Source organism: Plecotus auritus, assembly GCF_963455305.1.
Source record: "Plecotus auritus genome assembly, chromosome: 9".
In the NCBI taxonomy this organism is placed as follows: domain Eukaryota; kingdom Metazoa; phylum Chordata; class Mammalia; order Chiroptera; family Vespertilionidae; genus Plecotus; species Plecotus auritus.
Genome location: NC_137783.1, coordinates 146,307,212 through 146,378,405, shown reverse-complemented (window position 1 = coordinate 146,378,405; position 71,194 = coordinate 146,307,212). Strand labels below are relative to the sequence as shown.

At 47.0% G+C, this 71,194-nt stretch overlaps 1 protein-coding gene across 2 annotated transcripts; it reads left to right on the top strand.

Annotated features, from left to right (window-relative positions):
* Window positions 1-26,932: 26,932 nt before the first annotated feature.
* EHF (ETS homologous factor) lies at window positions 26,933-67,255 on the top strand. Of its 2 annotated transcripts, none has more exons than XM_080641191.1 (9): window positions 26,933-27,161; window positions 48,662-48,761; window positions 52,633-52,878; window positions 55,909-55,971; window positions 58,579-58,647; window positions 58,759-58,833; window positions 64,042-64,101; window positions 65,249-65,444; window positions 65,545-67,255. In XM_080641191.1, exons 2-9 carry the CDS (start codon window positions 48,665-48,667, stop codon window positions 65,642-65,644), a joined length of 906 nt encoding a protein of 301 aa, XP_080497317.1. In that variant the 5' UTR covers window positions 26,933-27,161; window positions 48,662-48,664; the 3' UTR covers window positions 65,645-67,255. The 2 variants fall into 2 exon arrangements, with proteins under 2 accessions (XP_080497317.1, XP_080497316.1); XM_080641190.1 differs by having other exon boundaries at window positions 27,021-27,161; window positions 64,039-64,101.
* The last annotated feature ends 3,939 nt before the right edge of the window (window positions 67,256-71,194 follow it).

The window sequence follows — 71,194 nt, the reverse complement described above, 5'->3', positions numbered from 1 at the left end:
TCTCTCTTCTTCTGGCACCCCCATAATTCTGATGTTGGTACACTTGAAGTTGTCCCAGAGGCTCCTTACACTATCTTCATATTTTTGGATTCTTTTTTCTTTTTGCTTTTCTGGTTGAGTGTTTTTTGCTTATTTGTATTTCAAATCTTTGACTTGATTCTTGTGTTCCTCTAGTCTGCTGTTAGGTCTCTGTATAATATTTTTTTATTTCAGTCAGTGTATGTTTAATTTCTAGTTGGTCCTTTTTCATATCCTCGAGGGTCTTGCTAAATTTATCGGCCTTTTCTAGGAAATTCTTGAAAAACCTTATAACCGTGGTTTTGAACACTATATCCAGTCGTCTGCTTTCCTCCATTTCTTTCGTTTGTGATCTGTTTCTTTGTCTCTGCATTTTCGTTGCTTCCCTGAGTTGGTAGAGTAGCTTTGTGTGCTAGGTGTCCTATAGGGCCCAGTGGCTCACCCTCCCCAGTTACCTGAGGTGGACACTCTTGGTGCACCCCTTTGTGGACTGTGTGTACAGCCTTGTTATAGTTAAGTCTTGATTGTTGTTGGTATCACTGGGAGGAATTGACCTCCAGGCCAATTGGCTGTGAGGATCAGCTGTGTCTACACTGCGAGAACTTCTGTGCTGGAGACAGCCTTATGAGACAAGACTTGCAAAATTGCAAAAGCCTCTGTGCTCAGCTTGGATGGGGCGGAGTCTCAGGGCTGAGCAGACAGCCTTGGCTTCCAGTCAGCCCTGCCCTATGAGGCCCCTGGGTCTCAGTGTCCCTTGGTAATTGCTGCAAGCACCTCTGAGAGAAAGCCGCCCTCGAGTTTCGCCCACTGCCAGACAGTCCAGTTTCTCCCCCAATGAATGTGGATTCCCAGATTCTCGTCTGGAACTGGAGTTCAGCGCAGTTGGGAGCTTCCACCTTCCTCCTGCTAGAGAAAGGCAGCGGCGCACTCAGCAGTCAGTCCTCTCTGCACGCACTTGCGCACGCACCTCCAGACCTCTGCCTTTTGCGGCTCCGCTGAGTTTCCGTGCGCTCCTCTTTTCCCGACAGTCCAGACTCCCCCCGTATGAGTCTGGGACCCCAGGGTTTTGCCTGGAACTGGGTCAGTGTAGTCGGGAGCTTCCATCTCTCTCCTGCTAGAGATAGCTAGCCAGGCACTCAACCGCCCGTCCTCTCTGTGCGCATGTCTCCGTACCTCAGCCTTTTGCAGCTCCTCTGGGTCTCCGTGTGCCTCTCTCCTTCTAGTTGTAGAATTTCCACTCAGCCAGCTTTCCTGTGTTTCTGGATGATGTCCGTTCTGTCTTTTAGCTGTAGTTTTGAAATTGTTGTGCAAGGCAGCAGTTTAGGTGTTCACCTATGCCGCCATCTTGGTTTCTCAAAGATGCTCATTTTTAAATTGACTTTTAAAAATATTTTTTAGTGAGGTTAAGTTGTAAGGATATATATTTCTTTTAACCTGGTACTCCCCTCAATAAAGTAAATTTTATTTGAATGAAAAAGACAATATGTTGTGCAAACATTTGTATTTTCTTTCTGGATTTCACCGGTGCAAAAACAGCCACTCGCCCCGGAAGAGCTCAGGGCATTTTGTGAAATGAAGGTGCAGTTGGGGAAATTCTTAGGAAGGTCCTGCTCTACCCTGGAAAAGATGTGTCACTTCTGAGAGTCAGGGCAGTCCACCTGGGCCAGCTTTCTTCTCCCGTGGCTTCTGAGGATTGATCCTCCTGTTTCTTCTTTGGGACTGCCATCTGGTTTTCTTCCTACAGAGGGGACCTTCCTGTTGCCTGCAAAGAGGGACTTTGTGAGCCAGAATCTTTGTCTCCCCTCCAATCTTGGGGTCCTCTAGGAGTTATTGGTAGTTGTCACTAGAAGCCGCTCTAACAAATGCAGGGAAGGCACTAGGGGATGGAGAGTCTTTTGCCGATGGTGTCATCAAAAGCAAACAAAGAAACCAGCCAAGTTAGGGTTAGGCCTCTTCCAGTTGGCTTCACTAATGCATCAGTCATATTTCTTCTGAAATAAACCTGTCCCCATCTCCACTCCCTCCCCTTCTCTCTCTTTGAATTCCCAGGACTAGTGTTTGTGAGTTTCTCTCTCCTCTTGTATAAGGAGGCCTGTACTCTTTCTCAAACCAGCCACCAAAGTAAGAGTCATCACCACACACAGGAAATACCAGATAGGTGTGTTGTCACCGCTTATCATGCAGAGAGGTCACTGGGACTGGTTTCTGATTGAGCCTGCTGGCTTGGTTTTTCCTACTCCTGTTTTAGAGCAACCATGATGGGGGGAGGGGGGGTGTGTGCAGTTTCTAATTATAATCCCTCCTTTCTGCTGCATTGTCCACCTTTGCCAACACTCATTCTATTACTTGTTTTACCGCTGGACCAGTCAAGAGCCTAGAGCAGTGATAGGTCAAGCAGAGGGACGGGGCTCTGGGCAGCTCCACAGCGGGGAGAGGGGCAGCAGGGCAGGAAGGTCAGGGAGTGGGCTGAGAGCCCTCAGGTCTCTTTTTGGGGGATTGCCACATCGCTGACAAGGATCTACCGATGCCACCCATCTTTCTTACAGAAGTGCCCCCACTGGGGTCCTCTACTCTGAGACACGATGGTTCACCGAGCTGAGGTTCTGCATGGTTGATTGTCTACTTTAGTCCTTCAGCAAATATTTACTGAGTTCCTACGATGTGTCATACATCATGCTGGGTAGCATGGGTGGTGGTGAAAGTAATACAGCGAAAACCTGTCTTCATTCCCCCTGTTATTTAGTAGAGAGCAGGACTTCAAGGGACTAAAAGGGACAAGCTAGCTTTGATCTCTGCAGAGAGAAATTCTGGAACAGAAAATGCTATGGGAAAGGGGTCAGAGCTGAGTGGTTTAATGATAGGAGAGGGGGCTGGACGGTCAACAGCAACAGGTACTCAGAGGTAGCACAGAGTCTGGGAATGGAGGCTTCCTGACCAACAAGTATGCCTCTACTTGAAGTTTTATCTAGAGCTGAGAACTAAGGTAGGTAAAGCACAAAACACAGAGCATGGTACATAATAGGTGCTCAATAAAATGTTATTTTTCTTTAAAAAAATATATGTCTTTATTGATTTTTAGAAAGAGAAACGTCAGTGTGAGAGAGAAACATCCATCATTGCCTTCCTCATGCACCCTGGCTGGGGATTGAATCTGGACGTGTGACCTGACTAGGAATCAAACCAGCGACGCTTTGATGCATGGGACCATGCTCAACCAACTGAGCCACACTGCCCAGGCTAAAATGTTATTTTTCTTTTCTCCTTATTGTTTCTCTTTCCTTTCTACCTTCTCTTTTACTTTCATTTCTTTCCCTTCCTCCATGCACTCCTGTACCTGATTGGATTTCATCACTAGCCCCCTTCTTGGCATGAGTTAGAGCAGTGGTTGGCAAGTTTTTTTGTAAAGGCCCAGGCTTTGCAGGCCAGACAGTCTCTGTCACAGCTGCTCAGCTTTGCTGCTGTAGTGTGACAGCAGCCATAGAGAATACTTGAATGGATGATTCCAATGGAACTTGTTATGGGCGCTGAAATTTGAATTTCATATATTTTTTTGCATGTTACTACACATTTCTTTTGATCTTTTCAATCATTTCAAAACATAGAGGACATACTTAGCTTGCCAGCTGTACAAAAACAGATTCTCAGAGGCTCTAGTTTGACTTAGAACTATAGTTCTTAATCTAAGGGTTTACAACCAACCCCTCCGAGGATCTGAGAAAGTTTCACATTCATTCATTCATTCATCCATCCATCTATCCTGCAAGGTGTGTGAGGTCTCCTGTGCCCCTGCCACTGGGGCTGTAGCAGTGAGCGCCAGGAAGTCCTGCCCTCAAGAAGTTTGCATTCTAAACACTAAATAAGCAAGCAAAGCAAGACCTCGTAGGCGATATGAAGATATAAACGGGGTGCTGCGGGGGGTTGGGGGGCATGAGGGAGTGATGCCGCTTCAGGCAGGGCAGGAGGAGCAGGCCTCTCTGAGGGTGAGACATTGGAGTTGAACCTGCGTTGTGAGAAGAAGCATCTGTGAGAAGAGCAGGAGGAAAGCTAGAGGCAGAGAGGGAGCCAGCGGGGCCCAAGCGCTGGGATCCAGGCTGGGGCCGAAGGAGAGGGGGACAGGACAGGCAGGGGCGTCTATGTCATGATCAAGGTCTGCCCCCACCCCCCAAGCAATGGAATAAACAGGAAGTGGTAAAAGGGATTTGGGCTGAGAGATGATAAGGTCCGATTCAGATCATTTTGGCTGAGCGTGGAAGCCCATTTCTAGAAGCAAGTACTTAGGAGCGCACACCCAATAGTTTTGCTAATTGTGTATATTTTTAGGGCTTCCAAGGTCTTCCGGAAAGTCCATCTAAGGGAGTCCAAACCTCAAATCAAAAATCCTGGCATTAAAGAAAGGAAAAGGCGGAGCTCACACTCTGGAAGGAAATGGTCTTCACGCCCCTAGGAAGGTCCTTCTACCTGGTGTCCCTGCTGGGCCACCTGATGTGGGGCCTGCAGTGAGGGTGGGAGGGGGCTGCTCCAGCTCATGTACTAACCCTGGCCTGTGTCGCTGCCATCAGATTGCAGCTCTTATCTGATGCCAGCGACACAGGTCAGGGTCTGTGCAGAAACCCTGGGAGTGGGGTGGAGGCAGGTGGTGAGAGAAAGTCAACCTTCTCTCCCCAGGTCCTGGGGGTCACCCCCCAAACCCCAAACACACACACACACACACACACACACACACACACACACACACACTTTCAAGGAAACAGCACCCGCAGAAGCCCTCCCTGGTGCCCTTCCCAGCAGCACCCCCTGCCAGTTACTGCAGTGCCAAACCTCTTGGCTCCGCCCTGCTGGGCCCATGACCCCGGGGCTGTGCCTTTGGGTGCTCCTGGTCTTGCAGAGAGAAATGGGCCCTGAGTCAGACTCTCTGCTCCAACCCAGTGGCCACCTGTGCTCCCGGGGAACTGTGGAGGCTGGGAAACCTTCAAAGAGCAGTTAATCACTAACTAGCTGGAGATAAGAGAGGGAGAGGGAAACAATGGAAAAAATGCCCAACCCAGAGCTCAGAGCTTCCCTGCCTGCACATGCCAGGACCTCCCCCGCCGGAGGAGCTGGGATCAAACGGAGGTTGTTCATGAGGGAGAAGTGACATGGAGTCTTGGCAGGGCTGCCACAACCCGGGACTGAGGGTCTGACAGGGGCCACTGCCCCTTCCCCACGGGCCCTTTCCTCCCGCTAAGCCTGAGCCCCAAGGATAAATGGGGCAGGTTCCCAGGGAGGCTTCCTTTATCTCTGTGGTGAGGCTCTGAAGTCTGGATGGGCCCATTTGTTACGGCAGCCGGTGCAGGACATGGAGATCAAAGACAAATCAGACAGTCTCCCTCCCTCACCTGCCTGTGATGGGAAGTGGGGGGGAAAAAAACAGACACGAATGACACGATTTCTAGTAGTCTACCTGCTAAGCTAGGAGAGGGGAAGACGGACAGGCTGGGATCTAGGAGGGAAGGGCCAGCCCTCCCCAGGGAGGTCGGGAAGGACACTCACGGTCATTCATTGAGGAATCGCCAATATCAGCCTCAGGCATTGTCCTAAGCACTTCCTATACAGTCTCTCTTATCACACAACCCCCTGCATGGGAGTGGTTAGCCCTCCTTTGCCCATTAGGAACTTGGTGAGTTACCCAAGGATACACATAGCTGGTAAGTGCTGGAGCTGGGATTGGAACTCGGGGCTTCCTGACCTTAAACTACTCCACTTTCCTTCCAAAGACTTGGATTCCGGCGAAAACCGAAGTTCCAGACTTCCGCTCAAGCTGCTGGCAGCCATTCATGCCTTAGTATGAATGATGTGGATGCTTATGTGGCTTCAGGCCAGGAAGGTGGGGGGTGAGGGGTGCTTGCTGGGAGTAGAGAAAAAGGGTCCCCCACCTGTGGGCACCTGGTTCCCCTTTTCCCACTTTGCTTACCCCTGCTGACCTGATAGTTTTTCATTTCTGTCTTCTGATTACTCCCCTGGGAAGCATGCCTGCCTTTCCCCAGATGGTATCAGCAGGGTTCTGCACAGTTACCTCATCATCTTTATTACCTCCTGGCCCTTCAGGATCTTGGAGATAAAACGCTCTGCCTCCTGAGAGCTCTGAGAGGCTTTTAGAGAAACACCCAAAGGGCTGCCAGCTGGAGCCTGAACTCCACAAGGCTGCCCGTGGCCACTGCCTCCGCCCGCCCAGCCTCCCAGCTGCACCTCCTGGGCTGGGAGGGTCCTGGGCTGCTCCTGCCATCAACTGGCCAGGTGAACTCATTCTTTTGGGTCTCAGAACTGTTTGGGGTGGTTTGAACCAAGGCCAGCTGGATGCCAGAGAAAAACGTGTTGACTCTTCCGGGGTGGGGGCCCAGGACCGAAAGCAGGAGGCCTGCCTTCCCTACTACAAGGAAGACTCTGCTTCTACCTGCTGATAACAGCCAAAGCTTTGGAGGGCCTAATATGTGGCAGGCACTGGGCAGAGTGCTTAGCACCTAGGAACAAATTAAACCTCCCAATAACTCCATCAAACATTGACTGTTATCATCTCCCTCCCCACCTTTATAGGCAAGCAAACCTGGGGCCAGTAACTAGCTCAAGGCTACACTGCTGGTGAGTAGCAGAGCTGGGCTTCGAATCCAGGAGATGGGGCTTCGAATCCAGGAGATCTGGCTCCAGGTTATGGTCTGGGGCCAGCTGTCTCAGAATCACCCAGAAGCCTGCCAGGAAAGCAGAATCCCAGTCCATCCCAAACTCCCTGACTCAGCACCTCCGTTGCATACACGATCCCCAGGTGAGTCCTGAGGCATTACAGTCTGAGAGGCGCTGCCCCTGCTAAACCCTACGCTCTCCTCCCGGTAGGAGACATGGTTCATTCATTCAGGAGGTGAATGATTCCCCAGCTCTGGACACTGTCCCAGGCAAGTGATGGAGGCCAAGAGACAAACACCGTCACCGAACTGCTGGCCGGGCCCTCCGTGTGGAGTGGGGTGAGGTGGTGCGAGCCGGGATGCTGGCAGTGAGACTGTGGCTGAGTCATTTCACCTTCCTTGGTCCCAGGTGCCCAGGGAAGAAAAGGACTCCATTGTAAGGGAGACGGGAGTGCCTCCCCCTCTGCAGCCAAGAGACAGGGCTTTCCCAAACCCCTCATCCATGACACGAGGGCCCTAGATAGCTCCTCTCGGCGGGGGGGGGGGGGGGGGGGGGGGGGAGGCTCCATCCCCTCATTTATTTCTCTTGTTGCAATCCTGCCTCAGCTGTGAGTGGGTAACTTTGGCCACACGTCCAGTGTGGGTAGAAATCAGGTAGGGCGAGTGGTGAGGAGTGGCCGAGAATCCCAGCCTCTGACATTAGGGACCTGGTATTTCGAAGGGAAAGGGGCAGATACCCCCTGGACAGTGTGGATTGTGTTGGGGCTCCCTCTTGCCCCCTGTCCTCTTGTCTTCCTGCAGACACTTTGAGACCCTTTCAGTTACCAAGATAGAAAACCAACCCCATGTTAACACTAGCCAGCCTTTCTCTAGCTCCTATCCAAGCCAGTCCCCGCACAAGGCCCTTCACATACGTAACGCGACGGAATCCTTCAAACAAACCGAGGACACATAAGAATCATCGTTACTCCCACTTGGGAGCCAAGAGGGCTGAGGCTCCGAGTGGGTAAACCACTTGCCTGGCCCTCAGCCGATTCCTCCTACAGGGCAGCCCAGGATTTGAACCCAGGTTTGTGGAATGCCGAAGCCCAAGTACTAGCCCAGTGGTCGGCAAACTCATTAGTCAGCAGAGCCAAATATCAACAGTACAGAGATTGAAATTTCTTTGGAGAGCCAAATTTTTTAAACTTAAACTTCTTCTAACGCCACTTCTTCAAAATAGACTCGCCCAGGCCGTGGTATTTTGTGGAAGAGCCACACTCAAGGGGCCAAAGAGCCGCATGTGGCTCGCGAGCCGCCGTTTGCCAACCACTGTACTAGACCAATGCACTCACTGCCCTGATAAGAAAACTGGGGGCAGTTCCTCCGCCACGCGGGAAGGGGACTGAGCAGGCGTTTCCAACCAAGAAGGTCGCCTCCCAGAGCCAGCTGGACCTCAGACTCTTGGAAGGAGCACGGTATTCAGCGTTCCCGGCCCCAAATCTCAGTGACTCTGGCTGCCGCGTCTGTGTGGGGCCCAGGTGCCTTACACTTGGGCACTGCCCCTCAGGTGCTCCCGATGCTGAGCCTGTGAGGGGCCCATGGAGCCGGGGACAAACTGGAGCAGTGGGGGCTGGACCCAGTTCTTCCTCGCTCGGTGCAGGAGAGCTTGTTGGCTTCTGAGAGTGAAGGGTAATTAACGTGGAGGGAGCTTCCCGCCAGTGACCTTTGGCCGCAGTGAAAGTGTGGAGACGGAGATAAGGGAGATAACCACTGGCGAAAGGGCAGGGGGTTTACCGTCTGAGCTCCTGTGGCCTCTCTCCCTGAGACAGTGTGCGGTGGGCCCAGAGGTGCTGGAGGGTGGGTGGGGGAACGAAGGTGACAGGTGTGGGATGAACGAAAGCATTAAGCAGTGAACCGTTGGGCTATCCCCATTCTGGTGCTTTAAAAGCCCAAGAACAAGGTGACACGAGCTTTTTGGGTGTTGAGATGCAACGCTGCCCTTGGCCACACTCTTGGCACGGCCCAGGTCAAGTCTCCCAGACACCCAGTGCTTTGCCACATCTGTTGACCACCTGTCCTATTAGCCTCTCAGATCCTGGTTTAAAATGACTCACTGATGAAAAGAATTGAAAAGGTGATTATATCACTACTTTGAACAGGATATTAGCATCACTTGTATGCATAGACATAAACTGTTAATAAACAGGATGAAAACCCAACAATGAGATTAACATCATACTGGATCCTGCAGCTACGCCCATTCTGTGGAAAGGGGGTAGCCGTGGACTGAGGTCTTCTGTAAGAAGGTCTTCAGTCTGTGAAGGACTGAAAGAGCTGAAAGGGTGCAGATTTGTCACTATGTGAGTCAATATGGTGAAATCCAGGCCCATGTGTCATCTGACAGCCCCTTATAAATACAGCACCAGCCCGAGCGGGTTTGCCTCAGTGGATAGAGTGTCAGCTTGTGGACTGAAGGGTCCCGGGTTCGATTCCCATCAAGGGCACATGCCTGGGTTCTGGGCTCGATCCCCAGGGAGGGGTGGGTGGGAAACAGCCAATCAATTATTCTTTCTCATCATTGATGTTTCTCTCTCTCTCTCCCTCTCTGAAATCAGTAAAATATACATTTAAAAAAATAAGTAAATAAATAAATAAAGCACCAGAATGTAACATCCATGAGGACAGGCTTTTGTTTGTTTAAATCTGTTGTAGTGCCTACTCTCTCCCTAGAGCCTGGAGCAGTGCCTGGGACACAACAGGTGCTCATGGACTTATTGAAAGCATGAACTGTGGGGCACGAGGGCTGGGTTGTTCCTTTCCCTCTCCTCTTTCCAGACTGAGAAGCACGATGTCAAAATGTGGAAGGCATCCGACTGGTAACCAAATATCTTGGTTCCTTGATCCTAGTCCAGACACTCAGGTAGGACTCAGAACTCTAGGAAACTGACCCAGAGTCCGTTTCTGTCCCAGCCTCAGCTTCCCACAACCTGGCTGCCCGTGTCACCTGGTGGTGTGGTGAGGACCCAATGAGATCCTGGGTGGGTGAGGTCTTTGTGTGCTGTAAAGCCCTGTGCACAGGGGAAGGGTTGAGTAAATGGCAGGGGAGATGCCTGATTGTGACCCCAATGACTCTGTGCACCCCAAACCTGATTATAGGACATTTTCTCTGCCCTCTTCTCTAGGACATTTTCTCTGCCCTCTTCTTAGGGAGAACCCCCTTGCTTTCCTTCTCTTAGCATTGGGCAATCATGCTGACATGGGGGTCACAGTCAGACCTTACACTGCTGAGACGGAGATCAGTTTCTGTGTTCTACTGACTCCTGGGAAGGGTGACCCAGGACGGATGTGAGTACTTATTTTTAGTGGAACCATTATTATATCGCTAATAGTATTAATAACAATATCATCCTACTAATCATGCAAGGAGACACCCACTTGTCTGTGATTGAGCCAACCTTGCCTGAAGGCAGGGAATGGCCTCCTGGCCTCCTGAGCCTGGTCGCAGCCCTCCGGTTCTATTACCACCATGCAAACCTGAGGATGTTCTGCTTTTCCCACTAAGACGTTGTGGTTAGAACCTGCCAGAAATTTCTCACAACGTTCCTCCCAAGAGTCACAGCCCTTTGTCACATGTCTTGTCCTTTAAGGCTTAAGAGTTCCCAGCCAGGGGCAGAAGGGAACTGGCCCTGTAGATGAAGGCAGCAGCCTTTATGTGACATCTGCCAGGGCTGTGAGGCTATGTTCTATTGCTGAAGTCTGGTACCTGTCATCTACCGTGGGGTGACAGACATACTGCATTATTCTTTTTTCATTGATTACATATTTAGGGGGTCCATGGTGCTGGTCCAGCCAGAGAGAGAAGCAACTAAGCCATTACAATGCAGTGCAGTAAGTGCCAGAGAGAGGAAGACCAAGGTAGAGGGGAGGCAACAACTCAAAAGTGGGGGAAATGGTGGCAGGATGAGCTAATCGATCAGGAAAACCCCCTCCCCCTCCCTCTTCTTCTCCCCCAACCCCCAAGAAGCCAAGTCACGTCTGGGCTGAGATCTGAAGGATGTGTAGCAGTTAGCCAGGGAAGAAAGGAAGAGCAAGTGTGCTCTGGATGAATGGTTTAGCATATGTAATGGATTAATGCAGGGGTGGGGAACATCCGGTCTGTGGGCCATATAAGACCCATAAAATCATTTGGTCTGGCCCTGCCAAGGCATGAGGGGTGAGTTAATTAATGTTTGACCATATATAACAGGCCAATTTTTAAGTTGATAATTTTGTAGGGCCCTCAAATGATGTTATAAATATCCAAATGACCCTTGGCAGAAAAAAGGTTCCCCACCCCTGACATAAGCAGAAAGAGAAAGAGGGGGAGATTGGCTGGCCTGTTTGGGGTCCTGAATGGAGTCAATATGTAGAATGACAGGTGAGAAATAACTGAAGATGGGGCTGAAAAAATAGGTGCCAGATCCCACGCGGCCTTGTGAATCCGGGTATGGAGGCTGGACTTGATTCCAAAGGGATCACATGACCAAACAGATGTGCATTCCCGAAAGGCCTCTGAGATCTTCTCCTTCCTGTGGCTCCGAGGACAGATCCCTAAGGGCCTCTTGACATACCTAGGAGGGGAGCAGTCCCACGGCCACACTGGAGTTTAGGCTCAGCTCACATACAGTTTAGAGCAGCCGTGGGCAAACCACGGCCCGCGGGCCGGATCCGGCTGTTCTATCCGGTTCTCTTGCTCTCCCCTCCGCTCCTTTACTTTGAATTTATATTAGTTCACACAAACACTCCATCCATGCTTTTGTTCCGGCCCTCCGGTCCAGTTTAAGAACCCATTGTGGCCCTCGAGTCAAAAAGTTTGCCCACCCCTGGTTTAGAGCCAGGTGGTGACAAATGATTGGTCCCTAAACAACGGAGCAGTCATGGGAAGAAGGTCCCTGTTTGGGTCTTGCTTACCTGGTGTGCTGATGGACTATACAGTGAATTACTGAATAGGATGCCCAGCCTCTTGGGCCGTCTTCATAACCTTTTTGATCTCTGTGCTTCACCATGCCTTTCACCTCCCCCTTTCTCTCCTCCACCCTCAAACTTCTTAGCCATGCCCAGGTGTCCTGGTTTTCACCTGTGCCAGAGGACTTGTGAGGCCAGTGTCATGTGATTTGGGCCATGGGAGAAATATTGCAGGTATCAGCTGGGAGGGCTAGAAAGGTGCCTAGTGATGCTGGAGGCGGACAACCTGGGCTCCTAATTCTGGCTCTATCAACCACCAGCCATTGACGTGGGGGAGAGCACATTTCCTCTCTGAGTTTCTCTTCTGTAAACTAGGATAGTCTTACAGGAATGGTGTGGGATTTAAAGGAGGTTTTACTTGTGAAAATGCTCTATAAACTGCAAAGCTCTGAATACACGTTTATTTGGGACTATTACACCTTGTTAGAGGATTCTCCTGGAGGGATGGCAGGGAGAGAAATGGAGAGATCTGTTGGGTTAGGATATTTTAGTCATGTAGATATAAATATAGGTAAATATATGCCTGTGACAAAATTTGTACAAAGAATGTGAACTTTGCTCCCGACCCTGCTCCCAGCAGCAACTATTCATATTTTTTGCTGTATATTCTCTCAGATGCACACAAAATATATATGTTAAACAAAAATACTATCATATGATAAACCTTGTTTTTAACTTTTTTTTTTTTACTGAATAAGGACATTTTTTTTAACAACATAGCACATTGATGTAACTCTATCTTCCTAATATTACTTCACTAGAGGCCCGGTGCACCAATTTGTGCATGGGTGGGCTCCCGAGGTGGGTGGGGAGATACCAAGATGCGATTGGCCCTCTGGGCAGGGGGTGGGACACCGTTGCCAGCTTGGGATCCGGATCCATCCCGCTGACATTCGATTGGTTGTCTGGAGCCACCTGGTGGCCACTTTTATATTGTTTCATCCTTGCGGAGCGCCTAGGGAGGGCAAGCGGCTGAGGTGCCGGAGGCTGACTTCCAGGGGGCCTACTATGCTGTTGGGATTGTGCTGGTGATGCTGGTCCATGGGTGCCTGGTTGGTTCTCCAGAGATTGGACCCACAGGACTACTGAGGGAGTGGGTAGCTGCCAGCAGGCTGGTGGCCCGACTGGAATGGGTTTCAGCTGAGCAACGCTACGGCTGTGGGAGTGCACTGAACACCAGGTGGTCCGTGCGCATCATAGGGACTGGTTGATCTGGTTGTTTGGTCGCTTAGGCCAGTGGTTCACAAACTCATTAGTCAACAGAGCCAAATATCAACAGTACAACGATTGAAATTTCTATTGAGAGCCAAATTTTTTAAACTTAAACTTCTTCTAACGCCACTTCTTCAAAATAGACTCGCCCAGGCCGTGGTATTCTGTGGAAGAGCCACACTCAAGGGGTCAAAGAGCCACATGTGACTCACGAGCTGTGGTTTGCCGACCACTGGCTTAGGTTTTTATATATACACTAGTAGATGGTATCTAGTCCACAGTTTTATGTAAGTACTAGTAGCCCTGTGCACGAATCCGTGCACCAGTAGCTCGCCAGTAGCTTGCCAGTAGCTTGCCGCCACCCTCCAGTAGCTCTCTGCCCGCTGCACCGCCCTCCTGTAACTTCCCCCACCCCCCTCCCCCCGTCCCCCCTCATAGCTTGCTGCCCTGCCCCCTCCTGTAGCTCTCTGCCGCTCGCTTGTAGCTCCCTGCCCCACCCTCCTGCTGATCCATGTCGTTATGCTTCAAGGCGTAATGACCATTTGCATATTACATCTTTATTATATAGGATTCCCCTACTGATGGACTCTAGTGTTATTTTCAGTTTTTCAGCAAATATTTCTGTGGTCTTGTGTACAAATATCTAGGGGGAAATTCTGAGAAGTGGGGTTTTCAAGGATATGAACATTCACATTTTGATGAGATACCACCAAATTACTCTCCGTAAAGATTGTACACACATACCCTCCACAAGTGGCGTGCCTGCCTCCCCAGTCCCGAACCAAGTGTGGTGTCATCAGTTCTGGTGGGGCTTTAATGATGAAATCCTCCTCCTCCCTCCACTGGCCATGTGGCTGCTGAGCAGCTTTGTCCCACTGCTCCTGAGCCTGACAGGCAGAGTGCTCTGTGACACAGGAGGCAGGAGCCATCTGAGAAATGGTTAACCAGGTAGGAATCTGGCCTGAGGATATATGGAAATATTGCTTTGAGGTTTAAATGGCATAGCAGAGATTTTTGTTGTGTTTGGAGGGATGGTAGTTTGAGAGGGGAGAAAGGCGAAGACAAGATGAAAAGTGTTAGTTTGAAAAAGTATGACTTTGGCCCAACTGGTGTGCCTCCGTGGTTGAGCATCGACCTATGAACCAGGTCATGGTTTGATTCCTGATCAGGGCACATGTCTGGGTTGTGGGCTCAACTCCCAGTGAGGGGTGTGCAGGAGGCAGCCGATCAATGATTCTCTCTCATCATTGATGTTTCTATCTTTCTCCCCCTCTCCCTTCCTCTCTGAAATCAATAAAAATATATATATATATATATATTTTAAAAGTGTGACTTTGTTATTGTCAAGCTGTGGCTAGTCACATGTCCTGGTCACATCCAGGCCTTGGGTGTTACAACATGCAAAACACCAGGTAACCAAATAGCATTTCCATGGAAAGAGCCCGTGACCTTTGGTGCTGTGTGCAGGTGGGACTCTTAGAAAGAGGGTGGAAGGGGGACAGAGTGGAGAGGGAGGGGAAGGAGCCTCTCTAGACTCTGCAACCTAAAACAAGGGGCCATTGGAAAGTTCCAGAACCCAATTACGGACAACATAGGCCCCACTGCTGGCAAGTCTGGGGTAACCAAAGACTTAAGAACCTGAGTTTGCAGTTGGTCGCCAATTCAACTGGCCCCATTTTAAAGCTCCCATAAGTAGGGGCAGGAAGTCAACCCCAAGGAACAATGGGGAGATGGTGATCAATGAAAATCGTGAAAGACAGAAGGCTGAGCATGGGGGAAGGAGGAGGCAGAATTCAGATTATGGAAGTAACAAATCAAATAACTGACAAAAATTGCTCTTTACATGTATTATCTAATTTAGTCCCCTTAAAGGACCCTACGGAGTTAGTATTGTTATAGCCTACATTTAATAAAGGAGGAAATGGAAACTCAGAGAGGTAAGTCACTTGGCCAAGGTCACACAGCCAGATGTGGAACACAAACTTAGTTCTATCTGATCCTAAACCAAAATGCTGCCATAAATTGCTGCGTTTGATAGTGGTAGGTTTTTATTTTCTATCTTGATGAAAAAGGACCTATTTATAACCGGTTGTAGGACAACATGAGGAGCCATGAATTCCATCTTTCAACCACATTGCTGTTTCCTGTATATTTGATAATTCTATCACACCCTCCTCCCACCCTTTTTGAGAGTATTGGGCTAGTGGGGGCAGTATTGGGGGACTTAGGCATGGAGTTACGGAGAGAGGAAAGGCAAGAAGGTCATGTGAGGTGGTAGCTGGAAGGGGTGTGCGGAGCTTCTAGTGCTTTTGTTTAAAAAGTTCTAGTTGGGTCCCCAGTGGCCTGGTGGAGCCTCTAGACCTCCTCAGAGACTGAGGTTGTGACTCAGCCTCAAAGTCCTATAAACCAGCCAGCCCTTTGCCTCCTGCTGCCTCTCAGCCTGTAATTACCTTTGCCACAGGTTACTGCCTGGCTTTGTTCTGCGGCGAGATGCTCTCGCCTTGGTCCCTGGGGGTTGCTGAGTCACTCTCAGGTTCACAGATGCTTATCGGGCCTGCTGAATAATTTGCTATCACCACTGTTAGGGAAGGAGGGGTGCTCCCATGGAGGGACTACGCCCACCGGGAGCCCCTTGCTCTCCTTTCCAGGCACTACTAAGAAGCAAGACACTGAGAATTGTGGACGGGCGTGTTCCTGTAAGTCGGGCACGTTCACCTGTGTCATCTCATTGAAAGCTTTACAGAACATGCTACAAGAGGTAGTACACAGGGTAACGAAGGAGAGAGGGTAGAGAGCAAGGTTCTTTTTGTTGGACCGCCTGGGTTTCAGACCCAGCTCTGCCACTTTAGATGTAGGACTTTGGCCAAATTTTCTACCTTCTCTGAGCCTCGATTTTCTCAATTGTAAAATACAGATAAAAACAGTAACTACATCGATGGGCTTTTGAGAGGATTTGATGCAAAGATGGGAGTGCCGAGCACACTGTAAGTACTTCACAAGGGGTGATGGTGATGATAATGATACTGGATGGACATTCTGCCCATTTTACAGATGGGAGAACTGAGCCCCGAATTGTCCGAAGTGGCGTTGCTTGTCAGTGGTAGAGCTGGGATGAAAGCCTGTCTGTTTCCACGTGAGGAACCCTTTCCTCTGTGCTGGACAGTTTGCAGGAAGGAGTCTTCTATGCTTTCTCCTCAGTCTGCAGCTGAGGAGCAGTGCAATGTGATTATGTAAATATTTATTCAGGGTTCTGGGAAACCCAGCAGGGTTTCAGGGTAAGCCATCTCCCAGCAAGCAAGGGCTCGCCTGCTAATTCCTCTTCTCTCCAAGGCTGATCAGATTGCCCCGTGCCCCATCAAATGCCAGTTTCCTTCTATTTGAAGGGGAGAAAAGTGGTTGGCTTCTGCCAAGGCATGGGGAGAGGGTGTCTCCTGCATATGGTTAGGTGGTGGTTAACCTAGAGGCCCTGAGGTCTGTCCTTCCCAGCAGTGTGACCTTGGGCAAGTTATTAAATCTCTCTCAGCTTCAGTTTCCTCATCCTTAACATTGGGGATTAGATTGCTACGTGGAGGGGCTGTTGTGAGGATCAATTGCACACACAGTACTTAGTATTCTGGCCGGTAGTAAGTGCTTGATGAAAGCAGTAACACAGAGCTGGGCGGATCGTGCGTTTCTTTTGCTTTGCTGGCAAGTCTCTTGTTTGCTGCCATTCAGAGACCCTGGTGGAGACTACTTCTGTTGTGGCTACATGATCCTTGGCATGTCGGCTCCAAAAAAGAGATATTCAGCAGGTATTCACCAGCTCATAGGTCCTTTGCCACTGTGGCAATCGCTTCTTACACTGCTCGCTGTCCAGCCTCCAAAGGTATTAAGAATGCCCTGGCCAACTCCCTAAACACACATTCCATCTTTTATCACCACCGCAGCCCTGGGGAATGGTATTATCTCCATTTGCAGAGGAGAAAATAGGAACTCAGAGATGGTAGGTAACTGCCCAAGGACACACAGCTGTTAGGAGAGATCAGATGGGAGCACAGCCTACGTGACCTACAGCCAGATTGACAGACCTTTCTGGTTTGCTTGGGATCACGGGGTTCCCTGGGAGATGGGACATTCAGTACTAAAGTTGGGCAAGTTTAGCTGAGTTGGTTACTCCATTGCAGCCGGCTTCGACTGTGGTTCTGGAACAGAGATGGTGAGAGGGAGCCGCAAGGAGAGGACAGCAGGAGAACTCTGCACTGTTTCTTTCTGGAAAGATGTCCAGGCTTTTCCCATCCCTGCCAGAGTTTTTGGAGGTCCTCCTCTCTTCAGCGGTAGCTACAGACCCTAGCACCAGTAGGTGCTCAATATATTCTGTGGGTCTGATTCCTGTGGGGAATCAGAGTTGCCTGTGCTGAAGGTGTCTCCCTGAGGCTCACCATGGAGCCAGAGGAGCCACTGGGAACCATGGACTTGACCACTAGTGCGTGGCCTCTGGAAAGACACGAAGCCCAATGGGGCTATCCTTTAAACCATCTCATATGCATCACCCATTGCAGGGATGTGGGGAGGATCTCAGGAGATACACAGAGGAAACAATTTCTAAAGTGCCATAGACACACAGGATATGTGGGTTATGAGACTAGACACCAGAGCCCCAACTCTGGGTTTTCAACCTCTGAGCAATGTCAATTCTCAGGAGTCATGTCAGGCTTTTCTGGGGATAGGACAATGAAGATCCCGTCTGCCCAGGTACCCAGGTTCACTGGGCAAAGCCACACCCCAAAGTGGCCCCACACAGCAGAATAGGACACATGCTGATGTCTCACTTCATTAGAATCTTCGTTTCATGACAGCAGAATTTTCATCCTTTTTTTCCTCCTCCGGCCGAGTTCCCATTGCCTGGCACGGTGTCTGGCACCTGGTAGGAGCTCAATGAATATGTGTAGAATGTTGACTATTGAATGGCTCCAAGTCCCAACACACCGTTCTGGGAGATTTAAATTCTGATGACGCAATTGGGCTTGACTGATGAGAAAATGGGTTGGGTTCCACTGAGCAAAGATAGGAAAGGACAGTCCACATGGCAGGATGAGCAGGAAGCCGGGAAGCAGGCGATACATGTGCAGAAACGACCTGGCCCACTCTGTCTGGAATATAGCTTATGGGTCCGTCGGAGACCAGGGGACTGAGGACATGGGTGAAGAACAGTTGGTGGAGGGTGGGTAAAGGGCACATCCTCAGGGAGTTTGCCCTGTCTGTCTTTGAGCCACTGTTTCTAAAACTTCACATTTCATTGCCACTATTTTTGCTATCTCTGTGTACCCACCTCTATTATTTACTTAACGATTTTCCCATTGATTCTCTCTTTTACTTTACTAAGTTTGTTTTCATGTCAAAATGATGTAACTGCTAAAATAAAAATTATTAATTGCATTTAACATCATCTTGCACAATAGCCTTGGGAGGTGTGCTTCCCTCTGAGGGAAGGGGGAATTGGCAAAGATTTTCGAACAAGGGAATGATCTAGCTGCTTTTGGAGAAGGCAGCCAAGGAATGGGAGTGTGTGTATAAAATTCTGGTACAGTTGTGACTACAATGATAAGAAATATTATCAAGGTGAGTTTTGGGGGCACTGGGATAAAACATGCAGAAACTCCACCCCCCAACCCCCACCCCCAGCTCACTCCCCATCTGTCTGTTTCCTTCTTGGTCTCACTTTACCCTCTTTCCCAGCAATTCTCTCTACTGCTGGCGCTTGCTGCCAGCAGCTCTGTGGGATGGAGAGGATCTGCAGATAGAGGAATGAACAGTCCACTCCAAGTGAGGCTGTGGGCCATGCAGTGACCTGTGGTGGATCTGGATACCTGGTAATCGTGTTCATTTTGGCACAGTACTGTGGCTTCCTAGGCATCTTACCTTTCAACAAATTACCCCCAGCCAAGGCTCAAGTTCACAGAGCATTGACCCAACCCCTAATGAACGCATTTTTCCCAGCTGCCCATTCAGTTTCCAAGTTAAGGTGACCTGCCAAGCTAGAAAGAAAAGGGATTAGCAAATCTCAGACATTTGCCAAGGGTAGCCTCCTCCACCACAACCACACACAATTGTGAGATCTGAGGTTGGACTCGCTGAAGTTTTCTGCTCTAGTGGTCTGGCAACTCTTGGAGAACCACAAACTGGTGAATCTGAGAACAGGTAAACCCTGGGTAGACTTTCAAGTCTTCAAGTGTTGGTGGGAAAAGTCCATCAGAGTCGGACTTTGGTGTTGATGGAGAATGTCCACAGCAAGCTGACCATGCCCTTCATGCACACTCACCTTGTCAGGGTGGCTCCTGACCCTTGCCCTCTGTATCCCGTTCTTTCCAGCACAACAGAGTTCAAGGGCCTCCTTGTTTCCCACTGTAAGGAAGGGGCAGACTGTGGCCGGTCCCTTGCACAGCAGGGCTGTCCTCCCAGAAGTTTTCAGATGAACCAACAGTAGATTTGGGGCTGGGTTTGCAGAGGAGTTCCTTATTTCACTTTTACTGTACACCCACCTACACAATATTTTTTGGTTCCCAGAATTTTAGCGCTATTAACCTCCAACCTTAAATCAGGATTCTCACAAAACTTTCCTGGGGCACTGTCATAGAAGAAACTAGGACTCAAAATGGGACTGTTCTGTATGCAGTCCTTGTCCAGGAACACAGAATGACTAATTCCAAGCCCCGAATTCACATGTGGTCACCCAGAATGGGGGTGGGGGAGAGAAAGGGGAAACCAATCATATACACACATGATACACGTGGGGAGATTCATCTGGACTTCCCCCCAATATGGAATTATTCTGAAATAACTCCAAGGGCTTCTTTCTTGACATTCCACCAGCCTACAGGTGCATATGTTTTGAATGGACCCAATGGATCATTTATTTATGCACATGAGGTGTTTGGTTTTTTTTTGCGTAGTTCCGGCGCTTGTCAATTCTCTGATATCATTTCTAGGAGGTTTCTAGATGCATTCTTTCCAGAGGACTGATCAGGTCCAGAATTCCTGATTTCTATCTGAAGGGCATTTAGGAGCAGAATCCGGTTGATGATCATTTTACATTTTCTTGAGGCACTCTCAATTGCTTATGAAAAATGGGGATTGAGAAACCGATTTAGTGGGGGGCAACCCCACTCCCAACAACGTTCCACTGCTGCCCTCAACCTTCATACTTAATGCCTTCATAATCACTCCATCTCTTTACTCTACTCCTCTGCTGTTTCTGGGTCCAGATGCCGATGGATTTCTCACTGTGGTATTTAACCTGCTTCAGCACTGTGAGGCCTGGGGGGACAGGGTGACCTTTGTGTTAAAAGAGTCTCATGACTTCCCAGGCAAGACCAAGTCACAGCTTCTTCCAATGGGTTTCCCCTCAATTCTTATTCTGAACATTTAATGTTTAAAATATTTGGTGTTGAAGGGCAGGGGCTTCAGACTGTCCTAGGAGATCCACCACAGGCCTGTTTCCCTATTTCAGACTTTTTTTTTCAACTTGACAATCTGTCCTCTGAGAAACATTTACACTTCTAATTGCCTTCCAGAACTCAGCTTGGTTCTCCATGTCAGTGTAAGATATTATAGTCCAAATTTCAACAGGCTGTTAAGCTTCTCTTTTTTGAAGAGGGTTGTGGTTAAGAAATCTTCTTTTGGAATGACAATAACTCTGGCCACTTGCTCCACTGTGTGACCTTGGCCTAGTTACTTATCAAGCCTGTGAGGCTCAGTTTTCTCATCTGTAAAGTGAGAATAGTAATGGTACCTTTCTGACGGAGTCTGGTAAGGATTAAACGAGGTGATGCGGGATAAATTCTTAGTCTAGGGCAGGGGTCCTCAAACTTTTTAAACAGGGGGCCAGTCCACTGTCCCTCAGACCGTTGGAGGGCCAGACTATAGCTTAAAAAAAAAACTATGAACAAATTCCTATGCGCACTGCGGGCCCGGGACGAGTCGGCTGCTAAGCAGGACAGGCAGCGGCACCAGGCAGGCCGGATAAATGTCCTCGGCGGGCCGCATGTGGCCCGCGGGCCGTAGTTTGAGGATGCCTGGGGGACTGGGACATGTTTAAAGCTTAACACATGTGAATGGTCATGATTACTCTTCCTTTTTCCTAGAACTTTTCCACTTTTGCCCCCTTCTCCTGCTTTGTATTTTGAAATGTGGAGTTATCTAACCACCTGCAGGTGACTTCATATATTGTGGAGGGGTTCTCTGGGAATTCCAGTTCTATACTTGGAGGATGAGGTAAACATTTCCCAAGACCCCACCAAGTGCCAGGCACTCTGAAAGTGTTTTATACAATTTCTCACTTAACTTTCCAAAAAGAGAACATACATATTCCCAATAAACAGATGGAGAAAGTGAGACTTAAAATGTTACGTAAATGTGACACGTTTATCCTGGTCTGTTTGGCTTCGAAACCAATGTTCTTTCTACCGCACAGGCTCTTTCTGAGAAAGCTGAGCCAGCATGTTTTTTAGGGTAAAGACATAGATTCTGAGCACCCCTAGTCTTTCAATTCCAAGGTTCTCCCAAATCATTGGACATTTAGATGGAAATTTTAAACATTTTCTAGATGGGTTGAGAGTTTGCTACCTCTCATGGTCTCTGGGTGAGAGTCCAAGCACTGAGACCCACACCCAAGGTCAGTTCAATTAAAATGCCTCCTGAGATGGTAGGAACCATGTCTTCTGGTTTGTCATAGTGGAATGATATGGTAGCCCACACCATCTAAATGGTTGGTGAGGGGTGCAACATTGATTATTATCTCTGCTATCACTCCACCCCTGGAGGTGCCAATTATCTGGCGAGGAACTCAAAAAATCAGAACCTGTGAAAGGGATTCTGATGCTCCATTACCTCGGAGTGAGGACACAGAGTCCAAAGGATGATATAGCAGAAAAGACAGAGTGCTGATGGATGAGGGGAAGGGTGACTAATTAAAGGAGACTGCAGCTGCCTCACCTCCATTCCCTACGCAGCCACAGCTCTATAATCTGCTTTATACTTGGGGGTTCCGTGATCATGGAAAAGGAATTCTTATGCTAAAATAACGTGTAAAAACAACTGCTATAATTATAAGAAAGTCTTCCCCACACAAAAAAAGAAAATACCGGCTGTAGGAAGTTTGCTTGGAAGTGGTCAACTTTTGCCTGGCCTTCCCTCCCGCTCAGGGACTGAGAAATGAGCCTTCCTAAAGACCTGATGGAAACATTGTTTAGAATCCCAAATGGTTTCGTTGAAAATGAGGTTGGCCATGAAGTTGGCATTAAGTCAGGGCACTGTGTACAGCGATGTGTGAGGAAAGATAAGGCCACAAAGAGAACAATAAGATATAGGTGAGGCAGATGGAGTACCACAGAGGTTAAGTTAGGCATGAATGGAAGTATCTTGAGAATAATTGAAATATGAAAGGGAGTTCAGAAAATTCATCTTTGGTACATAGGTAAGATTGGTGACATATTAAGATTGTGTGTCTGTGTGTGTGTGTGTGTGCGCATGCGCAGTGGGTCATTCTTTCCAAAAATGGTGAGCCACCCTGCCCCACTCCAGCACTGAGGTTGCCTCCCACCTCAGCAGTTCAGTGGTATGTGCCTTTGGCAAAGGATTTGCTCAGCATGTAGGTATGGATGTGATGGCAAAGACACAATCAGAGGATGGCCCGCCAATTTGTTAGGACAACTGTCAATGTCAGACTTCCCAAACACAACTCAGGGGCACCTTTATGTGCCATGCTTCTCCTAAGAGGATTTTAAGAGGGTCAGGAATCTAATCTAAGCCCAAATCTAAAGATTTTGAAAATGTAGCTTTTAGTGGAGGAGCAGGAGAGTAAGAAGCAAGATTATACTTGTTAACCTTAATTCCTTACTTGACTCTATCCAAACTAATGGATGATAATACAGTGGGACCTTGGTTCTGGAACTTAATTCGTTCTGAAGGCTATTTGATAAGCGATTTGTCCAAAAACTGAAGCATTTTCCCCCCTTTAGAAATAATGTAAATTCAATTAATTCATTCCAGACCCCCCCAAATGATTCTGACTTAACCTTTTTTTATATACAATACATGTTGAGTGTACTGTTTAATCTATAAAAAAAACCCAACACCCTTCTTTTTCTTAAATTTATTGAACCGCCCCCTACTAGCCTTAAAAGAATCACTTTCCGTACCCATTCCACGGGTGTCTTTAGGAAGTCAGTTTTTGGCATCTTCACTTTTAAAAAAAAATCCTCACAAGCAGAAAAGGCTGAGTGCCGGTGGCCTGTTTTCCCATTGATATTTTTTTTGGAGAGAATAGAGGGGAGGAAGGAGGAGGAGGAGAGAGAAACATTGATGTGAGAGAGACACATCGATGGTTTGCCTCCAGTTCATACCCTAACCGACCAAGTCTTTGACCCAGAATCAAACCTCAACCCTTCAATCCATGGGCCAATGCTCCAACCAATGAGCAAAACCATCCAGGGCTTGGCATCTTCACTTTTTCACATATCATTGCCTCTGAACAGCTTTTCTACCTCTTCAATTGCTTGTGATTATTGCTTCTTTCACACCCTTAGCAACATTAGCACTCTTGTGGCCACTTTATGTTTTAAAATTGTGCTAATCTCGTTTGTTTGTTGCCTGAGAGACTTTTTTTTTGTCATGCTGAGGTATCAGCATGAAAGGGTGGTCAGGTAGAAAACAGAACTTTGGTTTGACAACCGAGACATTTTTTCATGAACAACTTGGTCAAGAACCGTATTGTTTGAGATGGGAGACGTTTGAGAACTGAGGTTTGACTATCTTCTGCTCTATGTAATCCCTTCCTCAACACTAGATAGAGGTTCTTGTTCCTGTCAGTCCTACAGTAATATTCTTAGGTGTCTCTCACTAAATAGTTGTCATGTTCTGCCCTGGAGGTAACTCCATGTCATCAGGAGGGGATGATAGACAGAAACATATATAAACACACACTTGCTTTCAAAAATAAATATAGGGCTTCTAAAAGGTGCTGTGTAAAGTAAGCAAGCATCCTCTTCCTTGCAAAGCAGGCACACAACTCTCATCAACCTTGTAACCACAGCCTGTGTTGGTATTAAGACTCAGACCCCTGAGGGCTTGATACCTGGCTTAGAGTGATTCTTTGTCTTGTCCTTGATTTCGGAATTAAGGTCTTTGGGCTTCTTTGGTTCTGTGATGTATATCTTCTAGTAGACAATCCAACCAAAAGCAGGATCCCCAGGCTGCTGCACATAACCTCCTCTGGTTTGCTCCTCCCCCTTTTCCTCCATGGGAACCAGCGTCAGGACTCCATTCAAATCCTCCATGTTTTTGTGCAGGTCTGAGACAGTAATAGGGGGAAGATCAGGAAGATCTATTTGCAGAGCAATTGGGTCTGTAAAGTTGGTTCCAGTTCCCATTGTTATCTTGATCTTGGCCTGAGGATATAAAGGCTCTGGTGTGTTTGATATTTTTGTGATTATACTTTTAAACTTCTGATCAATGAGAGACATGGTTGACTATTTGAGACTCTTGCAATAAAAGTCCTCAGCCTCAAATCCAACTTTTAGCATTCTCAGTAAAATATCAGAACTTTATCCATTCTATCTATTATCTATCTATCTATCTATCTATCATCTATCTATCTATCTATCTATCTATCTATCTATCTATCTATTATTGGCCTATCTATCTCTATCATCTATTTTTGATGCAAATACTGTCTTGTTGAAGTTGACCATAGGGTAAAAGACCTCATCTATAATAATAAACGCATAATATGCTAATTAGACTAGACCGCTGAACGACCTTCCGGATGAAGCCAGGGCTGCGAGGGCCGAGCCCCTTGCATGAATTTCATGCATCGGGCTTCTAGTACATATATACTATGAAGGAATTTTTCTATGCATGAAACGTGTCTGAAAATCTAGTTTTTGGGGGGAGTGAGGAGGAGGTCAGGGTATTGTTTTTGTTTGTCTTCTGTGTAGTTTAACTACATCCCAAGTAAAGAAGAGGACCAATAGTAAGTACCCACTAAATACCAGACACATTGTTAAGTACTTTATAGACAAAAACTCTACAAATACAGTGGCTCGTGAGTATGAGGTGACATCTTTCCATCTCCTTTTGTCTCCACCATCCCAAAATGACTCTTCTCAAGAGTGTCTTAAGGGAGCTGTCCTCTGATCTAAAATGGGCAGGATAAAGAAATGGAGATGTTCCTGGAACTTATTAGCTAGAAAATAAAGGGCTTACAATTAAAGGTGGTTGACACTGGCCCAGAGAGTGACGTCATTTTTGAAGTTGCTTTTGAAGTTCACCACCTCTTGACCACGCAACCCCTCTCCACCTCCCCTCTGTGCCCTCTGCTGTCTTCAGGCTGATCTCAGGCAAAACTGTAAAGGAGTCCCACTGGCACTAATAATACCCTGCCTCTCCAACACACACACGTACAATGCACACACACACGTACATGCACACAACAAACGCACACACACACTCTGTAGCGGGTGGAATGCTACTTCAGTTGCTACTCCTGATTCATCACTCAAGAAAAAAAACACACCAAACAAACAAACAAAAAACCCCCACACATCACCAGGCTATTCCTTCAGGGCCCTGCTTTCAGATCTGGAGCTGATAGTCTAATTGGGGCTAATGTGATAATGGGCAATAATGACTTTTAGTGTTTTTATCAGACATTTACATTTTAACAGGGCCCTTGGGAGATACATGATTAAAGAGAGGGAATGGTGGGGAATGTTTAGTGAAGGAAAGGAGACAGAGGGGCTTTTCAGAGCCTCCCTAAGTGGTACTCCCTAACCTCAAAAACCTTCCCCATCTGCCTGAGTTCCAAGACCCTATCAAACCCATCTGAACCCTCCCACCAAGTCTTCTCCACTCTCACAAACCTTGCCATTCATGTTGCATTAAACTAGGCAAACGAGCAAGAAAGGAATGTTACTACTGCTCACTCACCTTAACATGACAACCTTACTTTTTTGTTCGATTCAGCCTTTGCTCATACACAGACTTTTCTTTTTCACACAAGGAACTTCTTGGTTTTAATCACAGAATCTTTGTGTCTTTGCCAAAACTCAATTTCCCCTTCCTCTCCCACAGAGGGGCGGCCTGGTGAGTTCAAGAAATCTGCTTGGACGCTTAGCTCATGCCAGGCCAGTGGCCAGAAAGACCTGAGAGAAAGTTAATGGTTAGGGGAGGGAACGTTTTCCGTGCCAGGAACAGTCCCTCACCTGTGTAGGTGGGTGTGCCCTAGGGGCCCAGTGAAGCAGGTCCTTGTCCCAAGGGGATGGGGATTGCATGGGTATTTAAAATCCAAAGAGCTTCCCCAGGGGGCTCTTGCCCAAAAGATGTTGTTTTATTTCTGGTTTCAGCATCTTGGTATTTTCCTCTGTCAATAAGTAGTTAAAAAGACCATGTAAGTGTCAAGAGGAAGTAAAGACCCTGGGTAACCCACCAACCAGAGAGTCAGCTGTTCCACCTGAAAGGACTCAGGGGGTCCTCTCTCCTGGGATCCTCCCTTTAAACTTCCTCTCTAGGCTCTTATCTGGGGGTGGGGTGGGGGACTGGCTTTTCAAAGTCCATTGAAATTGCCACTGTCCAACAGGCAGTTGTGGTGCCTAAGAAGAGAACCTACGTGTGTGGGGGCTTCCTGGCTGGGAGCCCCTTCAGAACCTGCCACCTGCATAGCCAGAGCGAAGGTCTTGATGCCAAAGCAGAGGGGACTAAATATAAGGTAGTACATGAGACAGATGTCACTCTCCTATCCCGTCATCTCCTCCAGATTTGAATTTCTGCTCACTTTGCTTTTACATTCTCCCTTCCTGATGGGAAGGGAGCGTGCAGGTACTTTTCACCTGAAACAGCTGAAAAGAACAGTCACCAGCAAATCAATTCCTCACCCATTAATAGGTTGTCTCTCTGTTCCTGAGACACAGGCATAACCTGGTTAGACCTGTTTTGTTTGAACACTAACGTGTGAGTTGGCCAAATGCAAATGAGCCAATGTTTGTAATCCTTTATTTTATTTTTTTAAAGGGCCCGGCAGCCAATCAGAAGAGGAGGAAGTGACTTAGGGAATTCCCGGTTGGTGGCTTATTGCTTAACATCCTACAAAATGATTTAAAATTATTGTCATATGCATTTATCTTCACTCTGATGAGGGCTCAGACGTGATAACAGCCCAGGTTCCCCATCCCCGCAGGAGCTGGCGTGAGGGCTGCCAGCCGCCTCCCCTCCATTAGCCACAGCTATTGGATTTCCCACCCAGAATCTTTAGCAAATGAGGTAAGTCCTTATTTTTAAACCTTCTTTAGAATCTGGAATTCAACCACCTGAGTGGAAAGAGAAGCCTGCTAGAATCAGACAGATGAAACTGAAGCAGACTCCCGGAGGCAGCAGGCAGGAAGTAAGCTCGCCTCACCTGTGCTTGCCTCACTGGGTCTTAACAGACGTGTACGTTGGGGGGCAGTTGGGCTACTCTGGACGTGAGCTGTGAATTCCTTGCGTTGAGCCTGGATGTCTAGTCCCTGTGTGCTTTCCCTCTATCTGTGTGACAAAGCCATTTCCCTGGGTTGAATTCTGAACTGAATAGGCAGCTAGCTCGGTGAAGAACTGGTTGGCTCAATAGCTGTTGGGGCTCATGTTCTCATTTTCTAGAGACATCTTCTGCTGGTAATTTTTCTGACTCAGTTGTAGGGAAAGGCAGAGTCCTTTTTGGTATATTCGGTGTTAGAAGATGGCCGGAAATAAGCAAGGGCGTTCGCATCCACACCGGGAAAAGCGGCCAGGCAGCCCAGGTAGGCAAGGGCATTGGGGAGAGCTGCTTGCCTAAAAATGACTTTGTCCAAAAAAAAAAAAAAAAAAAAAAAATTTGGCACAGAGTTTCGCCATATCACAAGGTGACAAAATAACCTTTTGTTTGTCCCATAATGGACTACTATGACCACACAGGCAGAACGTGAGTCAGCAGCACCAAATGCCTTCTAAGTCAGGGACTCTTCTGATTTGGTTTGGACACCATGGAGAAATATTGGCCCCAGGGTGGGTGCAGCTAGGACAGTGAAGAATTCATCTTCTTGTTGGTAAATAATACCACCGAGTTGGGAAGGTGACGTGTTCGCCATCTGCCTTTGCCAAGGTCTGGTATACTCCCGGTATTGAGGGAGCATGTGTCTTTTCCAGATGAAGTGCGCAATTCTGTGAGCCTGTGTGCACAAGGGTGTCTGCTGGTCGTTTACCTTAGGGGCAGGTAGAGAGTGAATGTTCGGGTTCTGAGAACTTTTGGACGGAAGGTCTGGTTCAGGCTTTGATTCTATAGTCATGGGTGTGAGGATATAGTCAGATAGAGCCTTTCCATGTATAAAAGGGCAGCCGGGGATCACGCGTGGACGTGTGCTAATTTCAGAGGTCAAGGGAAGAGCCAGTTTCCAATAGGAGAGATGAAGTTCTGTTGTTAGGATGAACTGCACGGAGAAGCAACGCTATCCGAAAAGGCTCTTCAGAGCTCGTAAGAGTGACATTCATCGCTGCATTTGGAGGTTGGAGAAGGCCCCCCTGGTTCTCTTTTTGAGACCCAGAATCCTGAGACTGTAAAATAACTCTAAAGCCATTTGTTAATCTGAAGGCCTGTAGGATTACGCCTCTTCCACACCAGTCACCGATGGCTTATGTGGCTAGATATTTAAAAAGCTGGAACCTGGAAACGTGAAATGAGGGTCATTTGGAAGTTTGTAATCACATTTGAAAAAATGAATACAATGGAGACCATCCTTTTCCATGTTTCCAAAGTATTTTACAAAGGCATGTTAAAAAAAAAAAAGTAACTTTGAGGGAACCACTGTGTGTAAGTTCTCTCGGGTGACTATGTGAGATGGTGGCCCAGACTGGGCCGTCTTAGGGTGGCTATGGGTAGGGCGATGCCTTTGATCCAGGTGCCATATGTACCAAAGAGCTCAAATTCAATTATATATTTTCTTTTGTGCTAACAAGCATCTGTTTGTTAAATTCAAACAATCCTTTCTGTGACATGTTCGTTTCTTTTAAAAAATACATTGTGAGCTCCCCAGCATGGAAATGCCTTGTTCCTTTCTGAACCCCGGAGAGGCCTGGCACCTTCACACTTCCCATCCCAGGTCAACGCACCCATTCATTCACCAGCTTTACCCAGATCCCCTTTCAATACCTTTACGACTCCGTGAGAGGCTGAGACAAAATGAAAACCGAGAGGTTAAACTGTTTACTCAATTGCATTCAGTTGGTGAATTGGAAACTGGAAGGAATTCATAGCAGGTCTTAGGTCAGAATGTGAGTGCTTTGGGCCACAGTTCCCTGCTAGGAAGTGGAATTTAGCTTTTGTGAATCTAGTACTGTTTTATTTCCTCCTCGTACCCCTCACCCCCTCCTCCAAATTAGGGGCTTTTAGCCCCGGGTTGTGTTCTTTAGACCATCTCGCTTTTCTGAAAGCCCAGCGCTCAGAACCTTGTTCAATGTTAAAGCATCAAACACAGACACAGAGATTTATACAAGTCATTAAAAAGTTATCCGGTCTCCCCTGACCTCAGATGCAGTCATTTCTAAGTCCTTTCAAAGAGAGGTGATTTTCAAAGGCCTCTGGGTGGGGTGAGCACCAAAACAGCCATGGCAGAACCTGCTAACACACAGGAGAAGCAATGCCACAGTTTTAAGGAACCAGATACTATAAAGTTGGAACCTGATTTTTTGGTGACACCCTTTTGCTGCGTTTCAGCCCATTTCTCTTGTAAAGATGGCTTTCTGGTAGAATTAAAGTGACAATCATTTCTGTTGTGGGTGGGGCCCTGGTCAGGAGGTATTGACTCCACTGCAGGCTTGGTGTTTAGAGACCATGTGTTCTCACCCTGGCGTGGTTACGGGGGTAACCGGCCAAGTGGGTCAGCCGAACCTGCGGTACGATCGTGATCTGAAGACAGCGTCAGGATGGCAGCCATATCTTGCCAGGATTCCCTTAAATCCGTTGGATGACTGCAGAGGTGGGAAAGATAAACTCTATTTAGTGTGTTCTGATTGCAGTTTTAAAAGGATTTTAAAAAAATATCATTTGTCCTAAGGAACAGGCAATTGTGCTCTTATTAGAAATGTGTGATTGCTATGTTTTTATTTAAATTGGACAGGGTGTTAAAGGGCCAGACCATTAAGCTGTGCAGGAAATAAGCAGTGTGGTAGGGAGAATGGTGTTAATATTGAATGGGGCATGTGTTCAAGCTGAATAGCACTGATGTCAGGAAGCTGGGATGTGCTGGAGGAGAAATTTCCATGGATCCCTCAGAGTTATTTGATAAAAAAAATGTATTGGACTTCAGAAGGGAAAAAACACACACATTTCTTTAAGAATTTTCCCTGAAGAATTTCAGATTCACCTTGTGAGTGATTGGAGCACAGTGTGGATGGGGAATGGGGGGTGGGGGTGGGGGGCTTGTGTGTGTGTGTGTGTGTGTGTGTGTGTGTGTGTGTGTGTGTGTGCAGGACAGCGCCCGGGACTGGCAGTCAGAAGGCCTGCTTTTCTAGCTCCGGCAAAGCTACGTGCTCGGAGCAACACACTCCACCTCTCTGGAATTCAGTCACTCATCAGGATAAAGGAGTTTGACTCTGATTGTCTTTAAGATCCATTTCAACCCCTAGAATCTGATGACTAGGAAAGAATGGAAGGTCAGCAGAATCCATTCCAACCCCGAGATTCTGACGACCTTCCTATGCCTGGAGGTCAGCAGGTTTTCCTGGAGTCTGTAAAAGCTGAGAATGGGGTAGAGATGCCCTTCTTCCTCAGGATGAAAGAAAACCAGTAGGAGCCTTAAATGGCTTCCTTGGGATCTTCAGAATACTGGCTAAGGGATATAGGTGGAGGTACCAAGACCGGATACCTGGAGCCTCTACTGGGATGTTAGAGTCTGTTCCCATGACAACATCCCATCTTGATCAATCTGCCTCCTATATCCAAAGTTGGTGGGAGTGCAGAGGTGGATGAAGCTGACTGTTTTGCGACCACAGGGAGCAGTGGGTGTACATGAGAAGGCACTCTACTGACGTCTTCTATAAAACACCAAAGCCGTCTGCTGGAAAGTGAACTTTCAGACACAAGTGGAGCTGCTCAGCTTGTGTGGTGCTGATCAGCTCACTTGACTGACAGTCCATGGATTCTTGGGTAGATTGGATGGACAGGGACTCACTTCTCCTAGAGGAAGACCCTAGGGGTAGCAGAAGGGGCGCATGATTGGCTGAGCCACTGGGCAGCCAACCTGGGGACGTGTTGTCTGCAGCAACCAGGCCTGCACCAGGGTCAAGCAGGGTGGCCCATTTAAAGAGGCTCCCAGGGTTTTAATTGGCCTTGTTTTAAAAGAGACGTGTTGTAAAAATACTCTTTTAAAAATTGATTTCACTAGCACCTAACCACACTCTGTCTCCAGTTTGTTTTACAGGGCTGGGCCCCCCTTATAGTTCATTAGATCCACATTATCTTTTTTTTCTCTGCAATCTTCTTCCACACCCTGACCCTAAAGCCCCCTTTCCTTCCTTTCTCAGAAGCATCTTAATAATTATTAAAGTTGTCTGCCTACTTATTTACAATATGGCCAGCATCAGTTCATTCAAAACATGCTTTCTGATGAAAACAAAGCCGAAAACAAAAAGGAGCCCCAATGCCTATTATAATATTTTGATTATTAGACTAATAGACCACCTCATTAACCCCACTATTTTAACACAAGGACTTACTTTTGCATGACCTTATCTAGATGCACACGTCCTATGATACTGTTGTAATTGTGGTGACCTTAAACTTTCATATCCTGTCACTCCCCCCTCACTCTATATTATTGACACAAACAATCCTGGGGGTTAGCCGTCTTTTACCCAATTATGGATTTGAGAAATTTCCACCACCCCGCTGGCTCTTTCTCAGCTGGATGTAAACTTCTTCTAAATGTCTGAATAGTCTTTCTTGGAATCTGAAGAAGGTCTTCTTTTTTTTTTTTAATATATATATGACAAAGGATCTGGGAGATCTGGAAAGAATCTTGTAGAGATTATTTTGGGATCCCTCTCGGGACCCTTTTCAGCAGTTCCCTTAGTGGAGATAATGATGTGTTCTGGTGGCTCAGGTATGTGTGGACTAAAAGGTGAGGCTGTTTTCAGCCTTGTCTGCATGCCGACTACCAACAAGACTTATTTGGTCTTTGCAGTGGGTGTTAGATTTGGCCCAAATCCAGCCTCAGTCTCAATTATGTCCACTTGCAAAATTAGAAGCACCTCAGTCCCATTGTAATTCCACTGGTCAGAAGGTGATGGGTTGAGGCACACAGATGAAGGGCAGACTTTGCTTGTATATTAAAGGGGCAGGAGGCTATGAGTTTTGGTTGCCTGGAAACAGCTGGAAGGGTCCAAAGAACATTAGGTTTAGCATCAAAATACCTGGGTTCAAATGTGACCGCGCCGTGGGTAGCTGAGTGACTCTGAGTGAGTTCTGTAGGCCCTAGGATCGAAGTTTCCTTACCTGGGAAATGGGGTTAATGACATCTGCGCAAGACTGCTGTCGGGATGAAGTTAGACACAGAATCTGAAAGCATCAAGACAAATGCTTGTGAGTAAATATGTGGTAATCTATGGAGTGGAAATCGAGGATAAAGCCTCAATATGAGTGTGTTCAGTGAGTCTCTGTTGGGTTGAAGTGTATGAATAATTCTGGGGTTTGGTTTTTTGAAATGATCGATGTTGGTTCTGCACTGTGATCTTGGGAAAGAAATGCTATAGGTTTTCACTGGGGAAGGTGGGTGGCAGGAAGATGGGCTAAATCATCGTAACTGAGCCTCATCTTGGGCTGGCTGCAAACCACACCCCATGGGGGTGCCGGAAGACCTGACCGGGCAGAGCACAGCTCGTTCCTATCCCTGTCTCTGGATGCCTGGCAGGCAGGAGCCTCCAGGAGAAACGGATCCCCCTCCAGGCAGTGCACATGACTAACTTCATCTACCATTGCCCACCCCTACAATTCTGGAGTGTGCTTCCACACACCTACTGCCCACCGCAGGGAAGGTATTGCCCTGGGTGTTCCAGAGGCTTTGGAAAAAAATCCTACTTATTATGCCAAGACACTCTGGGGCCTGCCTCCTGTAATTTGTTCAAATGAGGCTTCTGGCCACATGGAAGTGGTTTCTAGAAGCTGTTGGAGTTGAACAAGCAGTCTTTGCTGTTAATAAAACAGGAAACTTCCTAATCTGGGATCCGAGGGTCTCTTGGTATCCATGGAGAGAATCCAGGGAATTTGTGAACTTGGATGTGAAGAGTTGTTTTTATGTTCAGCAAGCCAACTAGAATTTAACAGTTTCCTTTGATACGAATGAAGGCAAAACTCCACGGTAGCATGAACTGTAACTGTGACTGTCACCTGGAGATGTTACAGGCATGTTCCTGTCACATTACACTTGTCGCAAATTGTCTCCAAATAGTGACATTCAGCACTCCTATATTTCATGGAGGTTATTAGACCTATACTACATAATCTTAGTTTATGTCTTAATGAAGATGTACATATATTGTTATATCGCACATTTATTTTAAAAAGTGTTTTGATCAATGTATTTCAATAGACACTTGCTTTCTAGTCTTATATAATTGATTTTGTCCTTTAAAACAATTTTGAGGAGGGGTCCGTAGGTCTCATCAGACTTCAAAAATGGATCTATGTTATAAACCAAGGGTGAAGAACTCCTAATTGAGAGCATTCTCTCGCACAGGGCTAATGAAAAGACTTCTGAACAGCGTCAGCTAATGGATGGTCTCTGTCAAAACACGAGTATGTATTTCCCACGCATGGTTCCTGCCTATGGGGAGCTTTAGAGTTGCAGTGGGACGTCAGCATCATGAGAATAATGACAACAGCAATAATAATAATGGTGATAATAGCTAACTTTTGTGGAGGGCCTGCTGTAAGCCAGGTGCCTTCACAGGCACGCTCAATGTCCTCTTTAGTTTATCTTTTTATTTTATTTTTGTGTGTCATATTTAGTTTAATTTTCCCAACAACTTCCAATGGTCATTGATGGGGCAAAAGCAGAAAAGATCCCGCTCCCATCCCCCGTGGGGATAGAGCACTGGTGTAGGTGAAGGCCAAAGATCTGGACACCAGTCAGTGTCCAGATCTGCAACCTGTGCCGTCACGCAGGACCCTCCCTTTGAAAGACCCTGTGCTCAGTTTCCTGCCCGGTTGCTGCTGCCTTGCGATTCTCAATACGCTGTGAACAGGGGCCCGGCATTTCCCTTGGGCACGGAGCCCTGCAAAGTATGGTGCTGAGCCTGCCTCTGGATGCGGTGAAATTGTTCCAACAGGTGACGACTCCCGAGGCCGGGACACTCTTGTGGAGAGCCAGCCCCTGCTCCTTCTCCTCTGGCCCATCTGGCTGAGCGCTGGGGGAAAGCTGAGGCCTGGCCAGCAGGATGCTGTCGCTTTTTTGAGTTGGTGCGTCTTCTAATGTTGTTTGAGCACCAGAGACTTCCTCTGAACCCCCTTGAGGAGTGGGAGAAAGCTGGAAGAAATTTGATTCCTTGGAAAACCTTTCTGGTGAGCAGTTGCTTGCCTTGTGGATGATTCTCCCCACCACCCCCATCATCTTTTAAAATAATTTAAAATATTTTTCAATTACAGTTGGCATACAATATTGTATTCGTTTCAGGCGTACAACATAGCGGTTAGACATTTATATACCTTACAAAGTGACCCCCCCCCCAATAAGTCTAGTACTCATCTGACACCATGTGTAGTTATGACAATATTATTGACTCTATTCTCTCTGCATTTTTTATTTTCCAGAGGGTTTACTGCATAGACCAGTGAGGTAGGAAAGGCAGAGTAAAGTGTGTTCCGGAAGGGAAAATGGGACAAAGTGAGCCAAGTCTGTCCTTGTGTGAAGGCACTAAAAAGAAACTTGAGCTTTCTTGCTGTCATTTAGTGATTATCGGTACAAAAAGAAAACCCCAATTCTTCTAAATAGGATATCCTCTAATCTGTGAGAAAAATTCAGGTATTGCCCTAACCGGTTTGGCTCAGTGGATAGAGTGTCAGCCTGTGGACCAAAGGGTCCTGGGTTCAATTCCGGTCAAGGACACGTACCTTGGTTGCAAATTCCTCCCCGACTTGGGCCCTGGTCAGGGCGTGTGTAGGAGGCAACCAATCGATGTGTTTCTCCCACATTGATGTTTCTCTCTGTCTTTCTCTCTTCCACTCTCCCTAAAAATCAATGGAAAAATATACTTGCGTGAGGATTAAAAAAAAGAGAAAGAAAGAAAGAAAACTCATATATTATTTGCTTCCTAAACTGCAAAGACGATAATGGCATAAGCCTTGTGAGGTTCTGTCTGTTTTTACAAACTGCTCCAAGGTTTCGAACAGGGTGGTGGACTCGGTGGCAGAGGCTGAGACCTTTCCTGGATTGATTGTTGGAGTGATGGGTTTATTTATTCAGGCTCCTGGAATGACACAGCCACAGTCTTTCTCTCGTCGCTGTGATGTCCACAACATGGCAGGTCTGTCATCAGGACCCGTGACAGCTCAGACATCAGATGCTTTTCCAAAGGAGCCCTAGTTCCCCCTTAATCTTTCAGTAACAATAACTGCTCTTTCTTCATGGCTAATAAGTCAAGCCCAACCCCTGGGTCAATCAGGGGCCTTCAGCAGGAAGCCAGGCTGAAGTGTTGATGGACAGGTGTGAGTGGCCATGAAATAATGCTTCTGTAGCGTCCGCACTGATGTGTGTTAGAGGGACCTTTCATACCAGGGCACAAGGATGATTAGTATGCCTCCTCCTCACATGTAGGGGGAAAATTATAGGAGCTGTACTTAAAGGAATCTCAACTTCCAAAATAAAAATATGAAATGCTAAAAGACATCCCCCCCCTTTAGAAATATAAGAATTCGTTTTCAAAGCTACAAAGAATTAAGTGGCACTCCCCCCTTCGATATATTTATTATAATAAATCCAGTTCATTCACTAGCTCTGTGTCTTTGGGCAAGTTGCTTAACCTCTCTGTGCCTCCTCATCTATAAAATGAATAATATTAGTACCAATGTCCAGGGTTATTGCAAGGAGTCAGTGAGGTCATTCCTGTCAAGCGTAGCTCAATTCCGACCACATCGTGAATGCTCAGTAAGTAGGAACTGTCATCACTGTCATAGTTTGAGTTGTTGTTTTGTAATTATACAGTCTTTGAGATTCCAAATTAGTGGCTGTTGACCTTTCCTTAGAGTGTCTTGATCTTTTCTTGGGAAGAAACATGAATCTTAAAATGGTCAAGTCCATTGTCCCAGTCCATCCCAGCCCCTCCCCGACTCTATTCCCCCGCTCTCACCTCCCTCCACCCTTTCTGCATTCCTGCGCGGTTGATCTTATTTATTTTTCAGTCAACTGAGGGTGTTGTTAAATCTTTTCTTTTTCGGGCTGCTCGATTTGGTTCTGAGGCACTCCACTCCCTGCTCTGCTCATGACAAGAATGCTTGGGAATGCTCAGCCAGCCACATCCCTCCCCTGTTGGAACACCCTGTTCTTAATGCTCCTTGAGAAGTGGCGTTTCTGAGGCCTTTTCCACTGCCCTGACCCCCCACTGAGCCAGTGGTCTGGTGGTAATGAAGGTCAAGGGCACAGAGACAGCTGGGGAAGGTGGTCATCTAGGGGAACCCTGTGCTTTCTTCTCGAAGCTTAAAAAGAGATATTAAGAGGCTTCTTCTGCTCTCTGGGTGATGATGCCATTGCTTAATTAGTGTTGTCATGATCTCCATTTGAGTGATTTGTTTAGCTCTCTGTGGCCCTTTTTGGCTTGAGCTCATCATGTGATATTGACAGAGGGATGAGAAATGAGAGTGTGATGATGCTTGGATTAATGCAGAAATCACACCTTGAGCTTAGGTCCTTTCCACCTGGGACGAGGGACCTCAAGTCACTTGGCAGGACATGAGTGAGTCTGCACAGCCCGCCTTTGAGGTAGGTATGGGTAACCTCATTTCCACAGTGGGAAAGCTATGGTCTGGGGACTGGGTTTTCAAATTATGCTCTTTGCCCAGGGCTGGACGTAGGAAGTCTGTGGGAGAGGCCAGAATGAGATTCAGGCACTCTGAGTCTCTGTTTTAGGAGGTAACCTGCAGACCACACCTACTCCCAGGATCATATTGACTTTCGGAAGTCGGCAATTTGGAGGAGTGTGGTTTGGTTTTGATGCTATCCCAGCGGCCCCTTCTCTGCCCATGTTAATCTGATTCATGATCTGACCCTGGGCTGGCTGGAGGCTGGCCATGTCATTCTGCAGATCTTGGACACCCCTCAGCGCCGCCACAGAGCCAGCCAATGGAAAAGTACAGTGTCTTCTGGCCTGTAGGCCCGACCAGCTCTTGCTGGCCTACCTGATCCCTCTTACTTCCGAGGGAGTGGGTGGGTAGCGTCTGAACTGAAAATGCAGGGTTTTGTGTATGTATTGGTTTTTTGTTGTTGTTGTTTTTTGGTTTTTATAGGAAAAACAAATTGGCATGAATGCTCAGTGAAACCAGCTCAGGCTGTTTGGGCAGATGCCTTTCTTTGCTTTTTTTTTCTGTTTATTTTCTAACAAATCAATGCTTAACTGGTTGTTATCGGAGCAGAGCAACAGGTGCAAAAAAATAACTCTGCTGCCAACTCAAATGAAAAGGTAGGGCTTATGCCCTCTGGGAGGTATTCCGAAGATAACAGAAGCCCCTGCCAGCACCCGAATTAACAGCTCTGTTTACGGTGGGTTTCATGTTAACAACCTGCTCCTAGCCCTCCTACACATAAACACGGCATTGTCTCGGGAGAGACATTCAGCCATCCAGACAACCAACGGCTTTATTCTGCCCCAGTGGTGATTGGTTTTGGCTGGGGCTGCTCTGTGAAACTCAGGGGCCTTACCCTGCCTGCCAAGCTGACTTCTTCGTAACCTCTCTGTGCCTCCTTCGTAAGGGTTTCCTTGTGAAGGCAAGGGCATGGGGTTGCCGGAGCGAAGAGGATCGGTCCTGCTTTTAAACGTAGTTAAAGTTCTTTTCAAGGTTGGTCATTTCCAAATGCCAGCAAAGGTTGTCTGTCTCTCTCTGCTCTTGCTCCCTTCTGTCCCCAACTGGAGGTGGGGACTGAGCTCAGATGACTTTGGAAAGAGCTACCATTGTTTTGGAAGTGCTGTGCTTGCTGAATAGTCTACTGGGGGAGGGTAGCATCTGTGTTTTGTCCCCAGAACCCAGCACAGTGCCCAGCATCTAGTAGACACTATATGTATACAGATGATAAGTAAGAGAGCAAGAATAGAATCTCCCAGGCCTTCTCTTGTTGGTTGGAGTAAAGGTGTCTCCCAACTCCATATACACTGAGTGGCCAGATTATTATGATCTCTGAACGCATAATAATCTGGCCACTCAGTATGTGTGTGTGTGTATATACATATATATATTAGAGGCCCGGTGCATGAATTTATGCATGGGTGAGGTCCAGCTAGCCTGGCCAGGGGGAGGAGTCATGGGCAGTTGACTGGCCTGCCTGCTGGTCAAACTACTGGTCAAGGGGACAATTTGCATATTAGCCTTTTATTATATAGAATATACACTGAGTGGCCAGATTATTATGTGTTCAGAGATCATAATAATCTGGCCACTCAGTGTATATATGGAGATGGATAAATATTTATATTAGTGGGTGGTTAAGTAACCTTTGAAAGGCTAAGATGGGGGTGGGATCAGGTAAGGGGTGACTCAGCCAGCCACCAGATTCTCTTCATAGGAGGAACCGTCATAAAAATCCTCTGCAAATGCTGTGCTCTGAGGTCGGGTTTGTTTGTTCAGGCTTCAGAGACTCATCCTCGTAAGCAGCTGAGCCCTGCCGAATTTCCCAGTGAGGTGGTACCGGGCATTGGGACCTGCTTTAGTTCAAGCTGACAGACAACGTGGTGATAGAATCACATGGACAGATTGGAGCGTGAGTTCTCCGGATTGAATGCGTAGTCTCTGACTTTTCAAGGATTTCCTGGCATTTATGGATGTTTCCTTTGAGACTGGTATCTCCTTATTGTGGGAAATGAGGGAAGGCAAGTAAGTGAATCTATGACCAGAAGCTCTTATCGTGAGGGGGTTTAAGTGTTGGTGAAGGGAGGTTGGTAAAAATGTAGGTCCTGATTCCTAGATCATGGGTAGGATCCCAGGAAACTTCAAGTTTAACCCCTCTCGGGTGAGGAGGATACAGGTGGTCTATTGAAACACCTGTATGGCCTCTTAGCTAAGCAGGAAAATAAGGTCATAGGGTCATCCTAGATGCCACAGTCCCTCTGCCTCTCCAAAGACCTGCAAAAGCCTTTGGTTGTAATAAGAGGTGAGGCCTCTTTTTTTTTTTGTTTTGTTTCGCTAAACTTTCTTTACTTTAGGATCATTTGGTTTTGGAATAGAGAAAGAGGGGTAGTGGGAAGACAGATGCTGAAGTTCAGGATGGTAGAAAATCTGCTGAATTCTTCACTTCATTGCCAAACAGAGGTCCAGGGTGACCTTGCTGGATGCATGGCTTCCCTGTCAGCTGCTGAAGGAGAGGGACAGCGAGGCCCTTCTGGTGTCCCTGTAGGGGAACAAGGCAACACCAAGGTTGAGTAAGAGAGCAAGAATAGAGTCTCTCAGGCCTTCTCTTGTTGGCTGGAGTAAACCCCAACCCCGACTCCACTAAAAAGTCTTCTTTAAATTTCAATCCAGCCTGAGAGCGAGAGAGAATTCTTAAAGATCCTTGGTGTCCATAGATCTGTAGGGGTCAATTGAAGGTCTTTGGAAAGCCCAGGGCCCACAAAATACAGCAAAACCAGGTGTGGACGTGTGGTTTTGGTAACAGGGGAGAGCCCTGGCTTCTACTGAGATCTTGAAAGGCTCTGTGACCTTTAGATTCAAAGCTTGCCTTATTCTTCATAGTTTGTTACATCTGAATGGGACTGATAAAGGCTCCGGAGGCCATGTACGGTCATCTTGTCTTTCAATCAACTTCAGTGCTTGTCTGCTGTCAGTATCTTCATCTTGTCTGAGTCTGGCACCAAGAATGATAAAGATCAGCATAATATGTATATTTATTTCCAAATGGCTTACAGTCAGTAAAGTGTATCTATAATGGATCAACACTTGGCCTCCCGAATCTGCATCATTGCTCACGAAAACGCTTGAAAGCCCAGGAATAGTACTTCAGATGTTGCCCCCGGGAGCATGAAATGTCTGCTTCAAAACACATCACAGGGTTATGAAATTACCTGTGATGTCATCCCGAGAGGATCAAATACATTCCCCAAGCTTGATTCACATTTTGATTCACTTGAAAAACACGAGTTTTGCCTGTATTACATTCAGTGAGACTTTGCACGTACGTGAATTTTCTTCCCTCCTGGTTGGGAGTGTAGTTCCTTTGAAACGACAGTCATACTGAAACGGGAAGTCAGGACGCTGTTGCAACATCCGTAAGGCAAAGGCTTGGACTTCACCTGCTGGCAACTGACGAAGGACCCAGAATGGTCTGGATGTCGCTGTCATTGCCACAACTATTGTTCAAAATGCCTAATTATTCTGCTGGCTGGAGGAGTAACATTACCCAGGTTTGTGGCAATTTGGGGCTGGTGTGGTTGAACGAATGGCAGACCTTGGCTTTGATTCCAGTCCCCTGGGGCTGGGCACAGAGAATACAGGCACAAGCTCTGCTTCAAGTCTGCTCTGGGGCCCTTAGCGGCCACCCCCCCCCCCCCCCCCCCCCCCCCGTCTATCATAGCCTTGCAGCAGGAGCAGACTGTGCTTTCTGGCCTGAGGTCTCATTCAGGTAAAGCACAGATAATCATGAACCAGCTTAATTCCAAAATATAAAAGAAAATGATTTATAGGGTCTTAGAGAAAGTATCTTGCCAGGCTATGGCAAAAATAGGTATACAGTCGTGAGTACATAAAACACAGAGTTTATTCTTGTATTATTATTATTTGTTAATTATTGTATTGTTTTCCATACGAACAACTAAACCTACATTTGCCCTATCCTGTATGCATGTATGTATACATGTATGTGTATATGTATGCCTGTGTATGTGTACCTATGTATCTGTGCATAGCTCTGCTTTAATGGCTCAAAGAGTATCATGAATGAAACTGTCCCAGCTTTGGGACCACTAGCATATTCCTACCTAAGCATATTGCAGAAGAGGCAGAATGAAGGCAGCTTTCCATTCTTTCATTCTGAAAGGAGCTCGGATATATTAGAATGAGAGGTAGCCTGAGATTGCTCTGGCAAAAGGGAAAGAGGGTCTCAATCAGGGTCCCGCATGATTGAATGGGCCAGAGAATTTTATAATCTTGGAGAAGCGTGGTAAAGGCATGAGGCCCCAAATGGCACAGGGAGAATGCATGACTATGTATGGAAGGGTGTGGGGGTGAGGATGAGCTGAGGGCAACATTCTTCTCCGGCAAATACCTTCTTCTCAGCATAAAGTGGCTAAATTCCCAGGGTTTATTGCTAGACAGTCCAAGATTGAATTCTGTTCTAGCTCCAATTCTTGCTAAGCTGTGCAACCTTGGACAAGTTACCTAACTTCTCTGAGCTTCAGATTGGCCATCTGTGAAATAACTTAACATTAGCCTTATGGAGTTATTGTCTCGACTGAGATAATGCATTTAAAACTATTAACAAAGAGCTGACACATTTTAAGTGTCCAGTAAGCCTTAGATACTTTAGTGTAATATATAATAATAAAAGCATAATATGCTAATTATGGTTAGGGGTGATCAGGACAGCCAAACGACCTTCCGGACATCATTCCAGACGTCCTTCCAGACGAAGCCACGGTGGCGGGGGCCAAGGCAGAGGCAGTTAGGGGTGATCAGGCAGGCAGGCAGAGTGGTTAGGGGTGATCAGGCAGGCAGGCTAGCAGTTAGGGGCGATCAGGCAGGCAGGCGAGCAGTTAGGGGTGATCAGGCAGGCAGGGAGGTGAGCGGTTAGGAACCAGCAGTCCCAGATTGCAAGAGGGAGGTTAAACTGGCAGTCAGACATCCCCCGAGGGGTCCCGGATTGTGAGAGGGTGTAGGCCGGGCTGAGGGGTCCCCCCGCCCCAAGCACAAATTTCATGCACCAGGCCTTTAGTAATAATGATAATTATCATTATATTTACAGCATTCAGTCCTAGGTCTCAGTAACCCCACCATGGAGCAAAAGACATTCCCTCCAGCTGAGCAAGCCCACGCTGGGCTGCATTTGCCTTTGCTGGGAGGGTCTCTCTCAGTATGTAAGAAGGAAAGCCAGTTGAGCAATCCTTGGCCTTGATAGGAGTGATAGGAGTTCTGAGACTCGGTATAGCCTCCTGGATTCTGGGGTACATGGCCCCAGCTCCCTGCCAGAGTCCCAGTGGTGCGCCTTCCTCTTGCTTTCTTGTCTCTGTAAGCTCCAATCCCAGACCCTGTGCTTTGTAGGAACTGAGCATTCTCTGGCAGGAGCTAACATTTAGACATGGTGCTCTCCTTTGCACCTGTACACCAGCTGTGGTGTGGGAGTGCAAGGCAGAGCGATACCCGGGGTCTGTGGAGGTGTGCTCTCCCACGGCTCCTGGCAGCCTCGGGCACAGTGTGTCTTGTGGGAGGAATGGAGGCAGGAGGAATGGCTTTCCGTCCCCCAAGCAGGCACCATGCCCACAGGGACATAGCACGGCTTCTGTGAGCAATGGCTGAAAGACGCTGCTCATAGCTCAGCCTAATGGTGCATCCACACAGCAGCCCTGAATGGGGTGTGGGGAGGCAGCGAATCCAGCTCTAGGCTCCACAGTGCCAGCTAGTATAGATTGTGTAGGTGGAAGAGGTTAGAGCCCTTGCTTGAAATGAACTTGGCCCTCAATTTCCTCCTTGGATATTCAACAAAATAGTGACAACACGACAAATAAAAAGTATTATTATAAGAACCAGCTAACATTTACAAGTGCTTACTATGTATCAAATACTTTTCTATGAATTTTACACGTATCTTCTCATTTTATCTTTCAACAACCCTTTTCATATCGTCTTCATTTTGTAAATGAGGAAGCGAAGGCCCAGAGAAGTTGAATTCTCTGTCCAAACTTGCCCTTTCAGCAAATTGGCAAAGCCAGGCAGGATTTGAACTGTGGCTCTCTGACTCCTGAGGCGGGGACACTAACCATTATACCACCCTGCCTCTGAAGAGTCTGCCCTGGCTCCAAGGATGTCTCCAAATCCAACCAACACAGTTTCAGGAGACTCGGGGGCGGGAGGGTAGGGTGGGTGGGGGGCAGGCCCTGTGACAATTGCTAACATTTCCTGGCACTTGCCGTGGATGAGATGACATGCCGAGCATTTTACATTCTCGTTGGATCTGCACATCAACTCCATCCCCTCCTGCTTTTTGTCATATGGGGAAACTGAGGCTTTAGAGAGGGTAGTACTTCCCTAAGGTCAACACAGCCAGCTGGCGGGCTGAATAGAGATTCCTACCCTCGCTGTTCACTCTCGCTTTCAACCTGAGGCAGGAGCTCTGACTTGGCCCCGAGAAACACAGCGATGCTGGGCTGGTGTGAAGCTCCTCTCACCTTGAATTTGTCCTTTCAGGGAGCTCCAGTCTCTGTGGCCACGTTCACCCTCTCCCATGTGTGCCCCGGAGCCGCGGGCAAAATGTGAGACTCTTACATGTTAGGGTCATGCCAAGCGTTGTGGTCCTTGCCCCCCAGTCCTGGGGATGGTCAAGCTGGGGCCGGAAGGGACTCTAACTTTGATGAAGACCTAGAAGAGGTGTGGGCACAGGGTGGTGGGTCGTCTCTATGTGTGGGTGGCACTGAAGCAACTTGGGGCTGTGTGGGAGTTTGTGCCCATTAACAAAGAGGGGAGCAGAGAGTGGCCTGGCTCTCCCACCACCACGCAGGCTGGGGCCACCCCGGCACAGCACAGCGCTGCTTCTGCAAAAACGTGTTTCGGATTGGCCAAGCCCTCCTGGCCCGTCATTTGCAGGGCAGTCAATGCCTAAGAGGTCCTGGCTGGAAGCCTGGTGTGAGGTTCTCATCCATACATCCTGTAGTCTACGGGGCAGGGGCGTGGCTCCTCCTCTTCCAGGAAATTGTACATGTCTGTCTCCAGAAGCGTCAGTCTTAGAAACGTTTGCACAGAGGTAACGTCTTGGTCAGTGAGAAAGTTTGGATGATTAATGGGAGTCTAGAGCCAAATACTATTCCTCCCATTTTTCTTACATGTGAAAGGGGATAAGTGAAGGTAGATGAAAAACTTCCCTGGATAACCTACCTTGCATTTCAGTCCTTGGGTTTGAAATGCAATTTATAGTTTGTGTGTGTGTGTGTGTGTGTGTGTGTGTGTGTGTGTGTGTGTGTGTAATTTTTAATAGCCCAAGCAACAATTTATGCTATATTTCCAGAATGCCACCTGGGAATAGACAAAGTTGGCCTTGCTACCCAGTGCATTTTCTTAAACCTCCACTTAGGACGCCATTACTTGGATGATTTGGTTTGGACCAGGCACTGTACTGGGGCCTGACTGTCCCCTATCTCATTTCATCCTCCCGCAGGCCTAGGTGGTTGGCCATGCCTGTTTCCCAGGAGAGAATAGAGACACTCGCAAAGGGTAGGGGACAGCCCAAGGTCATCACACTAGGAAGATCAAAGTCAGAGCTGTCACTGCCATAGGCTCTACTTTTAACCCGGTTTTCTCACGGGGGATGATTTAGCTTTCGGGGACACTTTTGGGGTTGGGGATGCTACTAGATTCTAGAGGCCAGGGATGCAGCTAAACATCCTGCAATGCGCAGCATGATCCTGCAACAAAGAACCACCCCAGCCCCAAACATCAATCATGCAGAGGTTGAAAAATGCTGCTTTTCACCTACTGCACATGACTGAGGACCGCCCCCCCCCCCCAGAATCCCCCCTTGAGCTAGGGATGAGGAGGGGTGAGTCCTTTCTCTAGCTTGCTTTTGACTCAAAGGATGGAGTCAGTGTTACTTTAGGCTCTGAATTTACTTCCTCAGTCCTGGAAAAAGTAAAGCGTGTTAGAGAAATATCTTGAGAACGGATGTTTAAAGAAAGGAAAGGAAACTGGTTTTCATTGAGGGCACGTGTGCTGGTGCTGGGTTAGACTCCTTTAAACCCATTAGACTACTTATCCTTCAAAGCAGTCCTAGGCTTAAGGGACATCCATGCTTTCCCTGACTCCCCCCTTAAACCAGGGAAGAAATAAGTTAACATACTCAAGGTCGCCTGGCTCAGGATGGAGCCTGAATTCTAACCCAGGCTTCAAAGATCCCAAGTCTCCACCTCACATCCTTGATGTTTTGCTGTTTTTTTTTTGTTTTTTTTTTGGTTTTTTTTGTGTGTGTTTTTTTAAATTTTTCTTTTGCTAGGAAACAATAAAAGCTATGCTGAAGGTAAAGCAGGAAGCTTAAAGAAGGGCATTAAAGGATCCCCCTACTTTTAAATGAAAAACATTGCTTTTCACACCCCATAAAGTAATCATAAGGTACGTTAGAAATTCTGTATTAGTATATGGGAGCGTGGGCGAGTTGATTATAATAATGCTTTTAAAAAAATAAATTTCAAGGCGCATTTATTATCCATGATCTCATTTGATCTCCACAACAGTCCTTGTGGCTGTTGGGGTGCAAATGCCCTCGTTTTACACCTGAAGGACTATGCCCCGGGGCGGGGGGGGCGGGGGTGGCGTGGAGTAGGGCTTGGTGAAAGGCCTTCAGCTGTGTGAGCCCGGGGCCTTCTGTGCCCACCCCAGGGGCACTGTCCCTGCAGTGACATGCTAGACTAGAGACACTGACCTCCTTTTCTCACAAGCCTGGGTGAGCTCAACTGAACTCTGACTCACTAAGGATTAAGCCACATAAACTCTTTTATGAGTAGTAACCATTTACTGCGCCCTGTAAAAAAGGGGCCCTCACTATGCTGGCTGCTTTCCCTAAGAAAGGGGGTGTCAGCAGGGAGCAGTGCTCATGTATGCCAGCCTCTTGGGGGGGAGGGCAGGTGGTGATGGGGCAGCTGCGACTTTGTAGTCCTCAAGGTTCTTCTCTGAGGAGTTCTGGATGCCTCCCGAAGGTCATGGCAAGAAAGGATGTCTGCCAGAGGAAGGGGGCTTGTGGGCACCGGAAACCCAGGGGGAACTGGTCCACGTTGTCCTGTGACATTCACTGAATTCTTTTCTGCTGCCCACTAAGTTCTCTCCATGCATGGACTCATTGGCCTCCTAGTACTTGGAGGGTGGGATTGTTCCCGTTTTGCAGGTGGAGAAAGTGAACATCAGTTTTTGGCTGAAGAGACTTGGAAGTGGCTCAAGGTCATGCACAGTAACAGGGGGATCCAAAAGCAGGGAGCGTAGCCCTTACCTCACCCTGCCTGCTGGGGTTTTCTTTTGGGAAGTGGTGACAGATCTGAGCCAACCAAAGAGGTAACTCAGAATTGGCCAGGGCAGGTCTTGCTTCCACTGAAAAGGCCACTTAGAAACAGCCCTGCAGGCAAATCCTTGTGAAATAATAGTTTCAGGGAAGTCTCCCCTGCCCATCCCCCCAGCCTGGAGGGCCTATTCCTCCCTGCAGATGGGCTGGGCTCTGAGCTTCAGCCCTTTCAGGGTTAAACAGTAACCTTTTTACTGCTTGTGGTTGAGCAAATTTTGGCGAGGAACAAGCCCAGCCTTGAGCAAACAGGAGACCGGCCATGCCCCTTCCCTTCCCCAGCCACCCCTCTGGGGACTGAGAGGTTTTCTTTCGCCTTGAAGTCCCTCACCTGATTTCGTAGCTTTAGGGCGATTGTTCTAAAACGTAGTGGGATGGGAAAAGGCCCAGTTATTGTGAAAAAGAGAAAGCTGTCAGTTGGGTTGTTTTTTCCTTCTCTGAGGGTAAGCATCGTGGAGGTTTCTGTAAGGGAACTTAAAAACCAATTTAGTCGCCCTGGCCAGGGTGGCTCAGTTGGTTGAGCATCATCCTGTGCATGGGAAGGGCTCGGTTCGATGCCCAGTCAGGGCACATGCCCAGGTTGTGGGTTCAATCCCTGGCCAGGGTGCGTGCGGGAGACAATGGATGGATGTTTCTCTCTCTGAGTCTTTCTCTCTCCCTTCCTCTCTCTCTCTAAAAATCAATAACATATTTTTTTAAAAGTCAATTTAGTCACTTTCTTTCGTGTTTGTGTCGGAGAACTGAAAGCCATGGCTGTTTCTGGTCCGGGTCACCCGGGTTATCCAAAAAGGTTGCGTCTCTCCTCCCAGTGACACCTGCTATGGTGCCATGCCCTATTTCATGCCAAATGCTTACGGTGTAGGAACTAATTTCCAATCAAGGCCCTTTCCACCTTCTACACAGACTGCATTTAGGCCCAATTTTTGTCAAACAACCGTGATGACGATAAGAACAGGCTCAGATCTAGGTAGTTAATAATCGTCATAAAGGTTTCTGTCTAACCTAATTAACTCGTCATCACTGCTCTGTCCCCAGTACCTAAGATGGAGCCCAGCCTTTGGTAGGGCTGATACATTTTTGTTGAATAAATGAATACATGAATGACTTTTGTATTCCTTTTCCAGGCCCCTCCCTTTCCCTCTCAGGCCCTCCACAGAAACTAAGGAGCAGTGGCTAAATCACAGCAAGGGGTTTTGAGGGCTGGAACCACTCTGGGTGGGCACTTTGATCCTGGAGGACACTTAAGGATGCAAGCTCCCCACTGCACCCCACCCCCCCCCCCCCCCGACCCCAAACAGGCAGAAAATTTTCTATGATCTGCTGCTATGAAGCTGGCTTCCTCTCCCTACCCCAACATTTAGAAAGTGCGGGTTACCTTCCAATCCCGGTAATGGTCAAGCACCTCTGGAACCTGGCTGATCTCTTTTGGAATGACTGAGCATTCATTTATGGGGCTGAGGTCTGAAGGTGGAGGGTGCCTGGCTTGGGGTGAGCACATGATAGATGCTGGAGAAGTGAAGAAGTATTTTCTAAGTGTAAACTTTTTACATTGTCTAAAAAATTCAAGCAAGCCCATGACAGAAAGGCTCTTCTCCTGGGCCCTTTACTGAAAAAATGAGCCCTTAGACTGGAAAAGTCACCTTTCGGTCCCTTTCGGAGCTTATGATAGTCTAAGAGGAGAGAGAAAGCTGGTCAGAATTAGTACCAGGGAGGAAGGGAAGGGAAACCAAGGATTCCTGACATTATCATGCAGCCAGATACTGGCAGAGCTCTAGATGAAATATGACAGAGGCCCTCTGACCGCTGCCCACCCACGGCAGATATCTGCGCTGAGGATACTTGCTGGGTGCCCGGGTGAGGGCCTCGCTGGTGGGCTAGGACTCCCACACAGGTGCCAGGTCTGTGCCTCTACCAGCTTGGATTTTCATTGTTTGCAATTCCACTTTAAACAAAATCTCTTTGGCATTTTCACTATTGTAAAAAAAAAAAAAAAAAAAAAGGCTTGGCTTCTGGCCAGACTCGCCTTGTGAGTAGGTATTGCATTTTCCCTTCGTTTCATTCCTGATCGGAGATTATTCATTATGAATAGGTGGCTGTAAAAACTTGCCTCGTGCATATGAAAACTGAACCTGGAAATTTTTAATTGCCAGTGAGTTTTGCTTTTACTGAAAGGGCCGTAGAAATAGGCTTTGGAGGCAATGGTGGGAAGGGCAAATGCTTTTTTCCTTTCTTCTTGAATTAACTCTCTGACCTGTACTCTCAGATGACGTTTGTCCAAGAGGCACTGACTGAACGGGCTGTTTGATCGCCTTACAGATCATGATTCTGGAAGGAAGTGGTGTAATGAATCTCAACCCCAGCAACAACCTCCTCCACCAGCAGCCCGCCTGGACAGACAGCTACCCCATGTGCAATGGTAAGGCTCTCCCCCCCCCTCCACACCCCCCCCCGTGGGTGTCGCGCCCGGGGTGGGGGGTGGTTTGCTTTGCTTTCATTAGGCTTCTTTTTCCAACTTAAGGTATGAGAAATGCAGCAGGAGATGTGAGGAGCCGCAGGGGCGGGGAAAACCCTTCATGCTGGAGTTCTCTCTAGGCCCCGGTGCTACAGGCTAAAGCCCACTCGATACCTTTCGTGGTTTCCTCCCAAGATTCAAGGTTCCGGGTGGGCAGCCTGGCAGACAGGGTTGTAGAGGAGATCCCCAAAGGGAAGGCCACCTGTTGAAACTTTTAGCAGTATTTGGCTTAGGATATCAAGAGAGGATAGGAGAGAAAGGTGTGTGTGTGTGCGTGAACATGTGTGTGTGTGTGTGTGTGTGTGTGTGTGCATGTGTTGCACGGAAGCATGGAATTCCAGGAGGAGAGGGTTATAGCAGCTTCATCTTTTAATTTCATGATCCAGCGACCTCCCTTTGTCAGGGGAGAAGAGACTTGTCAGGAGACCGTGAGCCCCCCTTTGGTGCTTTAATCTAGAACCTATCGATTAGAAGAGGGAGGCGTTGGTGGTGGGGCTTAGAGAGGGTTTGGTGACCAAGCCCGTGGCTTACTGTAGAAGCGAAACTGAATCAAGTGGTTGCTGAATCAGGGCCCCACGCCCCGTGTGAAGGCATTCGGTTTGGGCAGACTGCTGTGTGGCGAACTGCGGGATTCTCCCCTAAAAAATGGAAAAGGCCTGTTGGGAGCAGAGTCTGAGGAAGAGTGGGAGGATGATGGAAGGATTATGCTCTCCAGTTGCAGCTGGTCCATGTGCAGCTCTGCCTCTTAATGCGGACCCCCAGCCAAACATGGTGGAAAGCATGTTTCCCTTGCCTGGTCACCTGGCCCACCAAACTGCTGCCTTTTCTGGGCAGTGACATCTTCTGTTGCTGTGGGACCTCCAAGGAGGACTCCAAATGGAGCAGGACGGTTCTTCAGACTGGACCCTCCATTAAGGCAGCACTTTTCCTGTTCGCTTAGTTGAAAGCCGGGGTCATTTGTTCAGCAGGGAGGAGAATGTAGGTGCTGCTTTTACTTCTTAATTTCCAGAGGCCTCCCAGAAGGCCCAGCTCCTGGTCATGATTGGTGGGATGGGGGAAGTCCTTTGAACGACTGAGAAGACCTGAGCCCTTAGGAATCTAAAATTTCAGGACTCTGACCAGTCCAATGGCCGATGGGGAGAATTTCCCAGTCGACTTCATATAAAAGTCTCTGGTTCTTTCAAGTTCTAACGGGATGCACTGTCAGGAACTATCCTCTCATCTGGGTCATGTGCAGGTGAGAGAAGAAATTCCTGCAGGCCAGTTGTTGGGTTATTGAGAGTGATTGCCTCTTGTTTGCACTCCCAGAGCTGCACTATCATAGCAACACCATTATTTAGAAAAAGAGAACCAAGATTCATGGAACCACACAAAAATATCCCATCCTTAAACAGCTGTATGTGAGACCCCCAAAATGGAGAGGAAATGGAAACATCCAGTCTAAGCTCTGTGTGTTTATATATTTGGAAATATTTCTATGTAATTTAACTTTTGGACTAGATTTTCCCCAGTCCTTGTCCCTATTCCTCTCTACCACTGGCTTCTGCTTCAGGGCCCACTCTGAGGGTGTAGGGCTGCTGTTGTCTGGCCGTGAGGTCTGAGGAGTAAAGTACATACTGTGAGTAGCAGCTATTACCCAAGCAGCCACCTTTATGCCTAAATCATCTCGACCTCCTGGTTTTAGTGCTCCTGAAATCTGGAAGCGGGGGGTGGATTCTGAAGGCGTGAGCAAAAGTGGGGTTGGGTTGGAAACATTCTCCCTTCAGCCTCTCCTTGGGAGGTGTTGAGAGTTATGCCATGGGCATTATGGGTTTTTCAGCTTCTTGCAATTCAAACTGTATCTACAGATGATCACCATTACCATCATCATCATCAAGTGGAAGCTTGTTAGGAATCCAGAAGCTCAGGATTCTGTGGAATCAGAATCTGCATTTGAACTGCATTCCCTGGTGATTCATATTTACATCAGGGGTTGAGAAGTACTGATGTATCATGACCTTGAAGCAAAAGTTAGGGACAGTTTTCTTGTGCTACGCATTCCACCCTTGAGTTTGTGGGGATATCTGTGTGTCATGTTCAGCTAGATTTCCCTGCTTTAGCTTAGTGGGCTGCAATAGTACATTCCCCTAGCCTAGCCCCTGCCCCTCACCTTTCCAGAAGAGAGCATTCCCCCTAGATCTCTGTTTACAAGGAGACCATAAGACCTCTCAGCCCTGTTACATGCCCCCAAGGCTGGCTCTCTCTTCTCCATCCCCCAGGACTTGGGGCTGATGATGTCTCTTAAGAGAGGATGAGATGGTAGCCATACATAGATGGTTAGCCTATACCCATGGTCGGCAAACTGTGGCTCGCGAGCCACATGCAGCTCTTTGGCCCCTTGAGTGTGGCTCTTCCACAAAATACCATGGCCTAGGCGAGTCTATTTTGAAGAAGTGGCGTTAGAAGAAGTTTAAGTTTAAAAAATTTGGCTCTCAAAAGAAATTTCAATCGTTGTACTGTTGCTATTTGGCTCTGTTGACTAATGAGTTTGCTGACCACTGGCCTATACTAAACGTAGCAACTTTTATTGGCTTGAATGAAATTTGCTTCACTGGTATTTGAATTAACCATCTTGTGAATGCACCTCACAACTTTTCAGGTTCCCACATTATTTCTTTTCAGCAACAAATTCCACTAGAGAAATCTATAGAGAGCACCTAAGATGGCAAGGCTTCTAAGGTAGTTTTCATTGGAGGTACAAAGATGTGTGAGACAGGGCCCATGACCTTGAGCATACAATTTACAGAGGAGAATAAGACAGTACTTAGATACTCCTAAAGGAAAGCAGAACATGACAAATGTCATTATGAGAAATACCCAACACGTCTCCTGGAGATTCCGAGGACAGCAGCCCTCGCAGTAAAAGGGAATCTGTGATGAATTCCCTCGTGGGGTGGTCAGAGTTTGAAAGCTGTGTAGGAATTTAACAGGGAGTGATTGGTAGAATAGAAACTGGCCTGAAAGAACAACATAGAAAAAAGGCCAAAGTCATAGGTCACTTGAAGAATCAATAGCTAGTGAAGAGCCTCAATGCGTGGCTTGGCAGTTTTGTACCTAATTTCAGTGGATGATGGGAAGCAACCTAAGTTAAGGTAACTGAGTAAGGAAATGACCTTGTTGTAGCTATAGTCACCAGTGTGGGGTAGGGGTGGATCAACACAGTTAGCGGATGAGGAACCTGGACCACTTTGGGGAGAAGCAAAGGCATCATAGAGAAAAGAACCTTACTCCCAGGCCTCACTTTTGGCTGACAATGGTCTGAATTTGAGATGTGGATGTGTATATGTGTGTGTAAGAGAGAGAAGAAGATGGGAAGGAGACAGGGGGAAGAAGAGAGAAAGAGAACTATGTAGGGGTGAACAATAGCTGATAAGTTGCTGAAACTAGCAATGCTTTCTCTTTCATGGAACTTTGGGGGAAGGTGGGGAATAAACTCAAGATCTCAGAGTATTTCAGGTCTCATGTCCTTATCCAGCTCCCAGGGGTAAGTATTTGATACTGAAGAGGGCATCAAGATGCACAGAGGCTAAATGAATGGCCCCCATCACAACTAGAGAAAGAACCACACGTCCAAGAGCCTCCTCTCCAGAGCTTGTCTCCTGCTCCGGCCCCCTCTGGTGCACAGGGACTGTGGTTGTGATCCTCATGACTTCTGGCAGCCAGTGATGCATCCCCCCCGTCTGGGATTATGCCAGGAACAACCACGGATCACTCAGAACCACCCCCTGTTTTGCAGTTTCCAGCGGGTTTTTTGGAGGCCAGTGGCATGAAATCCATCCTCAGTATTGGACCAAGTACCAGGTGTGGGAATGGCTCCAGCACCTGCTGGACACCAACCAGCTGGACGCCAGCTGCATCCCTTTCCAGGAGTTCGACATCAACGGCGAGCACCTGTGCAACATGAGTTTGCAGGAGTTCATCCGGGCGGCGGGGACGGCGGGGCAGCTCCTTTACAGCAACTTGCAGCATCTCAAGTGGAACGGTGATTATCTTTCTTCCATCTTGCTAGGAGTCAGCCGAGAAGAGCAAAGTCCCTGCAGCCAGCAGGGATCCTAGTCAGGGGCATCCAAGGATGGTCTCACTTCCAAATTACTGTTTCCAAGACAGGGAAGTAGAAGGGAGGCGAGAGAACAAGCACAAAGCCTGGGCTGCGAGTAGGTCGAGTCCCATACAAGCCCAGGGTAATTGAACTCTCTCCTTATGGCTGATGATCCAGGAGATGTGCTAGCAGGGTGTTCATAGAATACTCGCCCCTCTCAGAAAACGTTTTCTTCTTTGCCTTGCAAACAGGGTTTGATAGTTTAATTCCCAATTACTTGCTTGCTAAGATCATCATGGCTATTTTTTTTTTGAAACTTCCAGACCTAGGTTCTTAAGATGGGACCTAAGATGGTAAGAAGATAGGCAAAATTAGATCTATGTTTGTGTTTTGGGAGGGAAGGGGAGCAGACTTACAATATTTCAGCAGATTCTTAAAAGTTCTGTTAAGTAACAACAACAGAAAAGGGAGTTAGTGCTAATGGTCTGGACACATGTAGGAAGTTTCTGCAGTGATTTCTGGAGTTGGTGCTGCCCTTAGAACCAAATGTCTTTCTTAAAATACCTATAATAATAAAAGCTATAATAATAATATGCTAATTAGACTGGAGAGCCGCACGTCCTTCCAGACAAAGCCGCCATGGTGGGGGCTGAGGCAGAGGCAGTTAGGGGTAATCAAATAGGCAGGCAGAGGGATTAGGGGCAATCAGGCAGGCAGGAGAGCAGTTAGGGGCGATCAGGCAGGAAGGCAGGTGAGCGAGCAGGAGCCAGCGGTCCCAGATTGTGAGAGGGATGTCCGACTGCTGGTTTAGGCTGAGGGGTCCCGGATTGTGAGAGGGTACAGGCCAGACTGAATGACTCTGCCCCCCTGTGCACAAATTTCGTGCACCAGGCCTCATATATATATATTTCAGAGAGGAAGGGAGAGGGAAAGAGAGATAGAAACATCAATGATGAGAGTCATTGATCTGCTGCCTCCTGCACACCTTGCACTGGGGTTTGAGCCTGCAACCTGGGCATGTGCCCTGACTGGGAATCAAACTGTGACCTCCTGGTTCACAAGTTGATGCTCAACCACTGAGCCATTCAGGCCAGGCCAAATGTCTCTCTCTTTTTTTTTTTTTTTTTTTTAAATATATTTTATTGATTTTTTACAGAGAGGAAGGGAGAGGGATAGAGAGTTAGAAACATCGATGAGAGAGAAACATCGATCAGCTGCCTCCTGCACGCCCCCTACTGGGGATGTGCCTGCAACCAAGGTACATGCCCTTGACCGGAATCGAACCCGGGACCCTTCAGTCCGCAGGCCGACGCTCCATCCACTGAGCCAAACCGGTTTCGGCCAAATGTCTCTCTTAAAAGGTCTCACCTAGCATCCTGCCAGCCACCATTTAAACACTGTGCACCGTGATAGCTTATACACACATGCACACATGCAGACGACTTGTCTTGTAGAATGTCTTTGACACTGGCATAAAGTTGCCCTGATAATGGCTATAAAACAAACAAACAAAACAAAACACGAGCTCCTCTGAGAACAACAGCTGTTTTGGAAAGCAGTGATGTATAACAAGAGGGAGCTGGCCTGTCCACATCAGAATGATCGAGTCTGTCTTAGCAGAACCTGTATGTAGGCAGGTAGCTGGGCTTTGGAAAGCATGAGACCCAGGGCTATGTGCCATATTCGGTCCCTGACAGCTGCCATCAATGCTGAGCAGGTCCCAGTCTGGGCACAGAGCTGGCTTTGGTGCCGGCCATTTTGGATGACCTCATTCAGCTCCTGGGCACTTCCTTCTCCACTCCCCCCGCCCCCCACCTCACAGACATGGGTGCACATTTTTCTTTTACTAGAACCAAACCAAACAAGGCTCTATAAATAACCCCCAGGAATCTTCAGAAAGAGCAGACTTACACTTGAGGAATTAAAAATATTTACCTCCCCACCTCCAATTAAATCCAGTCCTTTAAAGCTTTGCCCTGATTGAAGCCCAAGGTGGGGAATCCTGGGAGGTGATGTGGCTGTCTTTGACCTTCCATCTCTGACCTTCCATGACTTGTTTGGTCCTACTGGGTGCTGCTGATGCCTCTGGAAGTGGCTAATGACCAATTTCTCACCTTTGATTGTTGTTTGCCTTTTGGTAGACATTCCATTAACTTACATTTATTAAGTATTTATGTATCCTAGGCACGCTGAGTGAGTTGATTCATTTAATGACTTTCTGAGAAAAATAAATATTGTACCCATTTTACAGATGGGACAACTGAAGGTTAGAGAGGTTAAAGCATGACCCCTGCTCCTGAGATATTTATAACCTGGCTAGAGAGGAAAATCATATGACCTTTATTCATCTGTATATACATGCTTTTTTATTAATGACACATCCAGAGAGGAGTTGCAAGGCATAAAGAAGGGAAGAATCACTGCATTTACTAAGACATATCTCATAGACGGGATCTAATAAGAATAGATTTGGTTACCTTTACCATCAAAGAAGAATAAAGCCAGTTAAATTAAACTGGTTTTCCTTGTATTTGCGTTTTCGTGTCGTGTCATATCTTAGTAGGGGAAAGCACCTTAGATACCATCTAGTAATGACTTTATCTAGTTTAATCCCCTAAATTTACAGACGAGGAAACCAAGACCCAGGAAGGCGAAGTGCCTTGCAGTGATCAGTGGAACACTGGCCTTCTGACTTCTGAAGTTCTGTTTCCACCAGACTGGATGCCTTCCCTATACAAGGCCAAATAATTCCATCCAATGTGGGTGCCCGAGCTCCTGATTTTTCTGTGCCAGGAAGTTCAGGCTTGAGTTTGTAGATCCAGAGAGGGAAGCCCCCTCCCATAAGCAAACAGAGGTGATCAGGTGATCAGGCAGTGGGACTGGCAGAAGCTCTTCCAAGAAGTCAGCTCCGTCCTTGTTTAGGTTTTGGCTCCATGTGGGCCTGCTCTGACTTTTCCAATTTACCCTTCACAGGCCAGTGCAGCAGTGACCTGTTCCAGTCCATGCACAATGTCATTGTCAAGACTGAACAAACGGGTGAGTAGTAGCAAAGAGAGCCAACTCGGTAGGCAAATCCCTGGCGGGGACAATGGGGAGTGAGTGCGAGGGAGTGTGGGAGCAGGAAGGAGCCAGTATTTTGGCAGGAAACCCAGGGACGCCTCTTCCCTGGCTGTCTCCAACGGGCCACCCTCGGTGAGCCTCATCCCCTGGGCTTGGGACCAGTGACTGCCAACTATTTCTGATTTCTAGACAGATGGTGAGACCAATTCTGCCCACACTTCTCTGCTTCCCACTACTGGTCAGGGCATTACCCAGGCTCCGCTCCAGGAGCTGGAAAAATTGCAGAGTCTACATGGGCCTCCTTCTTACCACCGAGTCAGGGGACTTGACCAAGTTAGAGGAAGCAAGGGGAGAGAAGAGGAAGGGTTTATGTCTCTCCCCCACCCCCCTTCGTAGGAGTGTTACACAAAAAGGACGAAGATGCAGACTTGCTGTTGTACTTACTGTGGTTTCTAGGGCTCTCAGAGGTTCCATAGGAATATGGAACCCAACTTCTGCTTTATGTGCATTTTTAGATGAAAGATTACTCTGGGCTCTGAATGGAGTCTACAGTCCCACGGTATCTATATTCATTTTTGTTCTCCTTCCCCCATCCCAATCTTTCACCTGGGGACGTTCGGTCACCCTTGGAGACTTGCAGGGGGCAATAACTGCCTCAAGAAATTGTACCCAATGGCCTTGCACCAATCAGCGTTCCTTGCACCTGGACCTTTGGCCTATGGCCTCTTGGTCTAAGGAGAGCTATGCAAGTCCCTGACAGTCCACTGGCCATGATGAGATTGTGCAGCTGCCACTGCTCCAGGGTCGCTCCCCAGGTCCTCATCAGTGAGGCTGCAAGCCGTGAGAGCCCACAGGCCTGCCTGAGGGTTGCGTGCCAGTCATTAAGGGCAGAATTGCCCCTTGGGGTGATTTGTGAGCCACCCAGAGCCCAAATTGGCCCCATGCAGTTATTTGCTCTTTTATAAGGGGGCTAGTCTACTATTATTAAAGAAAAAAATAATAGCTGCTAAGTATGTTAATTAGCTTTTCCTAGCCCTGCCTTCCCCCACAGACCAGGGGTTGGGTTACCTGGATGGCCTGTGCTTTATGGATCTGGCTGGCATAGAGGCAGACACAGGGGTTAGCAGAGAGATGGTGTGCCCCACCCCCACAGTGACCGGGCAGATAGCCCCACCATAGCCAGGATGGCATGCAGAGGTCCCAAGTGACTTGATAATTCCTCCTTGACCATCCAGACATTCTTGTGTTGCCAGTTCAGAAAAGCTAAGCCAAAGGGTGGAGGAGAAGGTCCGCCCAGGGAGGAGGGGAGAAGAGGCTCACGGAGGGGCCAACACCTCCAAACCTTTCGGTTCAGTTTGTTTTCAGAGACAACAACAGGTGTACGAGGTGACCCAACAAGGAGAGAGGGTGTAACCCCAAGAGATTGGGCTTGGAGTGCCCAAACACGTAGCTATTAGTTAAAATACCAGCTAAATCCCTGTGTCGTAAACAAGAGGACTTAGCCAGTGACTCAGGTTTTATACCTTTTATGTTGTAAAAACAAAATGAAACTCGGCCAGTGACTTACCACCCGGCCCAGAAATTCAGAAGCTGGGCAGGAGGGGAGCCGAGGACAGCCTTGATCTGTGAAGAGAAGAAAGCAGGAAGTTCCTGGTAGGGATGAGGTGAGAACTCCTTGCCAGATCTTGCAGCTCTTGGCCAGCCAGGAAAGAAAATGCTTCTGTTGGAGACTAGCCCAGATGTGGGGGATGTGTAGGAGCTGGGCTTCATTTGGGATAGGTAGAGGGGAGTTTCCTTTGAATCTGAAATCTGTAGAGTCAATCATAGTGAGACAGGCTTGCTGAGAGAGAGAGAGAGAGAGAGAGAGAGAGAGAGAGAGAGAGAGAGACGCTTTTGCAAGATGATGAAATGGGGCCCTACTCTTAAAAAGTTGTTGGATTTGTGTTTTGAGAATTTTACGTTGTCCCTTAAGCTAATTGGAGAAATCCTAGAGGGAGGGGGCTGTCGCCCAACTTGAGGAGAGATCTCTCTGGATTGCAGCAATGAAGACACTATGATGAAACTGACTAGACTTTTTTCTGACAGAAACATCATTAATTCCCCCAGGAACATATTACTGGAAAAAGTTGTTCATTAATCATGAATTTATTTGTCTCTAACAATGTCTTTTTCTAGTGTAAAAATATTCTGGTCCCTGTGCAGTAGAATGCAAGGCAAGGCCAGGCTCCTGAACCCACCCCCTGCTGTGTTCAGTCTGAGAAAATTCCCAGGAAACCCAAGCATTGGTCTAGGTCAGAATTTCACTGTTGCAACTTCCCCCACAATGCAACAGGTGCAGAACACACAGATAGAGCTATAGCAAAGTCCATTTCCCCAGGACACTGGAAGAAACAGGGAGTAACATTATTATAAAGTAACAGGTGGCTGAAGTAGCATTGTCTCCCTACTCTCTGGAGACCACCCCCCCCCCCCCCCCCCCGCCCCGTAGCTCCTCTGCCTCCCTAATGAGCTGTGAGTTAGAAAAGGGAAGCTCTTCCCCAGGGATGATGATGGCTGACCATTCCCATTTTCTGTCCTTTGTAGACCCTTCCATCATGAACACCTGGAAAGAAGAAAACTATTTATATGACACCAACTATGGTAGCACAGTAGGTAACTAACACCCCAGCACTGAATGCCCTTTTACATTCTGATTTTGCTATCCTAATAGCCCAAAAGTTCTGTTGTCAGAGGGGGCTCTCAATGTCCTTTATCTTTTCATAGCTACAGATTTGTTGGACAGCAAAACATTCTGCCGAGCCCAGATCTCCATGACAACCACCAGTCACCTTCCTGTAGGTAAGTTGTCCTGACAGCAGAGGCTGTGTGCCTCATGCAGTCACTTACTGAGTGTTAATGAGAATTACCAACATCCTATGTTTCCACTTTGCTGGAGTCTTTCTCATTAAAAGGCGAGGAAAGGGACAGAGTTACTATTCATAAAAGATCTGCTTTTGAGCCAATGTTTGTCCATTGAATATGCCCAGCATGGGTGCCTCTAGGAAAAGTGTTTGTCTCCTGTGAAACCACGTCGCTCTTCTTGTGTGACAAAAACTCTCTTTTCAACAAAAACTGGCTCTTGGGAAACTATCTGATAAAATTATTCATACTTGAGTATGCTTATGGGGGAAGAAGGCTATATTTGATTTTGGACAAACTATTTGGCTTTAGAGAAAGAATGTCTGACGGAGGTCCGTGAACCTGTGGCAATGGTCTTTGGGTAGAGGGGTAGCAATTGGAAATTTCCAGAACCCCAGAAATCACACTATTTTGTCAGTTCTTGAAGTCTGGCTCATCAGGACTCTCCAGCCACTTTTTGAATTCTGTTCACATTAGTTGTATTTGGTTAAGATTAGATGCACCTGTTGGCTATCCATGACGCAGTCAAGGTTACATTGAATGAGAGGGTTGGTCTGCTCAAAGTCTGGGAGAGGGGCTTTCAGATTATACTCCCCCCTCCGTTTACAAATAGCTACCTTGGCATGTACCAGGGTAGGAATGCGTGCACCAGGGAGGTGAATAGAGGGTTTCATGTTGACCCTCAATCTGGTGCGCACCTGCGGATCTGTCTGGGTTTGTGAAATGGAGCTTAGACTTGTCACAAGTGAATCGCTCTTTTCTTGGAATTGAATTTGGGACAACTTCAGACCTTGGATTTAAATGAGTGTTTGGGGAAGAAAGCACAGAATCAAACAATAACCCCTCCTCCCTCTTTTTTTTTTTTTGCTTTTGTTGAGTATGTTTTTGAGAACTGAAATAATGAAAGTTTTTGGTTTGAGGTTTTGTACAGGTCAAGCCCCTTGAATGAGACAAGGCTGGGAGCCAGTGTAAATGCTTCTGGAATTGAGGTTAAGAACCGTGGCCAATTCATTTCTCTACTCCTCCCTCCCCCCAGCGACCCATCCTATGTGTCACTCTACCTATCTGTAGAAATTAAGAAACAGATCCAACACTGGATTTGCCCTTCTGGGGGAACTGAGCCAACGGAGGTAACATTTCTGTAGCAATCACGGCCACCCCGTCCAGAGCAAGGTTTCAGAGCCGAGGAAACCACCCGCCTGCTCCCCCTCTGACTTCCTCTCACACTTCCTAAGGTGTCGCCTCCCACGTCCTTCCTTCCGGTTGGGTCTCTGGCTTACGGCAAAAGATTCCAACTAGAAGTAAGGTGGAACCAACCACTTCCTGAGCCTCGGGGGTTGTTAGGTCTTGAGGCACCTAGGAAACCTAAAAGCCATAATCACAGCCCTGCTGCCCTCCCCCCAGGCCTCTCTTCCGTGTCCTGACTTCTGAACCTCAGTCTGTGGGGCCTCAGAGGCCAGTTCCTGCTTTCAGATTGGCAGTGGCAGAACACTCACAGTCTCCTATTTTTGAAAAGGCCTTCTTTAAATGGGCTTTACAAATCTGCTCCCCATGATTTCCCCTGATCCTTGATCCCCCTGCCCCTCATTCCTACCCCCACGAGGGTAGAGTGTAACACAGGCTGGAAAACGAGATGATCAATTCATGTCTTCCACCAGAGTTATTCTTTAAAGAACCCACTGAGTGTCAGGGGTTGCCAACTTCTTTGGCATAACAGCCCTCCAGTAGGATATTTGATTATCAGTTTCTTTCAGGATAGTTTAGTGTCTCTTGGATGGGCCCAGAGCCCGTCCCCCAGCCAAAAAAAAAAAAAAAAAAAAGACCTTTGTTGATTGTCTGAGTCTTTACCTTTCATGCTCCCATTAGACTGAATGCAGTTAAGTACCTTTCTATGTTTTAATGCAAGTTACCAGCGGAGCGAAGGCGCGGCCCGGGTAAACTGATGCCCTCGGTGATAAAGGCGGGCGGGGCAGCGGGCTTTGTTTTGATTTCCCTGCCATCTGCCCATTTCATAAAATGGCTGCTGCCAGTGTTCCTGATCTGCCCGATAGTCCTCGAGCCAATCACGCCAACTCGGGCCTGATGTGTTTATTCACCGACTTGCTGAGCCCAAAGCTAGGGTGGCACGGTCTATTATAGCACTGAAATTTGTATATCCCGTAAAGAAATGGCTCACAGCTGAATCATATGCAAATGCTTCTAATCTTCGCTTCTCGTGAAGCAGCTTAGCTGAAGTCACCTTCTGGCTCTTGCATCATACACCCGGGGCTTCGCGCTGCCCCTGCCCTGGCCGGACCTTGGCCTGAGAGGCCTGGGCGCCCCGCGAGAGAAAGCCAAGCTGGACCACTTCCCCAGAGCAAGTCCTCCTTTTATAAGCATGAATCACCTAACCACATGGCTGCCTTCAAAGGTTTTGACTTTTATTGGGGGCTGAGGGGAATATGGAGGGGGAGAGGCCATCATATGAAAGGGAGGTTTCAGATCAAAAGATGTGAGTGTGAAGGCAGCTCAGGGATTCCGCAGCTTGCCCTCACACGTGGGACAAGGAGGCTGGAAGAATCAGGGTTTCCTTTAGCTTTTGGCGGCACCCTCTTCCGTGTGATGATGGAAACATTTGTATTGGGGAATAATTTTTATTTGGGGTCTTTCCCAAACCGGACGGAGGTCTAGCTTAGGTAAATGGCTGACATCTCAGAGAGAAAATCCCCTCATGGTCTATCTGGTCTGGGGTTTGTAAATCTGGAGTCCGTGGACTTCGAAGTGAGCCACAAGCCCCTGAGATTGTTTATAGATTTTCCCAAGTGTACAATATGTGCAGTTTTCTGGGGAGAAGGGTTTAAGATTTCCATCTTATTCACCAAGTCACCTTAACCCCAAAGTAATTGATTCAACACCAGCGTGGAACCCATACGCAACGATTGAGGCCAATAAACTGGGAGACATTGTGGTGTGTTTTTTTTTCTGAATTCAACCCTGGCTTTGAAATAAAGGCCCTGCCATTTGAAGACGAGCTTTGCTTGTGGCCTGCTGGGTAAATGCCACTCTTTGTCTGAAGAACAACGTGGCCCTGTCAGGGTGATGTATCACTGGGAAACCGGGGTGAGCGCCAGACCTGTTGCAATATTGTCACATCCTGATGGGATGTTGCAACCTCATCCTGAAACCTACAGGGAGGGAGAGTGAAGTCTCCTTGCATTTCCTGTGAATCTGTCCCTCTGGATTTCAGAGAAACCCGAAGCAGGTGCGGGTCTCTGGCTGACAACGCCGGGGAGGAATTCTTAACCAGAACAAGAGGTTCCTTTTCTAACCAGATCGTATTAAACCCCTCTCCCCCAACTTGCCACGGCTCTCAGGGAAACTGCTGGGAGCCCGAGTCCTGGCAGGCTGGGTGATCAGAGAGGCGAGCATGTCCGTGCGCACTGGGAAATACAGAATCGTCAACTTGGACTTACTTTTCCCCGCTAACTAGAGCATAATTAGAGAACTGGCCCTGATTCTCGGCAGGGGAGACTTCCGTCAAATCTGTTATGTGCCAGCAGCTTAACAAATGGCAGAGACTAGTGGTTATAGTAAGGGCTCTGGGTTCAAACGGACCGTGTTAGCATCTTGGCTCCCCTCTCAGGCTGTGTGACTTTAGACAAGTCATTTGACCTCTCTGTGTCTCAGCTCCTCCATCGCTGTAAATGTTGGGTCTTAACAGTACCTACCTCATAGGGTTATTGTGTGAGTGAAATAAAGTGAGTCGTGTAATATGCTTAGCTCCGTGCCTCGTACATAGTAAGTGCTCAATAACCGTAGCTGTTCTTCTTAACTACTTAAAATAGGAGCGAGTGGTTATTCAAACTTTTTTTGAATAATGGACCACTCTTGACAATTGATTGAATGCTTCAGACCCTCTCCCTTTGCATATATTTTCAGCCAGTCTGAAATGCCCTTGAAGGCCACACCTAGGTTAGTGAAGTCTATGTTAGGAAGTCCCAATGTAACACACACAGAAGCGATGCATTTTGCTGGCCCAGTTTCTTAACAAAACTGGCTTGCATTTAGGGAGTACTCTGTATTAAAACGGGTGGATTTTTGATTGTGTGCTTTTTGTGTGTGTGTTAAGATCTGCCTTGGACATCCGAAGTACCCACTGACATACACACACACAGCTAGATCATTTATTTTTCTTTTCAAGAAGTTTTATTCCACCTCTGTCATCTCCTCGCTGGTGATAGTCACAGGGTTACCATAATGAGTCATTTGTTAAACTAATCTGTGTTTCCATAGCCAGGGTGGCCCTCTGTACTGAACTCAGGCCAGTCAATGGCCTCTTTGTCAGGCTGATTAAAATGTAAACTTGCATGCCAAAAAAGGCACTCCTTTGGCTTAAAAGCCATCTTTCTTTGTTATAAATGTTTACATTTTTGTATCATGAAAAACAAAAACCCTTTTAATGACCTAAATCCTCAGTGGCTCTCCATATCTCTCAGAATAAAGGCTAAAATCCCACAAAGCCTTAATGGTTTGAACCTCCTACCCTCTGCCCCTTGCTCACTGGCACACTGGCTACCTGCTGCTCTGTGGACATAACAAACTCACACTGACCTCAGGGCCTTTGCACTTACTATTCTCATTCTTTTTTTTTTTAATATATTTTATTGATTTTTTACAGAGAGGAAAGGAGAGGGATAGAGAGTTAGAAACATCGATGAGAGAGAAACACCGATCAGCTGCCTCCTGCACACCTCCTACTGGGGATGTGCCCGCAACCAAGTTACGTGCCCTTGACCGGAATCGAACCCGGGACCTTTCAGTCCGCAGGCCGACGCTCTGTCCACTGAGCCAAACCGGTTTCGGCCTATTCTCATTCTTGAAAGACTCTTGCACAAGCTCTCTGCATGGCTGTCTCCCTCACACCCTTCTGGTCTCTTCTGTAACCACCACCTTATATTAAACTGCCAATTAGTCTCATCTCCATACTTCTATCCTCAGTTCTTACCCTGCAATATTTTTCTCCATAGAACTTATCGTCTCTGTTGTGTATTGGAAATGTGCCAGGCATGTAGTAGGTGCTCAATAAATATTGGTTACATGGGTAGATGAAGAAATGAAAATGACAATTGAAGACGTAAGTTACACTGGTCTCATTTCTCTCTTTAGCAGAGTCACCTGATGTAAAGAAGGAGCAAGACCACCCTGCCAAGCCCCACACCAAAAAGCACAGTAAGTCGGCTGGCTTTCAGATGACACTTAGCCCGTCCTTCCACTTGGGTGTAATTGGAGGCCACTAGTTTTTAGACAAATACTGCCTCTGCCTGCTGCCTCCAATTCTTCACCTCAGACTGGGGAGGGTGAGAAAATAGAGGCAATACTTACTGGCAGAGTAACCCCCTGAAATGGAGCCCCAATGAATATATGCCCTCATTCTGTTCTTTGTTCTACAAAAACTGAGATTTCCTATAGGCATGGGGTTAGCAGGTTCCCTTTCTCCAGAAGAAAAAAGGGTGGGGGGAGGAGAAAGATGGGGAGAAACAGCTGAGATGCAGTATTATTTGCTTTTGCTGAATGTTGGCTTCCTACCTTGGTGGACGTGTTCCAAGAAATGACTTTATTCTTAAGATTCAAAGAATAAATGAAGAAATAAATGAAAGATGGCATAATCTAGAAATTGTAGGGAACTGGCCGTCTTCCTTATCTGCTACTCCAGGTCATCCCACAGAGAAGTGTGAACACAGCCCACTCAAACTGGTGGGCGTGGGTGGGTTTGTGAGTCACAAGTCAACGGGGGGATATAATTGAATTTGCTATTCTTATTATGGTTACCCCTTCATTTTCAAATTGACCCCCTCAACCCCAGGGAGACCTCACCCCCATCTATTCTAGGAGTCACAATACTAGCACCCAATCTGTGTGCATAGTTGCTAGGTGGGAGTGATTTAATTGGTGAAGTACTTGCTAAATAAAAGTGGTTGAAAGTTGCCTTCTGGGGAAGTAACAAGTTGAAATGAATCCCAGAACTGTTGTCAACAATACTTAGAAGATACTCTAAAAATAGGACACCTAACACCTATTCTTTCCTCTTGATTTTGCCACTAGTTAACTATGTAACGGTGGTCAAGTCACTTAAATTCTGTGTCTCAGGTTCCTGTTTTGCAAACTAAAAACAAAACAAAAAACACGGTGCCAGTTCATTGTCAAACATCTTTTTAATATATACAATATTTGGTAATTCTGTGATCTGGCTTCGCGGGTGGGTAGGGGGAGAATTAGGGATCTCCCGTCGGATGGAAGATGTTCCAACTCTATGCTTGCTTGGCGCCTGCTTCGCTGTGACTTTGGCCATCACTAAACTCCTCTTTCTGCTTCTCAGACCCACGAGGGACTCACTTATGGGAATTCATCCGGGACATCCTCCTCAATCCAGACAAGAATCCAGGGTTAATCAAGTGGGAAGATAGGTCAGAGGGCATCTTCAGGTTCTTAAAGTCGGAGGCAGTGGCTCAGCTGTGGGGTAAAAAGAAAAACAACAGCAGCATGACCTACGAGAAGCTCAGCCGGGCCATGAGGTGAGGAGTTGCTGGTCTCTGAGACCAGACGGCTGCACGACCAGGTAGTCCCCCGCAGGCTCAGTCTGAGCAGCCACCTTACCAATGTCCTCTGTTACAGATATTACTACAAAAGAGAAATCCTGGAGCGGGTGGACGGACGGAGACTGGTGTATAAATTTGGGAAGAACGCACGTGGATGGAGAGAAAATGAAAACTGACCCTTGGAACACAACCCAAAACAGACCCCATGTCCTAGCAAGCCAGGAACTCCTGGATGTAAATATGTCCAAGACGACTTTTCTCTGCTATTTATGTACCATGAGGGAGAGAGGGAGGAAAAAAATCGACTTCTAACGGGAAGAAGGAACACTACAGTTGATAAACTCATTTTGTTACTTTGAAGTACATCCTGTATGGGGAGCCAACGTACACAGTTTTCTGTGAATTATGACGCTGTATGTGGTTGTGATTGGTGTTTGCCTTTTATTGTGAAGTTCATTTCCACTTGCAAGAAGAATGGGTCTGTGGCCTTCATGCTTCTTGCAGAGAGAAGGGGGGAAAATTGGAGGGCATTAAATATTTTTATATGCAAGTGATTTAGGAAAAGGTGGCGTGTATCCTTCGCACCTAAGCAACTACATGGCCTCATTAAGAGAGGTGGGCGTGGTCGCAAGGATGAACTCCATCCAGGGTCTCCTACTGATGGCATGAACTGGAGGCTGCTGGGAAGTTTCACCTGACCCTTAGGAGCCACTGCGTGGAGAATGAGGACTTCCAAGAATCCAGGTGGACTGTAATCCCTGCATAATCACGTGACTTGCAATCTGTAAATCAACCAGAAGAATAAGGGTGGGGGCTTTTTCCTCACTCAGAAATGATTCTGATGCCAAGGCTATCTTCCTCCCTTCCCCTTGGATGTGGTGGAAAAAAACTTCAATTACCACCTCTGCTCACTTCTAGTTACTTAAGAAAGGGCCCAGTCTTGGTTATTTTTATCCCAATTGCTGAAAAACTAAATGGGAAAAAGGAAGTGGCAATGAGAATGCTCTTGTATTCCTATAGCCCATGGTTTTTCAATGAACACAGTTGACATTTTTGGCTGAATAATTCTTTGTTGTGCATTCTCCGGCTGTCCTGTGCATTGTAGGATGTGTGGCAGTGCCCATGACCTCTACCTTCTAGAGGCCAGTAGCACTTCTGTCTCCGAAGTTGTGACAACTAAAAATGTCTTCAGACGGTTTCAAATGTCCCCCCCCGCCCGGGGCGGCGGGGGGAGTGGGGGGGTGAGAGCAAAATTGTACTTGATTGAGAATCACTGATTTAGCCAGTCAGGATGACGATGGTGACTTATTCTCAGAAGAGTAAAATATGTAAGATCTTTTAGTCCCTAAGAAGAAGCAGAAGCAAGATTCAAAGTCCAGCTTCTTTTTAATTTTGAAAATATTAAGGAAAGTGGGCTCATAGTAAGTAACTAGAGGGACTTCTTTTCAGAACCCCAGATGAGAGCCAAAGTCAGATAAATTGAACAAGGTAATGCAGCAAGAACGAAAAGAAGACATTTTCTCTGGAATCACAAAGCAGACTAAAAATTATACTGTAGAAAGAAATGCTGAGAGAAAATGTGTGTGTGTGTGTGTGTGTGTGTGTGTGTGTGTGTGTGTGTGTGAGAGAGAGAGAGAGAGAGAGAGAGAGAGAGAGAGTATGTTCCAGGGGAAAACTGCTTTGCAAATCTTAAGTCTTTCCTCTTTGGGATTATGTTTTTCTTATCTCATATGAACTCACCCCAAAGTGAATGGTGTATTGTGCAGATTTGCAACCAGAGGAAAGTTAAAAAAAAAAAAAAAACATAGAAAAGAGAGGATGAAAGAGAAAAACAGGAAAGAGGTTAGGCACTATGGTCAGTAAGGAGCTGGAGACTCCAGTGGTGGGGCTGTTCAGAGGTACCTGGCGACTTATCACCGGGTCTTGTAATCTGGGAGGACTGTGAGCCTGTAGACACTTTGCAAATGGATTTGAACATCCACCCTCTTGCAACTTTTCTTTTTGGCTCCCCATGTCCTTGGCTTTCTCCTCCCTCCTGCCTCTCTTGAGCAATACTATGAGGCTGAAGACATGGACCAATAAGAGGGAGTGCTCTTCGTCAACTAATGGATTGCCTGCCACCGTGTCTTAGCCAGCAGAGGTGAGCAATTCTTAGTCAAAGATTGCCAAGTGTTTGTAATGTATCTAGAAGGCTATAAGTAAGAAGAATGAACAATTTGTCTTCCTTATAATGACAACCATTATGAATGGTGACCTTAGCACACCAGGGTAGTGAGACGAATGACCTTCTGAAGGTACAACCAAGTTCATTTTTGTTTCTGCCTGGCTTGGTCGCCTCCACAAAGGTGTGACTTAGTGTTGTTAAGTAGTAGTTACTGAGGGAACCGAGAGAAATAACATTGAGCAGCCCAGCTCCGACACATTCCTGTAAAAGGCACACCTTGTTTTCCAAGCCAGGCTACGAACTATGAGGCCTTCCCAGCGTTTGACTACACTTCACACAGAATGAATTAAACATCCAGATATTTGAATTGGTGTCAACACGTGACTGTTGGAGTGTCTGTGTGTGTCCGAATTGTGTGAAGAGATTAGGGGCACCTGCTAATTCTCTCTCTGCTATTCCTTCCTTGACTTGGCTTATTTGCCACTTAAGGTGGCTAGATTTTTCTCTGAGTTTGCCCTTCCCCTGTAAGTTTCTTACATTCCTCCAAATTGGCTCTTTCTGCACCTTCTCTGTTGAAGAGCAATCTTTGCTAGGTAGTAAGCAAGGCTGGGGAGTACTGACTGGAACAGTTGTGCAGATAATTAGCAGATGGTGTTATTTCAAGAGAGTGACGGTTTCTTGGCACCCAGTTCCTACTTAAATAGGCTGGAGTATTAAGTTCTTAGATTATCTCTCTATTGTCTTGGCTTGAGTTTGATGCATTTTCTCTGTGCTGTTCGTGACTTGGAGAACTCAAGGTAATCAAGCCATGCCAACTTGGGGTGTGAACAGAATACTTCCCACCACAGTGTTGAAAGGGAGAGTAAAATCCCAGAGATAAGCCAGCATCAGGTGAAGCAGCCCCTTCTTTGGGGTACACACAGCTTCTCCCTTGAGAAGCTTGTCTGTGCTGGGTACTCACATGGTCACTGCACATGGTCTCCTTGAACCTTCCTTAAACTAAAGACTTAGGCTCTTTTATGTAGTTTTCATGGGAACCCGAGGCAGGAAATGTATTGCTAAGACTTTACCAGACTCAGGTTATCCATGGTGTCTAGTTATTTGACTTGATGAAACTTGAGTATGGCCCTGGTTTCCAGGGCCATACCTACAGCTTCTTGAACTTGCCTTCTGAGCCAGGCAGACCCAGGTTATGAGTTTTCCTTTAGACAAGCTAGTCCTTTCTCAAAGTGTTTGCCTTTCTAGACTGTAAGCTTTTTGTGGGCAGGGACTACATCTTATCAATACCCGCCCCCCTGCCCCCCGCCCATGCCTAGCATGAGATAGGTGCTCAATACATATTTGTTGAGTTAATAAATGAATGTCTTCTGGAAGACTCCTTGGATTGGGAGGCCAGACCCAGAATTGAGATGTGAATCATCTCTTCACCGGAATAAGAGCACAACGGCCATAACTTCAAGGACATGTGACCTATTAGATGAACATTTTATCGTGAGACTCCTTACTTTACCTTTTAACCTTCACTGAAATGAAACCAAAACAGGCCGTTTGCTCCCGAAAATCATGTGTTGGATGAGACTTCTGTTGCTTTATTAGGAACTGTGAGATTTGTCTGGTATAAGAAACCAGGAATGTGCCTTTGACCTGTTTTAACTGATGAAGATTATGAATGTGTTTATATGATGTAAATTGCTATTTAAGTGTAAAGCAGTTCTAAGTTTTAGTATTTGGGGATTGGTTTATATATATTTTTTCTTTTTGAAAAATACGGAGGGATCTTTTGATAAGGTGAGTCATGCATGTTAGATTTTAGTTTTGCAAGTGTGATGTTTTCCAAATGTATAAAAGATAGGAAAAATAGTAAGAGGGAAAGCAATTGTATTATTCTTCTGTAGTTAAAAAAATGCATTTGTCAAGTGCCTACTATATGCACTGCAGGAAACCAAGTACATGAAGAGTTTATCTAATTCTATGGGGTGGAATAGACACTCCATATGAACCTAATGGATGATGAACACGTACTGTCTGAAAGGAAGAACAACCTGGCAGTCACAATGTCAGAGCTGAATTAGCCTCAGTGTTGGTTCTCAGGATCCCATTTCTGCAATAAGAGATACAGCATTTAATAAAAACCCATTGAAGCTGTGCCTTATGAACCACTGAAATGTATAAGCTGTCACAAACTTAGCTAAATTGGGATTAATCTTTTCATAGCTATCTGCACAAATCTTGCTTCCCATCTGATTTCTGGGTAGACAATTTGTAGGAAATGACCCTACTGCAACTATTTTTTAAAGATCAGATATTTCGCCCTTTAAACTATGTTAAATTCAAATGGAGTATTCCTCTTCTATGAAAGAATTATATTTTTCAAAATACGTTTGTTGTTGTTGTTGTTTTTTGTTTGTTTGCTGGGTCCCAGAAAGCACTAATAAAAACCACATAGACCATCTTGTAACTGTGTGTTCCGTGCTTCCACAAGCCATCCAGAGCTGGGCTTAGAGGAAATGCACGTAGTCTATAGCAACAAAACCTAGTTCCCGCATTTATTTATACAATAAGCGTTTATTGAGCATCCACTCTGTGCCAGGCACTGTCCTAGGCACTGAGTTATGGCAGAGAATGAGAGACAAAACACACTGCTCTCACGAAGTTTATGTTCTATCAAATGTAAACGGACAAGAAACGAAGCACTAATGGACAAAACAGAGCAAATCCAATGTGTAGTCAAGAAAGGAAGAGAAAGGAAGAGGAGAGTGCTGGAGTATGTAGGGCTATATTGCAAGTTTGGGCAGGGTTAAGAATGAAACATTCCAGTAAAGATCTGAAGGATATCAGGGAAGGAGCAATGATGATAATTGGGGAAATGATTCTTTATTAAAGGGACCAGCAAGTGCAAAGGTCCTGAGGTAAGTGTGTTTCTAACATATCCAAGGAACAGCAAGAAAATCTGTTTATCAGAGTAGATAGACTAAGCAATAGAAGGAAATCGTGTAAAAGAGGCCCCAGTCGGCCAGATCACATAGAACTTCGAGGCCATTAATGAATGCTCTAGGTTTTCTTTTGAGTGAGATGGGTGGGGGGGGTGGAGAGGGTAGGGGAACAGAAGAGTGACATCCTCCAACTTCTGGTTAAAAGGACTCCTCTGGCTGTTGTGATGAGAATGAATGCAAGAAGGCATTCAATGCTGAGTGTCCATTCTTAGTGAAGGATATACAAAGGAAGGTAGAAAGATTGCTCTCCCATTCAGGTTTCCAATACAATACTTAAAAATATTTCAAAGCAGTAGTGAGCGCTACCAGTTCATGACATATTTCTCCTGGGCCCAGAAAGTCTCAGTCATTCAGTCATTTGACCTCATAAATAATAATGAAAATAATAATAACCAATCATTTTAGAAAAATCCCCTTGGTCCCAGGATCTGTGATGTATTCTTGACATCCATTTGATCTTCATGGAAGTCTGTGATATATAGATATTACTCCCAATTTTTAAATGAGGGGAAAAATGAAGGTCAGAAAAGGTTAAATGACTTTCTCAAGGCTGTACAGCTAGAAATAAG

What these genes read in the sequence shown, in the direction of transcription:
- EHF (XM_080641190.1), top strand. Translation starts at nt 48,665, where the DNA reads ATGATTCTGGAAGGAAGTGGTGTAATGAATCTCAACCCCAGCAACAAC. An exon ending in GCAGCATCTCAAGTGGAACG is followed by an intron (nt 52,879 to 55,908) that starts GTGATTATCTTT and finishes TACCCTTCACAG; the next exon opens with GCCAGTGCAGCAGTGACCTG. An exon ending in CACCAGTCACCTTCCTGTAG is followed by an intron (nt 58,834 to 64,038) that starts GTAAGTTGTCCT and finishes TTCTCTCTTTAG; the next exon opens with CAGAGTCACCTGATGTAAAG.